This window comes from Momordica charantia, assembly GCF_013281855.1.
Source record: "Momordica charantia cultivar OHB3-1 chromosome 6 unlocalized genomic scaffold, Mcharantia_2.0 BLBB01000006.1, whole genome shotgun sequence".
NCBI lineage: Eukaryota > Viridiplantae > Streptophyta > Magnoliopsida > Cucurbitales > Cucurbitaceae > Momordica > Momordica charantia.
In genome coordinates this window covers 9,903,357-9,975,165 of record NW_028275164.1, presented here as the reverse complement: position 1 = coordinate 9,975,165, position 71,809 = coordinate 9,903,357, and the positions used below count along the sequence as shown (strand labels likewise).

General features: G+C 35.4%; 6 protein-coding genes across 6 annotated transcripts in view; 5 read left to right on the top strand and 1 right to left on the bottom strand.

Annotated features, from left to right (window-relative positions):
- LOC111020763 (Rho GTPase activation protein (RhoGAP) with PH domain-containing protein) overlaps positions 1–14,369 on the top strand; it is a 36,618-nt gene extending 22,249 nt beyond the window's left edge. The window contains exons 11-22 of the mRNA XM_022297521.2: positions 3,363–3,450; positions 3,612–3,855; positions 5,268–5,489; positions 6,076–6,405; positions 9,623–9,672; positions 10,296–10,356; positions 10,444–10,527; positions 11,024–11,137; positions 11,234–11,403; positions 12,606–12,675; positions 13,500–13,703; positions 13,824–14,369. Of these exons, the coding sequence (XP_022153213.1) occupies positions 3,363–3,450; positions 3,612–3,855; positions 5,268–5,489; positions 6,076–6,405; positions 9,623–9,672; positions 10,296–10,356; positions 10,444–10,527; positions 11,024–11,137; positions 11,234–11,403; positions 12,606–12,675; positions 13,500–13,703; positions 13,824–14,012 (1,826 nt within the window). The 3' untranslated portion in view covers positions 14,013–14,369. The remainder of the gene's footprint in view (positions 1–3,362; positions 3,451–3,611; positions 3,856–5,267; positions 5,490–6,075; positions 6,406–9,622; positions 9,673–10,295; positions 10,357–10,443; positions 10,528–11,023; positions 11,138–11,233; positions 11,404–12,605; positions 12,676–13,499; positions 13,704–13,823) is intronic.
- A 6,585-nt stretch (positions 14,370–20,954) lies between these two features.
- On the top strand, positions 20,955–28,893 carry SMG7 (Telomerase activating protein Est1). The gene is made up of 8 exons (XM_022297530.2): positions 20,955–21,154; positions 22,889–23,003; positions 23,257–23,883; positions 24,021–24,143; positions 25,107–25,330; positions 25,432–27,385; positions 27,487–27,617; positions 28,229–28,893. Exons 2-6 carry the CDS (start codon positions 22,941–22,943, stop codon positions 27,362–27,364), a joined length of 2,970 nt encoding a protein of 989 aa, XP_022153222.1. The 5' UTR covers positions 20,955–21,154; positions 22,889–22,940; the 3' UTR covers positions 27,365–27,385; positions 27,487–27,617; positions 28,229–28,893.
- Positions 28,894–48,873: 19,980 nt separating this feature from the next.
- On the top strand, positions 48,874–49,980 carry LOC148210663 (uncharacterized). Its single transcript, XM_088124788.1, has 3 exons — positions 48,874–49,578; positions 49,659–49,805; positions 49,891–49,980. The coding sequence occupies exons 1-3, from the start codon at positions 48,874–48,876 to the stop codon at positions 49,978–49,980; spliced, it is 942 nt and encodes a 313-aa protein (XP_087980914.1).
- A 1,378-nt stretch (positions 49,981–51,358) lies between these two features.
- LOC111020782 (uncharacterized) lies at positions 51,359–51,937 on the top strand. The gene has a single exon (XM_022297555.2). The coding sequence runs from the start codon at positions 51,359–51,361 to the stop codon at positions 51,935–51,937; it is 579 nt and encodes a 192-aa protein (XP_022153247.2).
- Positions 51,938–53,704: 1,767 nt separating this feature from the next.
- On the bottom strand, positions 53,705–55,623 carry LOC111022107 (uncharacterized). Its single transcript, XM_022299271.2, has 2 exons — positions 55,143–55,623; positions 53,705–54,723 (listed from the first exon to the last, which is right to left on the bottom strand). Exons 1-2 carry the CDS (start codon positions 55,621–55,623, stop codon positions 53,705–53,707), a joined length of 1,500 nt encoding a protein of 499 aa, XP_022154963.2.
- A 3,641-nt stretch (positions 55,624–59,264) lies between these two features.
- NPC2 (non-specific phospholipase C2) lies at positions 59,265–64,014 on the top strand. The gene is made up of 4 exons (XM_022297563.2): positions 59,265–59,864; positions 60,017–60,624; positions 63,135–63,311; positions 63,387–64,014. Exons 1-4 carry the CDS (start codon positions 59,401–59,403, stop codon positions 63,698–63,700), a joined length of 1,563 nt encoding a protein of 520 aa, XP_022153255.1. The 5' UTR covers positions 59,265–59,400; the 3' UTR covers positions 63,701–64,014.
- The last annotated feature ends 7,795 nt before the right edge of the window (positions 64,015–71,809 follow it).

Genomic DNA, 71,809 nt, shown 5'->3' with positions numbered 1-71,809 from the left:
TTAAGAGATATGAAATTACAGAAAGGAGACCATATAGAAGTATAGGCCAAAGCACCAAAGCGAATCTAAATTACAAAAGCGGTTCCAATTGGTATACAACTTCCCTCCCTATCTAAAGCGGAGGCCTTGGGGTGGGAAACCTTAAAGATGAAAACCCAAAATCAAGCCATAGATTCAAGAGACCTTGGGTGCGGATCTCAAAATGCTGTATTAAAGCTGATAAGTGGTATAAGTGTGAGGTTGGAAGAGGAGACAAGGTTTCGTTGTGGGCCGATCAATGGCTTTCTAATAAACCCCTAAAATAGATTATCCAAGGCTGTGTAGGCTGGAAAATACTCAAAATTCCGTTGTTTCTCAATTCTGGAATGCATTTTCTAAGAGCTGAGACCATAATTTTAGAAAAAATCTCACAGATTTGGAAACCGATGAATGGGCGTATAAACTTGATCATGGGCTTTAATATTAGAGAGTGTGATGATAAAAAAAGGGTGGTCTCTTGATAAACTAAGCACCCATGTCAGAATTTGAAAAAGTTTTCCTGACTTGCTTTGTCTCCTAGCTTGTGTGTGATGTGTAAAGGGAATGGGGAAGATAGTCAGCCCCTTCTTTTTTCGTGCCCATTTGCTTTCATGTGCTGGAATGCTCTCCTCAATCTTTTCAAGCTTTCAGGGACTTTCCCCATTTTGGGCTTAGATGGTTGGATTCAGCTCTTACATGGGACCGTTTTTGTTAGAAGGTTATAATTTTGTGGTACAATGCTGTGGTGGCTCTTCTCTGAACCTGTGGGATGAGAGATGGGAGGATCTTCCAAGGGGAAAACATGCCTAGAGATGTCTGTTGGGATAATGTCAAATATCATGCTTCTTTTTGGTGCTCCCTTAGCAAAGAGTTATGTAATTATGGGTTTTCTCAAATTTATACCAATTGGGAATTTTTTTTGTAAATGGTTTTTTTCCGGAGATATCTCATCCCCTTTTGTGTTTTGTCTTTGATTGATACAAGTTATGTTTTTTACAAAAGAAATTATTAACAAGTAAAAATAAGGGATGCTCACTATTTGACATAGGTTGTTCTCCATGAACAAAGATTGGGTGACTTTTGGGCCTTTAACACTGAAGGTGGAATACTGGAATATATATATATATTTTTTTGACAATTGGGAGTCGGTACTTTGCTCCCATATACCCAGAGCCACTCGTGCCCACCCTTAGGCTCGGACCCCAGCAGACATCAAGAATTTTTGGTATTAAGCTCATCGGAAGGTTCGAATCTGAGACCTCTAAGCCAGCATGACCAAGAGACCCTAAACCCTTGCCAACTAGGCTGCCCTTTGGGGCAGAACGGAATACTGGAATGTATTGAAACACACAAAATGCGAGTGGTGCCCTAACTACCCTCCTATGGGAGTTGGATAAGACTCAAGAATATTCTCCTGCATTTATGATCAAAAGAAATATTCATTGTGATTGGGGAGGTTTTTGGGTGTTTCATCAATTATGAACATAATAACTCGGGCCTTATTGGTTGTGTAGGAGGCTCAAACCAGAAGGGCCCACAAAAGTCTGAGGGTTCTTTTGGAGGCATTCTCTTGATGTGGAAAGAGGCAAATATTTTTGTAGTAGAATCAATTGTGGGTTCGTTTTCCATATCTGTTTTATCTCTGTTTAATTGTTGTGTGAATATTTGGTTCACAGGGGTTTATGGTTTAGCTACACCCCATGGTCGTGAGGATTTCTAGTAGGAGATAGTAGACTTGGCTGACTTTTGTCAAGGGAATTGGTGCCTAGGGGGATTTCAAGGTGATAAGAAGGTGATAAGAAGAACATCTGAAAACCTTAACGGGGCAGAATAACATCTAGCATGAACAAGTTTAATGTCCTAATCTCAAACCTTGAGATTAATGACGTTCCGCTATGTAATAGGGTATTTACTTGGTCTATCTTTAGAGGTTGTATGGTAGCATTCAGATTGGATATAATCTTTTATTATTATGTCTAAATAAATGGCCGAGGTGCTCAGAGATTTTATGTGGGATAGAATGGCCAGAATGACATCCGACCACTACCCTCTTCTTTTAACCATGGGAGCGCAAAATTTGGGGCCCTATGCTGTTCCGTTTTGAAAATGTCTTGTTGGAGTCTCCTCAATTTTTGGAAAATTGTGAAGCTTGGTGGACTAGCTCGAAGGTTTATGGGTGGCCAGGCTGATAGGTTTTGGCCCTAGATGGAGAAGATGGAGGTTGTGTTCTTGACTGCTTATTTTTCTATTTTTGGTAATAGGAGTTCCAGGGGAAGATCTTTGCAAAAAGAGGTTTGAGATAGGGGATTCCCTATCCTCTTTCCTCTTCACCATTATTGGAGAATCTCATAATCGCCTTATTTACTACTGTAATGAGAGCCATACGTGGTTTCGAGGTTGTGGAGGTGAGTCATCTTTAGAATGCAAATGATACTATTATATTCAGCTAGGGCTCTGTTAATAGCCTTATAGACTTCACTGGTGTCATGTATTGAGTTTGGTATTGTAAGGCTCTAGTCTTTCTTTGAATCTTTCGAAGACCTTCATTATCGGGGTAAATATCTGCCCCCAAGAGGTCAATGAGGTGACGAAATGGCTGGGCCTGGGGTGTAGAAGCGAGTCTTTTTTAGTTAACTATCTTGGATTCCCTCTAGGCAAATATCATAGGAGATTTGACTTTTTTGGAAAACAGATTATGGAGAAATTTAGTAGGAAGTTGGAGAAATGGAAGGACTTGCAAATCTCAAAAGCGGGGAGATTACTGTGGCACAGTTGGTCTTAAATAGTCTCGCCCTCTATTATTTCTGTCTCTTACGGGCTACGGTAAAGGTTATCAACTCTTTTGAAAAGATATCTGGAGCTTCTTGTGGAGTGTTGGTGATTATAAACCAGGATATCATTTGGTTTGCTAGAATTGATTCTTTGCCCACAAGGTAGTGTAGGGCAACTCCTACAGACAGAGAAATGAGGCCCTTGGTGAAGAGCTTTTGTTTGGCAGCTTTGGAGGGAAAGAAATCGACGTATTTTTGAAGATAAAGTTTAATGCTTCAGACATTTTGTAGTTTTGTACAGCACAATAACTCTTGGTGGTGGTCAAACCATATGAAATTCTTTTGTAATTATAGCCCTTTGTTGGTTATTTCAGATTGGAAGGCTCTTCTTGTGTAAGTAGTTCAATCCCTGGCAGGGGTCTTCTCGTCCCCCATCCCCTAGGCTATTCATTTGACATCTGAATATACCCTCTTCTGTTTCTTATAAAAAAAATCACTATTTGGCTTATTTTCTTCAATAAAATGTAAAAAGATCAGTGTTAATCATTTTAACTATTGTCCTTCTTGTTTAAGAAATTGATCGAAAAGAAGCGCGGATTAATGCCATGCGATCATCTATATTGGAGACCTTTCCTGAACCAAACCGGCGTTTGTTACAGAGGTAGTTGTTCATCTATAACTGTATACTTGGTACTTTGGTGGGCTCGCTTTAATTATCTATCATCTTTAAACAGGATTGAAAATTCTGGATTTTTCTATTATTGTTCCATTTCCCAGTATGTAAATTTGATCTCGGATTGGATTTCCTCATTCTCTGTCCAGAGTTTTAAAGATGATGCATACTATCTCTTCTCATGCTCACGAGAATCGGATGACTCCATCTGCTGTTGCTGCGTGCATGGCACCTTTGCTTTTACGGCCTCTATTAGCTGGCGAATGTGAGTTGGAAGATGAGTTTGATGTAAATGGTGATAACTCTGCCCAGCTGCTGGCTGCTGCCAATGCAGCTAATAACGCTCAAGCGATTGTTACAACTCTTTTGGAGGAGTTTGAGAATATTTTTGATGTAAGATGCTCTCCTTCTAGCAGTTTTCTTATTGTTTGATAAAGGACTGCATTATTAGCTTGGTTTTTGGAAAAGTATGTGGTAACTTGGTCCCTTAACAAGCACGAAGTCCATCATCTGAAATTATTTCAACTAGTTTAGTTGCCAAAAATATTGGTTTCGCGTAGCTATTTGACTTCATGGGTCTTTTTTTTAAACATGATACTAACTTATCATTGAAATAATGAAAAGGAACAAAATTGTTCAAAGATACAAACTCTCGAAAGAGTGAAGATATAATTGAAACATAAAATTAAAATTCTAAAAAGATTTCATTAAGAAATATTAAAGAAGTTATGCTTATAAGATAAATTTTACACCGGGGGGTGGGGGGGGGGGGGTGTTCTGTTCATCCCAGATTCTAGAACCCTAAGTAATGAAGAAAAAAACCCTTCAGCCATAACTGTTATTTAGCTCCCTTAAATCTGTGTCCACAATACTTCAAATAATGAACTCAACGATCTAAGGAGAGGGAGGTTGAAATTAAAGATCTCTAACAATCTGAGCCAGAGCAAGGAAAAAAAAACATAAGAAAGGATGTTGACATCTTCCAATATTGGTTGAAGATTACAATTTGGAATCTCTTTTGAATTATGTCCTTTGTATTAAGACCACCCTAAGAGAAATCACGAAGGAAAACCTTGCATTTCTTAAGAACAATGGATTGTCACACTCTCTTGCAAGAGGCTTTGGGTAGAAACACCTCCACTTTTTAGAGGAAAATAGAGAGAGACTTCACTGAAAAGAGGCTGTCTTGGCAGAGAGTCAGAGACCAATGCACTGGCCCACCATTTCTCTTTACAATTAGAGGAGTGGCTCCTTACCTATCTTGGTTTGTCTCCGGTGGAAATCCTAGGAGTAGAGGCTTCTGAGGGGGTAACACTTGAGGAGATTAGTAGTAAGGTTTAGAAATGGAAGAAAACATGTAGAACTCATAGAGGCAGATCGACCCTTGCCAAACATGTAGAACTCATGGAGTTGTCTTGAGGTAGGGGTTCGGTCTATGGTTTGGTCAATGCCTCCCTTTGGGGTCTATCACCATAGAATTTTGTATTTACGTTTCTTATCATCAAGATCTAAGCAGCATTCTTTTATAGTATTGAGCCTTTCTTTGGCTTTTGCCTTTGTTTTCTGCTTTAGGCTGATTTTTTTGTATTGCCCCGCATGTATATCCTTCCATTTGCTGTATGAAAGTATGGTTTCTCATAAGAAAAAAGAATCTTCTATACACAAAATCTTGTCGAGCTAGAGGAAGGGCAAACATGGTATGATAGTAACACTGAAAAAACAAAGTCTAATTTTCTTATTAATTGCATTTCAAAAAAAAGAAACTACGATTATGAATGTGTTTTGTTTTCATGATTCCTTTCCAGGATGAAAACCTACACAGATGCTCAATTTCAGCAGATTCTCAGATTGAAAATAGTGGAAGTGATGATTCCACTGATGATGAAAATCTTGATGTGAAAGGCAACGGCTATCACGATGCAGAAAATGAGGTTGGTCCAGACACAGATGAGGACCCTGAGCGTGTACTCAGTGGAAAGTTGAGTGAAAGTAGTGGCTATGCAGGGAGTGATCTTTATGACTATAAGGTTCTCATTTTTTTACTTATAAAACATTGTTCGTTTTTGTTGGTTAACTTTTGCCTGATCTTTATTTTGTTATTATTTTTTTAATCAGAAACAGAGACATATCATTGGTCTTATAAAGGGTTATAAAAATAGAAGCAAGGGGTATAAGATATTTCTTCAATCTGGAGGCAAGGGATTTATAAGAAGCAGTCTATTCCAATTTAATAAGAAAATTTACTTGAAATTTGAAACATTTACCATTATTGTAGCAATTAATTTTTGTAATTTCCGTTTTTTCTTGGCTGTATTTCTGCTCTTCAGTAGCTCTATGTGTCTTTGAGTCATGCAAGTGATAATGTTGCAGTTTCTCCAGCTAATTAGATGCTTCAGTTCTATCCAGAAATACCTAGGATCCTCGCTAGGGCAAGATCTGGATAAGTAACTGTATTTGTCATTTATTAATCTTAACTTAACACAGATATCTCAGGTTGATGGAACTTTGTGCCATTGTTTGCCAGTACTATTTGTTTCTATCTATTGCTTGAATAATTATCCTTGTTATCAAAAGAAGTGCCAATTAACAGCATTAATTTCTGTACACGAACAGCCATTTGGAGGTGATGACTCAGATGTTGGATCCCCAAGAGAAAATCATGATTTAGCTGAGATTTCAAACTCATGTCCCGATCATCATAAGAACTCTGATTCCAATGTTCAACCGCTTGGGGAACAAGGCAAACAAAAGAAAGGAAACACGAATGCCTTGACTGAGATGGAAACTTCAAATATCTCACCTGCTGGCGAATGTTACCGATCAATGGGAGAGATCTTAAATTCGATGGATCCAGGGAACGAGTCAAGTTCTGGGAAGCCAGTTGGTAAAGTTTCAAGTTCAAATATTAATGTTAAGCGAACAACTTTTTGGGGAAGGAGCAATGTAAGTTTTTAATTTCCTAGTTGAAAAATTTTAGATTGAAAGTGAAAATATTCTCTCTCTTCCTGCTTATAAACTGCATGAGAACTTACGTAAAAAGATTGCTTTCATGAATTCTTGAAAGCTAACCTAAAACTAGATAAGGAAATACAATACAAAGATATTCTATAATTAGTGTGGATGAGTGGGAGGTAATGGATAAGGAAAGAAAATTAAACTAATAATAGTCCATGGATAAGGAAAGTTTTATGTGGCAAGACTTGTTTATTTGCTATTTTATGGGAGCTTTGGATTGAGCGAAATAACAGTCTTTTGAGGGATGGAGATATACAGAGATTATGTTTGGGAGATTACTAGATTTAATACTTTCCAGTGGGGATCAGTTTCTAAGATTTTTTTTGTAATTATCAACTAGGTGTTATCTTGCTAGATTGGAGCCCCTTTCTTTAGATGAGCTTCCTTTCTTTGGGCTTTTCTCTTGTGTATTTTGTCTTTTTTTATTTTTCTCAATTAGATGTTCGATTTCCCATTAAAAAAATGGACCACTAGGAATATTACTTTTTGGCACTCCACCTCCCGCTTGTTCAAAGGTATCTACCCTTACTAATGTTCGTATCAAGCTCCAAAGGATTATCCAGGTTATCCTTGGTAAAGATATTTTCCATCCCCTTGATCCAGAAGGTCAGTTTTCCTATAAATCCATTCATCATTTTTTGACTGCCAAAAACCCCCCATTCACCAAAACTTCACCCAGCTGATTTGGAAAGGAAAATACCCCTGTAAAGTAAAATCTTCTTATGGGAGGTGATTATAAGCAAAATTAATACTATGGACTACTAGCAATGAAAGTTCTCTACATTTGCTCTTACCCCCAATATTTTCCCTCTTTGCAAGTCGAACAATGAATCTCAAGATCACATTTTTGTGGATTGTGCCTTGGCCAGTGTTTTTTGGGATGTGCCCTCATACAAGCTTTCAGCTGGATCACCCCCATGCACGACAGCATTGCCATCAATCTGCACTCTATATCGATAGCTTATTCTAACAAGAAGCAAGCAAAATAAGATTTCTTTCATTTCTAGAGCTGCCCCTTTTAACAACTTCTTCCCAAAAGAAAATATCTGATAGTTTTTCAGCGTCCATAGCATATATCTTCAGAATCTTCAAGACTGATAAATAGAGTAGTTTATTTATTTATTATTTATTATTAGTATATATATATTTTTAACAAGATACAAACTTCTCAAATGAAAAGGAACAAAATTGTTCAAAGGATACAAACTCCCAAAGGGAGAAGAAAAAGAAACAAAACAAAAGAACTAGAAAGAATAATGACAAAAATCATAAGTGTTACTTTCAGAACTAGCCTTCTTGTAAAGAACCAACTACGTAAAAATTTAGGAAACTTGGCATAAAATCCATCCAAGCCTTTAAGAATCAAGGAGACCACACTATAACTTTCAAAACCCTTAACAAAAGCAGCATCAACAACAAAACGCTCTTCTACGACATTGACTGCATATCAAGAAGAAACGACTCGAAAGATTCCTCCCCCTCCAAGCCAACAAAAATCTAACCATGGCTGCACCTTTTCAACTTGTCTAATTGACAATAACATCCAATTCCACACAAAACGTGAATGCCAAAACAACAAAACCTTTTGTGGAGGAAGTAGCTCTGGAGTAGTATTTGGGAATGTTGGAAATCAAACTTGAATGTAAGTTAGTCTTCTCCCTCTTGAAATAATATATCTTCCATTGTTAGAGCTTCAACATCAAGCTTTTGACGTTTGGCCCAAAATTCTATCTGGGATTTCCTCCCAAAGAGAGATTTCTTTTCTTCAATCTCTCTCTCTCTCGTTTTTTCTTTTGTGCGATACGAAACTATGTCTATTGAAGGATGAAACATACAAGAGGTAGGGAGGCTGCGTACTTCAATGGAGTGGAAAGAAACTCTCTTGTTGGAAGAAATAGTGAAGTAACTTTTTTTAACAAAATACGAACTTTTCATTGATGAAATGAATATATATATTAATATTAATATTAATTAAATTTTAAACCCGTTTCGCTGCACGTTCCCGGTGGACACATGTTAGCTGTAGGAAGTATGGTTCCGAAAGTGACTTCAGTTTGCCAGTTCAAGCTCAACTCCTCGCTTTACGCCTTTACCTTACATGAAATGCTCCAAAACCAAAGCAACCCAACCCTGAGAGAAATAAATGAATTAACAACGTCCAAGCTGTGACAACCCAACAGCAACAACCTGCTTCTCAGCAAAGAAAGTTCCACTCCCAAACCTACCTCATCTCGTTCAGTCTTGATGGCTGCTAGTTCCTTTATTCCGGAAATGGCAGAAATCGATTCCGGTGTCGTAAAAAACATTATGTCCTGGAGAGAGCAATGTGCATGGACTAGGTGAGTAGGGATGCAGCATGTGGACCGCTCGTCGGGCCAAATTGCTCAAAGATACACATTCTCAAAAGAGTGAAAAAACAAAAAGAAGAGAAGAAAAGATATAAAAGACAAAACAAACAAGGAAATCTAAAAAGTACAAGAACTACTCTGGACAAGAAATAGTGAAGTAATTAGAAATCTCTTTTAAGCAAGATTCCAAGAAGCTGCAAAAACGTAGAATCCAGTCTATCCATATTCTGAAAAAGCCTCCAATTCCTTCCCAACCACATCACCCATGAAACAATCCGGACATGATTGAGTCAACACTACTAGGAAACACAAGAAGTATAAAAATAGCGTAAGTTCTTCTCTATAGGCATGATATTAAGGGGCAGCTCGTGAAAAGGTGGTGCTAACATCTGAGCCTTTTGATGAAGCACAAACCACCTCGGGGCGAGTCCCGAACGAGTCCTTTGATAAGGATGAGAGTCCTTAAGCTATGACTAGCAATGAAACATGAGGATTGACTAGCAATGATAGCCCCTTCCTCACCTTATGGGCTGGTCGACAGTTTGAGGATTGGGCATACAAATGTTGAGATCTTAGGTTAGAATCTATTTTCAAGTTAATTGAGTATGATGTGGAGGCATGTACAGTATCCCTAGAGGATTAGTTGAGGTGCTGCCTGCAGTTATTTATTGTTCTTTTTATCACTAATATTGACAAGTGATATTAATACAGGTACTCTTTAGCTGTAATCTGGACATTGAAATATTTGCTTGGTTCATTAAATTAAAACTTGATCATCTTGATTTCATTTGGTGCAGGCTAGAAAGACACCCTCAATTGAGTCAGTAGATTCTTCTGGAGAAGAAGAGTAAGATGTTCATTGGCCTTTTTCTTAATAGATGCAATCTGTCCGCATGCTGTGTTATTTATTAGCTCATCATATGTTTTAAATTTTCTTACTAATTGAAGAGAGAAAAAAATTCTGCTATTGTTATAGAAGACGTGAGGATTGACATGGCAAGGGGTGCTTAGGACTTAGTTTTGCAGTTTCCACCTTTTGGACATTTGGTTAGAATGAAATTGGAAAAAATTATTTGTGGACCAGATTTTCACGCTCATAGAGTAATTGGGGTAGCATCATTTCTCTTTTTCTTTTTGGTTGTATGACCCTTCGACTGGAAAAGGGACTGTCTTGTCCCTTCATCCCTTAGGCAGTCTTGTTGGCGGGATTCTTTCTTGAAATGAGATATCTTGATCTGTTTCTTATGTATAAAAGAACTCTCTTTTTGGTTGTAAACTCTCTTCTTGGGCACTTAGAATGAAATGTGTGAATCTTTGAAGGAAAACAATGGAACAACTAAAGTTATTAAAATAGTAGTTTTCTCTTATCCTTTTTGGTTGGTTTCACGGGTATTTTTCTCCTCCCCTTCCAGATCCTACTTCACTATGAACTGAACTGTTACCTGAAGACAAATTTAAACTATTTTGTAGACTTGCTATTCAGAGGCTTGAGATGACCAAAAATGACTTGCAACAGAGAATTGCCAAGGAGGTGGTGTCACCTTCCCAACCTTGTTATCTGAAGAAATGGTATTTGGTTATAGTAATTGGTTATTTACTGAATTTCCATGTTTTGTAGGCTAGAGGAAATGCAATTTTACAAGCCAGCTTGGAAAGAAGGAAACAAGCTTTGCATGAGCGGCGGTTGGCACTTGAACAAGATGTATGTTTCTGGGATGGTGGAACGCTTTTACTTTATCTAATAAATCTTTGGCAGAGTGTAGCTGCAAAATTTAATACTACAAGATGATGCTCTGTGCTCTTTCAAATTGAATTTAAAAATACTTTTGACCATTAGTGTCTAAATAGTGACTATAAGTGCTATTTGCCTACATGGTTTAAATCACGTCAGATGGAGCCCATGGGCAAACCAATACAAAAGGAAATTAAAATGTCTAGTGCATCACATCGTCATTGCCACCCCCCCCCCCAAAAAAAAAAAATAAATAAATAATAAATCTATAATGAGATAGATATTTAGTTTCGGGATGAGACAGTGGCCATGGGAGTTATTTAGGTGGATACACTATAAGTATTGCTCTTTGTTTTTTTTCCTGTTTTTTTTTTTTTTTTTTTTTTTTGTGAGGAAGACTCTGTATGCACTTAGATGCGTATTTGCTTTTTTAAATACAATTCTTGGCATATGAATGACCATGTAGGTTTCTAGATTACAAGAGCAATTGCAAGCAGAAAGAGATCTTAGGGCTGCTTTGGAAGTTGGCCTAAGCATGTCTTCTGGACAATTTAATAGTTCGCGTGGCATGGATTCAAAGGTTTTTCTGCATGTTATATTGTTATCCCATTTACTTTTTCGTTAACGTCCACTAGTCATATACATTCTCATGAGGCATGATTGTGCTGATGTGAAGACAAGGGCTGAGCTTGAGGAGATTGCTCTTGCTGAAGCAGATGTGGCTCGGTTGAAGCAGAAAGTTGCTGAACTCCACCACCAGTTGAATCAGCAACGGCAGCATAACTATGGTTCTCTATCTGATGCATGTGACCGATATCAGCACGTTCAGAATCATAGTCCTCAACTGTGAGTGCCTGGTATTATTGTTACCATTTTGGTTCTTTAGATTAAGGCCCGGGAGGTTATAGACCATGGTTAAATAATTCCAGGCTAGTTTGTGGCATCTTGCAGTTATTGGGAGTACCTTATTTTCTAATTTTTTCTTGATTGAAAATTCTTGATGGCAAAAGTTCATTTTAGGAATCGTAGAACTGGCAATAAAGTTTTGATCATCTCAAAATCTTATCCTCTGATTGGTTCTGTACTAGCACAATTACTTTATTTTTTCTCTGTATTTTAGAGAAGCTTTACAGCTGTAATATAAGAAAATAGTTAAACCGTTGGATTTGTTATTCATTGTTTAAGAACAAGTGTCTATTGGCAACTCAAGGTATGAGTAAGATAAGCCATTGTCTTGCAATCCATTTTCGTAGGGATCTCTACTTTTATCTTCAATCAGGATGTGTAAGTCTTTTGAGTTCAACTTAAGAATATCAAAGGCCAATCTGAACTTTCTGTCCAATTTTAAATTATTTTGAGCAGTTCATAAGTGTCAAATCAAATATATTGGTGTTCTAAGCTATCCTTATATTTATGGTCACTTCCAGGGGGTTAAATGCGCTACAATCTTGCACAAGATTGCGAATGGGTCTCTGTTTCATGGGTCATAAAGATCGTGGAGTTTACTGGATTTTTAAGTTTTAAAGTTATTTCTAGACGATTGCATTCCTCTTCATTTCTTTTTTCAGTCAACTTTGCAGCTGTTACTTGGTTCACCTGCAGATAAATCTTAGGATATATTTTCTTTTTCTTTGAAACATTTCATTATACATAGCCTCCCCCCTTCCCCTCCCATTTGCTGAAAAAATGGACTGGCAGCCTATCCCGGTACAGTTCAGGCCTATTCACATGATTAAATCTGGTTATTGGAGGGTGAGGTAGAGAAAATGATTAGGCTTGTTATCCTCTCACACTTGGAATTATTTCACCTCTCATAATAATTAATATTATGCCGATCATTGTACTTTGTACTGATATATTTAGGTTATTTCATAGAATGTTATAGCATTTGAATTTCAATCCACCTTAGTAGTGTCTGGTTGGGCACGTTACTTTCATATGGCATCGAATGTTTTTATAAATTGGTGTTGAATATGTAAAGATGTCACTAAATTGTTTTTACTCCTGGAAAGTTCTACTTTTTTCCTCATTATTTTTAATTTCTGCAGGAGATTTCTTCAGCAAGATTTTGATTCAACCCTTGCTTTTGTTAATCATGAAAGGAAACAAAGGAGCGAGGTATCTTTTTGTTATCTTACTTCCATGTCCATTTCATTAATAGTTAAATAAACACCTTTTCTCTATGATTGGCCAGTGAATATCGTCATCTATGTTTTCCATTATGATTAGTTGTTATCTGTTGTGAAGTTCTTATATTGTTTCTTATGCAATGCGCTCAGACCCAGAGTTCATCTTCCTTTTCCTTTATATTTATCATCAAGGAACCTAGATGTATAACTAATTGTTCAACAATTTAGGACCGTCAACTAGCTCTGGGACAGCATTATCTATTTCATGTCTATGTGGCCTTAAAAGTCTAAATATTTTTTTAATTACTCCTTTTCCGACATACAGACCAGTGTAGAGCATTTATGTAGCTTCCTGGTCTTTTGTAATTCTAAATCTCTCAATAGAAAGTGCATGTTTCTTTAAAAAGGAAAAAAAATCTTCAACAAATTAGCTTACATGCATTGGGTAGCTGCCTAGCCAATCATGTTTCTGGTTCTCTAGTTCTAATTCATTATTTATAACCATGGATGTTAAGGACAAAATTCGGAATGAGGTACTTAATATAGATAGCCACTATAGCTTGAATCCATGACCTCATCGACATTTGAATCTACACTTTTCTCTTTTGATCGTTGGACTAGCTAATGTTGGTTGGTTGTCTTGCTTTATCACTAAGCAGATACTTAATAGTCAAGTTATTATCCCCATATTTCTGATTTCCCCCTGGAGTAGGATGCTCTAATTCATCTGCTATTTAACAATTCATTCCCCTATTATTTGACCTTACTTGTCTCATAAATTAGAACTGAATAATGTATCTATTTTGGGTACAGGAGGGTTTGATGGGAGGTGACTGGCGAAATATCAAAGGACAAGTGTTAGGATCTGCAAATAGCAGCAAGCAGACGCCACGGAAGCTATTTATGGATTCATTAAGCCCGAGCGACTCCAAAAGTACCGAGGTTTCGACTAGCATGTCCATGGATGACCTTGCGGTTGATTCTGGTTCTTTGCCTTCTACTTCAAAAGCAGGAGAGGTGATTACATCCATTCTCTTTTCCCCGCTCCAAGAATAAGTCTATTGCTTAAATCTAAGCGTCTAAGGTCTAGATTCTAGAATACCTTTTTTCATGTTGAAATTAAAATTATGGTTCCAGGTTTTGGATTACACGAGACACACGGCAGTGCCTTCCTCGACATTGGTAGAGTTAACAACACGACTCGATTTCTTCAAGGAGAGACGTTCTCAGTTGATGGAGCAGCTCCATAATCTTGATTTAAATTATGGTGCATCATCCTCACAAGACTTTATCTATAAACAACCGCCGTCTCCGCCATGGAAATAACAACCCGAGCAGGCAAGTCTACATCCATAATTAGTTCCAATCATCTATTTGTTGTATATCCTCTTCCTACACCTATAATGTTAGCCAGTTCATTGTGTGCCTTTCTAATATTTAAGTTTGGTCTTTCATGGGGATGTCATCTTCAATTTCCTTTCTTCTTTTTCCCTCTCCATTGAGGGACTTTGGTGGGTTTTGTATCTTCTAGTTCACTTATTTTGCTTTGCTCTCGTATTTTTATCGAGGATTAGACTAAGCGAAAGTCGCTCGTGTTGTAACAATATTAGTTTGCTGAGGCCTTGTCATTGAACATATATATGATATATATTTAGTTTCAGAGATTGGAAATTTTATCCCAAATTCTTGTTTCATTTCCATAGCTAGTTGCTTGATGCTTGTTCAACTCTTACTGATGAGACTGTTCCAATTATTCGTCCTGAAAGAAGCTTTAAGATATGGCTTCCAGTTTACCTTTGTTTAAGCGTTAAATTTTCATTATTTACTTATTCGATGAACGTCATCAAGTCTCTGACCAGAGCGTAAAGCACATGTGAGAAATATTAAAAGGTGGCACCAATTCGGCATATACCGAATTGGACGCCCAGTCATTAGACTGGTTTAAATTAAATTTGTTGGGACGCGCCCTCATGACTCAACCAATTTTCCCCACTACACGGTTACCTAAATCTCAAAGGGGAAAAACTGTTCATTTGAATTTTGAATCTCCTCAACGTTTACCTGTGTGTCTCCATTTATTAGCACTGTCATAATCTTTGGAGTGCTAATTCTTTTTTTGATGGACTTATCTTTAAGTGTTCTCGAAGATTTATTGTGATTATCGAAACTTTTCGGTAAGAACAACCTTTATGTATGACTTGAAATGTCTACGGAGCTAACTTCATCCATACAGAAGTCAACATTCTTCTTTGATTTACTTTTTTATTTTTTATTTTTAGTATTACAATTCAAACATAGTTGGGACTCAACTATGCGTTTTTTGTGAGGTTCTCGATTTCCATCGGTCGAGCTATGTTTTGGTCAGAATCAGTTCTCCATTTTAAATTTAGGACCAAGTTATTAGATTTCCATTGCTATTTTCATGTCTACATAATTGAAATTTACATATTAACAAAATTTTAGAAAATATAGACAAAATATCATTAACATACGCATAATACTAATAACATGAGGCTAAAAGTTATTTTAAAATGGTAAAAATACTTATTTGTTAATTAAAATAATCTTTATGAATTTTGATTTTATAATTTTTCCATAATTATCCATCCAATGAAGTCCATATTTTCATGAAATTGAAACATTGACATTTGTACTTATGCTATCTTTTTATTTCCGGAAAATACTTAAGTCTATCTTGTGCTGATTGTCATTAAATATTGGATATGACAATCTTTGGATAACTAAGAGAGAGAAATGCAAATGTAAAAATAGATAATTTTGTTTAAAAAAATGAGGTGTGATTTTTTTGTCTTAATCATTGTCGGTGTAATAGAGGATAATTTTTTTTAATTTAGTATGGACAGGGTTATAAATGTCACTCGATATGTCGAGGGCCTCGACATCGACACGTAGGGAGAAAATCGTTTTTCTCTCCTTGTAGTCTACGTGTGGAGGAAATGTCAACCTTCTTCCTTTTTTTCATACTTATAATCTAGAAATTGTTTTTTTTTTTCTTAATAATCTGAAAAGATACACCCATTGACGTATATTTTGGATATTTAGGTTAAATAATTTGAAAAGATATATCGACCACCGATCAAAAAATATAGAATTAGTTTGTTTGGGTGAGATAATCTAGTTTTTTTTTTCTTCTAAATAATTTGAAACCCACTTTTTTTTTATAACCAAAGTTTGTTTCCATGATTATGTTGACTTTTACCTTTATTTTTCATTTTATTTTTCTTGTTACTTGGTTTTTCTACTACTTTTGTTTATTACTTTTGTTTATTCATTTTTTTATTGAATGCAAAAATATAATATATATATATATATATATATTATACAAAATACTATGAATGAGCAAACCTCCTAAGAAAATAATTGAACCAGACCAATCAAATCTTATCTAAGTGGTTTGACCATTTAAAATTGGGATGTTCTTCCTAAAATTATATATGTTTATTTGAATTAAAGGAAAATATCATTGGTATCAATTAAGTTATATCAACATTTGTATATAATAAATTTTATTTTTCAAATTTTCTACCATTATTTCATCTTTTATGTCTATTAATATTTCACTTCAATTATGTAACTAAAGACTATGTTAGATTAGAAATTATCAATAAAACATAAATCAAAGCAACAATAACTTTAATTTACTAATTCAAATAATTTTTATGTATGTATACATGATTTTGTTTTTACGTTTTCATCTTAACGACATTTTCATAAATATATTATTTATATATTTAGATATGATGGTCAAAATTGATTAATTATGGGCTAATTAAGCTAGTCTTATTTACTAATTTAAAAATCTTGCATCAATATCTATAATTTCCATAATTTTTTCTGAAATATCGTTGGACCTCACATGTCCATAAAATCATGACCTCCACATTTACATCGAAATTTTGAACCGAGGAGGATTCAGTATTACAATAATATCTTACTTATCCCTTTTCTTTTTTATAAAAAATGAGTAGACTTTCTTTAATCCAACACAAGAGAAAGTCTCAAAAATCCTCTGCATGTTGGACATTTCACATGATGGTAGGTAAGATAAAGATTTACCTACCAGTCATTAAGATGCTTGAGATTAAGATGCTTGAGATTAAGATGACTGAGATTAAGATATCTGAGGAACTGTGTTTGGTTGTATATATGTCTGGGATTAAGATGTCGGAAAATGAATTATATATATGTTTATTTTGTGTGATTACTCTATAAATATGAATTTTATGTCATTGTAAACCTTGATTAATAACAAATCAAATTTAAATAAAAAAAACAAATAATATAAATTAAATTATTTTATATTAGCATACTAAATTTTAAATTAACAATTTAACTATACTGACAATTTAGCACAATAATCAATTGAATAATTAATATTAGATGTTATGTAACTAAAATTCAATATATACATATTTAGCAAAATGATATTTTTGTATAAAGCATTAAAATAAATCAAAATTAACTCCCAATAATTAATTTACATTAATTAATTTATTTTTGTTAAATAAAAATAATAATTATTTTAAGCAATTATGTTTTAATTTAATTTTGATTCTTTAATAAATATATTATAAATAATATATCTAAACTAATGTTGTTGATTTTATTTAGCGATCAATCTTAATAATTATCATTTTATGTGTTTAACAAGATTAATCATTTTCATCTTATTAATTGCATCAATTCATTACATTTTTATAAAAAAAAATGAAGTATGCACTTTAATAAATTAATTTATTATAATAGAATAATTAATTTAGTACATTATTGGTAAAATTTTAATGTTGTTTTATTAATTATAAGTTTAATATTCTATCAAAAAGAAATTATAAGTTTAATATAAATATTTTAACTCATTTTAATTAATTAATTTGAATAAAATAAAGTAAATAATTACAATAAAAAATATTTAAAATAAGAGAGAGAGTCTGGCACAAAACCATGAATGTGAGGAAAGAAGGCCTTGTCTATGGGAATAAGGGATGCATGAGAATAGCTTATTCCTAGGAAAAGATTTGAAATCTGTGTAACAAACAAGGACTTTACTTGCCCGTGCCCATTCCCACCCAGAAAACCCCCCTCATTGGTGATTAAAAAATTTAAGGGGCCGTTTGTTTTGTGGTAATGTAAGATACCCGGGTATCTGGAGATGTTTGAGTATCTAAGGATGCTCATCTGGAAGGCATCCGAGTCGATTGGATGACCTTTTGAAACATGGGTTTCCATGATTCTCATGTCAAGCGTATCCAATAGACATTTTTACCATTTGTTATTTTTTCATATATTTTCTTTTATCAAAGTTCTTTGGTTTTATTTGTAATTTTATAATTTAAATAAATTAATATACTCATTAACTAATAAGCAATTGAGTATATTCATGTATTATATGTACATATAAAATAAATTTTTTAACGATCAGCTTACCTTTGATATTTTTCTTCTTAAAAGAATATAATTTGATAATATAATAAATGAATTTTACCTCATATAACATTAACTATATAATTGTATTTTTAAAAAATAATAAAGTTGAAAATGAAATTTATATTCAATAATAATTATTTAAAAAAAAGTCTTACATTAATATGAATACTACCTAATAACATAAAAAATTAATACATATACGCAATTAATATAAAAAACCTAAAATATTAAATTAATTTTAGGAAAATTATTATATAAATGCAAGTTATATTAGATTAATGTATAAATTATATGAATATCAGGCGTTTTTGGAATATTATATAAATTTATAACATTCACATGAATAAATCCTACCAAACAAACGTGGTTATCCAGATATTCCCAGACATTCTTATATATTTTCCTACGAAACAAACAAGACCATTTGAAGATGCCGACATCTAAAATTCTGAACATCTGAAATTACAGGCATCTAACGACCCGTAAATAAACATTTGATCCCAAAAAAAAAAGGAAAAAATCTAAATAGACATGCTCTTCACAAGCCCAAAAATTTAGCTCGTGAAGAATCAAATTTACAAATAAATTAAGTTATATATAAATAAATTTAAAGTGTATACCCTCGTGTCTTCTCATAAATTTCCTAGTTTTCAATAATTTGAATTTTCAATCTTTGGAATCTATGAAAAAATAAAATCCCTTTTCTTGACTCCCTGAATTAGCAAAAATTACATAAGCAATTAGATCGATAAAAGAGGAAAAACATGTGTGTGTACAAAAAAAAATGAAGACTTTTTATTTTATGGGTTGTAAATATGATTAATTATATATAAAGCAAACTTTAACTCCTAAAAACACCTACATCAAATAAAGGATTTCTAAGTTTGTGAAATAAAGTTAATTACAAATAGTGTATGATGCTTATTAAAAGTAAAACACATAAATATATCTGAAAAGTTTCTAAAACTTTAATCTAACCATTTATAACATATTGATTTATATAGAAATCAAATATGAAAATTTGATAACCAAGAGCTTGAAGCCTTTTTTTTTAATCCTAAAGTAGCATAAAAAAATCCCCAAAATCCGACGATAAGGAGTCTTATCTGATATAGAACTAGAACAAGGACGTAAGGAGTTATTTTAATTCATTTTGATATTTGTATTTTTAAAACATCCATTTTGATCCATATCATTTTAGTTTTTATATTTTTAAAGGTTTGTTTTGGTTGTTCACTTTAAAAATGGATCATTTTGGTCCATTAATTTGCATTGCTATCTCATTTTTTCCTATTAAAATTTTAACTTTTCAATTCACTCGCTAAATTTATTGAAATGTAGCCATCAATTTGTATTATAGGGTTTCCATTGTGTATACATTTTTGAACTAAAATGAAACACTTTTTAAAAATAACAGAGACCAAAAGAGACGTTTTGAATGGATAAAAGATTAAAATCAATGAAATTCAAAATTGTATTTAAACCTTGGGGATATGATTTTTTAAAAAGAGAGATTTACGACATCCGAGAAAATTCAAAATTGGAAGAATTTATATTTGTGAATAAAATAGTTTACAATAAATTAATTTTTGAAATAAACCGAGAGGAAAAGAATATTGAAAAATCTGAACAAACTAATAAAAGTCAAAAGCTTCGCCCACTAAGTATTTAAAAAGGAAAAGAAACCATGGGCTCAGGTGGCCAAATTTGAATTTATTTTGTTTCTTCTTTCTAAGGTTCATTTCTAAAATTATCCATAATAAATTAAGAATAATAATAATAATGAATATTTATGACTTAAATTTAATATATTTTTTAAAAATTATCTAAAAGAAATTTCTTAAAACGATTAATGTTTTTCTTAAAATAATATACTTTACTAAAATACACCACTTAAAAAAAAGAAGAAGATAAATTTTATTAGTGCAATAATTATAAGAGAATTAAGTTCCAAGGCAATTTATTCAAAAGCATTTTTTTTTTAGAATATTTATTCAAAAGCATTTAACTTCATCATTTCAAAATTGAAGTCTTTTGATTGAGTTAAAACCTAATTATAAATTAACTTCTGAAAACTATTTTCTCATGCTTTTTAATTAACAAAATGTCGTGGATTTTTTTTTTGTTTTTTATATTTCATTTATTTCCTTATTCCGATTAATTTAAAAACATGAAATTACACTTAGAAGCATAAGAAATGTTCATACATAAATAAGTTTAATAAAACATTAAAAAAACCAAAAAAAAAAACATCATATTATTTGCATTTTGTGAAAAATATTTTTAAAACATCTATTTTAGTCCTTATATTTTCTTAAAAATAACCTCTTGGCCTTTCCATTTTTATTTTTCTCATTTTTGAACCATATTTTTAGCATGATAGTCCACTCACAAAAATTCTTGAAACATGGCATAAATTTGTATTAAAAGTTTTCATTGCCTATAAATTTTATTTATTTATCTATTTTTTGTAAATAGAGAAAAAATTGGTCACTTTTAAAAAAAATAGAAGACTAAAATATACAAAATTGAAAGTAGAAAAATCAAATTGAATATTTTAAAAGCAGAGTCTAAAATAATATCTAAACCTAAGAAAATTATTCACATAGTTTAAAACAAAAAGAAATATATATTTTTTACTCCTACCTTAGATATCTTAAAAAAAAAGAAAAAAAGAAAAAAAAGAGAAAAATTCCAACCTTAGCGCGTGCACATCACGTGCAGAAGAGAAATGTTGGTTGAAAACGGCGTCGTTGCGGCCACGTAGGCTTTGGTTGAAGGAAGAAAATAGGCAAAGAAAGAAAACGACGGAAACACATTGAAAAAGAAAGAAAACACACAGAAAAGAAAAGAGGAATTCCAAAATCCCCAAATCGAAACCAGAACCAAAAACCAAACCCCAATCTCATCCTCTTCAACCCAACCCTTTTCCGTTCCTTCTCCAACCCTAATTCCATCTTCTTCTTCTTCTTCTTCCTCTTCTCCCAATTCCCTTTCACCGTGGATCCGATCGCGCTCCTCAGGTATTCTTCCAATTCCTCGCAATGGTGATTTTGTTTCCTTTTTCTCGATTTCGGGGTTTTTTTTTTTTCTGTCCTGTTTGTGATTTTTGGAGCTCGTTAATTCTCGTCGCTGAATTGTTAGATCTGGGTTTGTTTTCCCATTTGTTTCTCTACTGTATTTGTTTTGTTTGACCGTTTTTTTGATTTTCTTTTCCGTGGGTTTTTTTCGGGGGTGGCCACCGGCGGATATTTTCTGGGTTTTTTGTTTTCTTTGCGACTCTTGGAATTGGAATCCGAATGAAGTCAAGCTGGAATTTTGAGGTCAACTCGGCGGGATTCTACGTATCGTATCTTGATTTTTGATGGGGAGAGTAATATCGTTGGAGAGCCCCAGTTGGGTTTCTTGCGTATTTATTTATTTATTTTTGTAGATAACTACCGGTGGGTAAAAGTCTTCTTGTTTCCGGGGAATAGGAATTGGATAGTTAGGTCTGTCAGGGTTTATAACAATTGTATCTGGCATTGGTAGGGATGGGTTTTGAATATCAATTTCGATTCAACTGTCTGTTTTGTGAATTTTCTTGGATTGCTCAAAACATTTATATTTTGTTGAAGGCACGGCTTTCTTACCTTTACCTCACTTTGGAAGCAAGCCCTTTGGGTTTCCTTTTTCAGTGTATTAATGTAAACTCCATGTAAAGGTGTAATTCATTATTTAATTCTGAAAAGGTGTGGAAGAAAGATTTGTATGATCATGTTTAATAGATGAACGCTTGTGCTTGCTGCTTTTCTTCGGTTTGTGATCTGAAAGATAGGAATTTAACAGGTTGATAATTTTAAGATTTTTAGTAAGTTAGTAATAATGGACGAATCTTCCAGTATGATAATTACTTCATGTTAATGTTTGTGTTCTTCTTTGAGGAACAATTTGATGGATTTTAGAAAATTATATAGGAGTTGTAGGTTCATGTTGAGATGCCATCTTAATCTTTCGGTTAATTGAGTTGATAAGGTTACGTGGTTTGTGGGTTTTTCCTCATCATGGAACTTTAATCTTTGAGGCTGAAGGGTAGAGAACTTATTATCTTCCCCATAGTGGAACATATATGATACATCTGAGTTAGAGATTGTATTTTGATCATTGGGTAATTCCAACAGTGTTACTAAATATGATTGGAGGTGATGAGAATTCTAATCAAAGTATTTACAACTATATTAAATGCTAGCTATGTATCTCCACATTATTATTAGTACAGACACTATTAACTTTGCCAGTCGTCTGTTTTATTCTATCTGTCATGCAATTGTATTTAAGATATCTCTTAACAAGTTTTGACTTCATCTTGTTGTGATTTGTGTTTTGGATATTTCAGTTTTTTTACTTGGTCCTTTAGTCATTCATTGTTGGGGAGTTGTCTATGAAAAGGGTGTACTTTTAATTATTTGTGAAAGGCAGTGATAGCTTATGTTGGATATAACATTAGTTTGAAGTCTATATATTGTTTGCTTTTTAGTTTGGCTCCTTTTGGGTTTGTGCTGTTTTTTGTATGCCCTTTTATTCCTTCATTTTTTCACAATGAAAGCATGGTTTCTCATAAAAAAGTTCATATTGTGATTACCTTGACTAATTTTTGTTTGACTTATCTACCGTGCTTAGTAACCCTTTTGTGGATGCCTGGGCCTTTCCTTCACTATTTTATTTTCTACGTATTTCTGCTATTTAATATGCTTTGATGGTTTATGAATTTCATGCAGATATATGCGGTATGAATAATCTGAACACAATGGATGGAAGATAAACATAGAGATGGCTAAAATGTCTTCTTCCGCTTCTTCATCATGGGAGCGTGCGCAACGCCTTTATGAAAAGGTAGTTTTTTCTTTTTGTTCTTTCTCAGAACCATTTTTTGCTTTTAGTCTGTAACTTTGTAATCAGAAAACATTGCTCATGATTAAACCCGATTAGAGGTAAACGTAACTTTTTGTATGCTATGGGTAGCGATTAGAGTGAGATGAGTTTTTGCATGTAAGAGAACTTGGATATGCTATGGGTCTCTAGTAGAATATGTGATGCATGTGTTTTTAACTTATGTCAATCATTTTTATGTCTATCTCTTCTACAGAATATTGAGTTGGAGAATCGGCGAAGAAGATCAGCTCAGGCTCGAATTCCTTCAGATCCCAATGCATGGCAACAAATGCGTGAAAATTATGAAGCAATAATCCTTGAGGACTATGCTTTTTCTGAACAGCACAATACTGAATATGCTCTGTGGCAATTGCATTACAAGAGAATTGAGGAGCTGAGAGCACATTTCAGCGCTGCTTTAGCTTCTGCTGGCTCTAACAGTTCTAATAGTTCTAACAACTCTAACAATTCTCCGGGAGTGCCTACAAGGCCTGATCGAGTTTCAAAAATAAGACTGCAGTTCAAAACATTTCTTTCAGAAGCCACTGGATTTTACCATGATTTAATATTGAAAATCAGAGCAAAATATGGCCTTCCTTTGGGTTTTTTCTCGGAGGATGCGGACAACTGTATTGCTACAGATAAAGATGGAAAGAAGTCTGCTGACATGAAGAAAGGGCTCATATCTTGTCATCGGTGTTTGATATACTTGGGTGATCTTGCACGTTACAAAGGATTATATGGGGAAGGCGACTCAAAAAATCGGGAGTACAATGCAGCTTCAGGTTACTACCTTCAAGCAGCATCACTTTGGCCATCGAGTGGCAATCCTCATCATCAGGTCCTTACTGAATTTCTTGAATATCAATCCTTTATTTTGATTCCTTTATTACTTTTTTTATTTGCCTTCGATTTATATGCTTCTCAACCTCATCTTTCTGAGCTCTTCACTTATGTTCAAGTGTTCCCATCTTTCAGCTTGCTATATTAGCTTCATACTCAGGAGATGAGTTGGTAGCTGTTTATCGATATTTCCGGAGTCTGGCTGTTGATGCTCCATTTTCTACTGCCAGAGATAATTTGATTGTTGCATTTGAGAAGGTATTTGCCATTAGTATGCCATCTACTGCAGTCTTTCTTATGTATTTTCTTTGTTTGTCTCTCTACTGCTTATAACTTGTGGATTTAATTTTCAAAATGCTACAAGATGTTGTGCTACTATTTAAATTTCAAGGTTGCTGTTCTACAAGACTTACTAATTTGTTTCAGTTATGTATTTTGTTTAATTCCATAAAGATTCTTTTTGATTCTGAAACTTTATCCACTTTAAATCTTGGCCATGGTTCCAAGTTTTAGCATTCACCTAGCAAATTAATAACTATCAATATAATATATTAACTTCAATGAAGTCCTAAGGTGCTCTTTCATTTCAAATCTTGATTGGATTTTAATGGATTAGAAACTTCATTGGAGCAATCAATTATCTGTATTTTAACTATTTACATTATTTGGATGCCGACGACCTTAGCTGTTTGTCAGCCTAGTTTTCTTATTGCTGGTTCTATAGTTGGACATTTAATTCAATATTGGCAACCTCTTGAATGATCTTACTGTGAATCTTTTTGCACTCAGGAGATTTTAAATAACTTATCAGGTGGGATGGGAAAATAATGTAATAACTACCAGTCCATACCTTGCATTCATAATGATATGCAGTCATAATCATGATATTACCATTGTCAATATTTATTTATGGAGTGGGATATTTGTTCTCTAACCAGAAAAAAGGCTGGTTATATGGGATTCCTGTCGACCGTATGTAGTAAATAAAGTTTAAATGGTGAAGCAATGAAATTGAGTCGAAACGCCTTGCTGATAATATGTGATCTGATGCAACAGAGGTCTTCCATGATGTGGAGAATCTTCTTCTTTTTCCCTTTATTTTTTCCATTCTTGATTATACATATATATATATACATATATAATGCCCTCCTTTGGAGAATCTTCTTTTTCCCTCTATCTATTAGCATGGTGATGCCATTCTATGTATCCTATTTTTTGCAGAACCGTCAGAGCTACGCTCAATTGTCTGGGACTGCTAAAAATTCTGTGGTGAAGGAATCACCTGTTCGGTTTAGTGGAAAAGGACGGAAGGGAGAAGTAAAGCTTGCAACTAAAGATTCTAGTACTGAACCCCCAAAGGAGAGCGCGTTATCTCCTCATGAGACATTTAGATCCTTTTGCATCAGATTTGTTCGGCTAAATGGAATTCTTTTCACTCGCACGAGGTAATTACTTGGACAATATACATGTTTTCCTTTTCATTTTTTTTTTTAATAATTGGGTTGGGAAATGTATATCACTTAATCTGATTCTTTTTCTCCTTCAGCCTAGAGACGTTTGCTGAAGTCCTCTCATTGGTCAATAGTAGTCTCTGCGAACTTTTGTCTTCTGGACCTGAAGAGGAACTGAGTTTTGGAACGGATGCTGCTGAGAACAGTCTCATCATAGTTAGAATTGTTGCAATTCTTATATTCACAGTTCACAATGTGAATAAAGAGACTGAAGGTCAGACATACTCAGAAATTGTACAGCGGGCTGTTTTGCTCCAGAATGCACATATTGCAGTGTTTGAGTTGATGGGTTCTATTTTGGATAGATGTTCCCAGTTGGTTGATCCTTTGTCAAGTCTTTTTCTGCCTGGCCTTCTAGTTCTTGTTGAATGGTTGGCTTGTTGCCCAGAAATTGCAGCAAGCAGTGAAGTGGATGAAAAGCAGGCAACTGCTAGATCAAAGTTTTGGAACCTTTGCATCTCATTCTTCAATAAACTGTTGTCAAGTGGTTCTGTGTCTTTAGAAGATGACGAGGATGAAACTTGCTTTTTTAATCTCAGCAAGTATGAAGAGGGTGAAACTGAAAATCGGCTTGCATTATGGGAGGATCTTGAATTGAGGGGATTCTTGCCGCTTATTCCTGCACAAACTATATTGGATTTTTCAAGGAAACATTCCGGAAGTGATGGCAATAAAGAGAAGGTTGCTCGTGCTAAAAGGATTCTGTCTGCGGGGAAGGCTTTAGCAAATGTAGTCAAGATTGATCAAGAACCAATATACTACAATTCGAAGGTGAAAAAGTTTTGTACTGGTATTGAACCTGAAGTGCAAAATGATTTTGTCATCCCATCATCTTCTAGCATCATGCCCAGTACAGGCAACGTGATGCAAGAAACTCAAGTAGAGAAAGCAAACAATTTTGCAGTTGGGAAGTCAAGTTCACAGCTAGTTTTGGAAGGGGAAGAGGAGGATGAAGTAATTGTCTTCAAGCCACTAGTTTCTGAGAAGCGAATTGATGTGACTGATACACTGCGGTCAGGTTATGAAGGTTTGCAACCGGGAAGAAATGCTTCTGGAGGTGATCTGAGATCTTATCATGGCATGCCGTCCACCTCTCCTGATGATGTTCACCAGCCAAATAATTTTGAGTCAAGTTCTCAAGTACCTGTAACTGCTTGTAATATTAACACACTCCATTGGCAAACAGTTCAGATGAATGCTTCTAGATGGCCAGTCGAACAGGATGCTTCTCTTGCTAACTGCTTGCAAAGTTTGAGGTTATTGGAGAACGGGCATGGGAAGAATTCCGATCTTCAGAATGATATAAGCATGTTTAATCCGGCAGCTCACTCAATGCCTATCAAACAAGCTGTTAGCATAAATAATGATGCATTTTACAGTGACAAGAAACCCCTAGGAGCTCTTGTACAGTCTAGGAATGATGCTCCTGCATCGTTTGGTTGCATTATAGACCCAATGACTACAAGCGCATTTTCTAGCCTTCAAACAGGGTTGAGAAAAAACCCAGTTGGTCGACCAGTTAGGCATCTTGGACCTCCTCCCGGATTCAACAATGTTCCTACTAAGCATGCTAATGAATTCCTTCCTGGTTCAGAGTTTAAAAGTGAGAATCAGATCATGGATGATTATAGCTGGTTGGATGGATATCAGCTGCCCTCTTCTACAAAAGACCCTGGTAATGCCATACATCACACATCTCATATGAATGCCCAGCAACTTGGTGGTAGTAATGTCATGAGTGCCACAATCAACTTCCCTTTTCCGGGCAAACAGGTTCCCAGTGTGCAGTCTCCAATCGGGAAACAGAAAGGCTGGCCTGATTTTCAGGTGCTTGAGCAGCTAAAACAGCACAATGAACAACATCTACAGCCACATCAACAGCTTGTGAATGGTGGTAGTCAACTCTTTACTCCGCTGCCTGAGCAATATCCAGGACAGTCTATATGGACAGGTCGTTATTTCATGTGATGTCAGTTCGAGAGATAGATGGTATGTTACTCTCATCTACCCTGAATTGTAATTGCGATGGTAATAAATGATTAAGTTTGTTAATAAAGTTTTAGTCTTGACTTATTTCCTTGATTCTTGAGGTTCTTGGGAATGATAATGGTGATCGGACCACATCCTGGTGCCAAATTGAACTCCACCTTTGCTGCCTGTTGAAAAATTTGTTGGAGCATTTCTGGCCTTGGATTTAAGCAGGCACTTGCTACCATAACAGGTACTTTACCTCCCATATATTCCCACTTTTCTAGTTGACATGCATCCATCTCTTATATACGATCACCTTTTGTTCAGCATGTTTGTTTTAGTTCCATTTAGGCAAGCAGGCGTACGTTCCCTTTTCTCTCTTTTAACCATGATTATTAAGAAAGTGTTGCTCTTTTTTCACTTTGGTGTTTACTAGTTTGAAGGAAAGAACTAAAAAAAAAAGATGAAACTAGTTATCCACTACAACTCCGGGAAAAGTGCTATCTTCCGATGATTAAATGGGATCTTTTAGCATATGTACTCTTGCATCTTTGGAGCTATGAAAGATCAATTGGATCTTTTAAAGGCTTTGATGAAAGTTGAATTGCATGGTGTGGGGGGTGAGAATTGAAAGAACGTTTGCAAGTCTTACTTTTTCTTGTGCACTAGAATTTGGGTAATTGGAGTAGCTTTATCATATCATGGTGGTTGCATGGGACAGATACATTTGGTGAAAAGATACCTAGTTTGACCTATGTTAGATTCTTGTTATCTGTTGGCTTTTCTTGTGTATGCATAAACTTGGGTGGTTAGGTGCAAGATGATTTTACACGATCTGTATTGCATTTTTTTTTGTTGTAGCGAATTGGCCGAGCTCTCCAGCAAGAGGGGGAAGAGAAAGGTTGGAAACATTTTTCGATGAGCTGTTCGTATGGAAGTAAATGCCTTGTCAGGTTTCTTGGGGTGTGGTTAGAAGGTCTTCTTAAGTTCATCGGTTTTGGGGCTTATCTCAAGGGATTTGGTGGGGGGGATAAGATGGTGTACTCAGTAAATCTACTTAACTGTCGAGTCTAGCTGTCGAAATTGCTTTTACCATCATCCGATGGCAGGTGAGTTGATAATATTGTGCTGCTTGGCAAGTTGTCTCCGAAGACTTTTGGGCGTATTCTCTTTGCGGGTAAGAATCTACGTTACCTGAACTGGATGATGGTGGGTTTCAAATCATATGTTTGGTTTGGAGGACTACAATCTTTGATATGAATCACCCTTACTCTCAGTCAAGTAAGGGAGCTGGTTGTTATTGCACTATTTTGTTACGAGTGAACCGGAATCTTTAGGTACTTTCTAGTTTTAAATGTGGTTGAGGTCTACTCAGGTCCAGAAATAATTTGTGAAACGTGTCAGACGTGTTTGCTGGTTACTATGCACTGTTGTACTACTCTGGTTTGTTCGTTACATTTCATGTTTACAGATTGTTTTTCCTTTAATAGCTTGGTTTTATTGTGTATGAGATTTCTGTTTTTACATGTGCCTCTGGCTTGAAGGTGGCTTTTGTAGGTAGATTCAGTTGCTGTATTGTTGTGGTTGTATATGCTCTGCCTTTACTAACTGAACTAAGTACTTTGTTTTTTAAACTTAAAACCAAATCTCTTCCCTCTCTCAACTCTCTCGTATAAAGGACAGATAGCTAAAACTACTTCTTTTCCAGCAGTGAAATCTTTGAAAACACTTGCAATATTCGTTAAACACTTACATAAAATGCTATTGTTAATGGTGAGGAGCTAGGAAAGCTTTTGTATCATTCCTTATTTTGTGGCTATTTTAAAATGCTATTGTTAAAAGAAGTATTTACTGTGTTAAGAGTCGTTGAGCAGTGAAATCGAAAGTTTACAAGTAACCATCAACAAGGACATACACGATAAAATCTTTTGAATAAAAGGAAAAGTTTGTTCGTAAAAACTAGTGAACATTGGCCCATCAGAATTCTTGTTCTTCCAGAATGTCATCTCTTGGTAAATATAGGTAGAAAAAAGAAGAGATGGTTATGAGCTTAGGAGAGTGTTGACAATTTAGGGTCCGTTTGATAACTATTTGGGTTTTTGGTTTTTGGTTTTTCTTGTTTTTAGTTTTTGGTTTTTGGTTTTCAGTTTTTAAGAAATAAAAATCATACATGTTTGATAACTATTTTTTGTTTCTTGTGTTTAAAAAACAAAAAACTAAAACATGTTTATTTTTAATTTTTTGTTTTTAAAAAGTTAGAAAATTTAAAATACATATTAGAGAGAGAAAATTTTATATAAAGTAGAGATGATGTGGGTGCGATTGAGGATACTCTTCTTCATTATTGGGCTCGTGTAAACTTTTAGTCTCCGTCTCCACCTCGTTCTTGGGTCCGAGAGATGTTCTCGAAAAAAATTATCGATTTTATAATTGTTTTTAATTATTTTTAGAATTTAAATATAAAAAAGTGTAATAAAAATATATTAATTATTTTAAAAATGGAATCAGGGACAGGGATGGGGTCGGAACATGCATTTTCTATTTTTGGGACCCAATCCTGTGGAAATCTTTGTTACGAACGTGAAATAGAGATGTAAATAAACTTTTGGAATATAAATTTTAGAGAGATAAATAAAAATATTTAGAAAAAAAATAGGTTGAGAAAAATTAAAGAATAAAGTCGAGAGGAAAAGTTATGGTAAAAAAAAAAAATTATAAAGAAAGAGAAAAATTATAGTGGAAACAAACTTAGAGATAAAAACAATATTCAAAATACAATTTTTATATAAAATAAATAAAAACAAAGATAAATGAAAGTTAGAGTGAAAGTCGAGAGGAAAAGTTATGTTAAAGAAAAAAAAGAAATTATAAAGAAAGAGAAAAATTATAGTGGAAACAAATTTAGAGAAAAAATAATATTCAAAATATAATTTTTAGAAAAAAAAACATATTACTAAGAGACAGAAAAGTTATAAAATATGGAATTTTCAAAAGAAAAAAGTTAAGAAAAATATTAATTTTTTAGCAAGAAAAATGAAACTGTTAGAAAAAAAAAACAAAAATACAGAAAATGTTGGAGAGAGACAAATAACAATAAATATTCAAAATATGAAAATTTTAAAGAGAAAAAATACATTTGTAGAGAGAAATTTAGAAATAAAAAAAATTGGAGTAAAAAATAAAATTTTTAGGGATAAATATAAGAAAGAAAGAAAAAAGTTGAGTATTAGAAAAAGAAATGAGATTTTGAAAAACAAAAACCTGTTTTTGAAAACTATTTTTTTTTGTTTTTGAAATTTACCTAGAATTTCAAAATGATTTTTGAAAAATAAAAAACAGAAAATTGAATTGGTATCAAACAATCATGTTTTTGAAAAATTAAAAATCAAAAACCAAAAACAAAAAACGAAATGGTTATCAACGGGCCCTTAATTTTTAGTTTTTGGTTTTTGGTTTTCTGTTTTTAAAAAAACAAAAACTATATATATTTGATAACCACTTTTCGTTTTTTGTTTTTAAAAAACAACAAACCAAATCATGTTTGGTAACCGTTTTTAGTTTTGTGTTTTTAAAGTATACATATTAGAGAGAGAAAATTTTATGTAGGGTAGAGATGATGTGGGTACGAGTGATATTAATTATTTAAAAAATGGAATTGGGGATGGGGATGGGGACGGGGACAGGGACGGGGTCGGGACGTGCATTTTCTATTTTTGGGATCCGACCCTACGGAAATTTTTGTCTTCCCTAATGTAGAGACATGAAAATGGGGATGTAAATAAACTTTTGGAAGATAAATTTTAGAGGGATAAATAAAAATATTTAGAAAAAAATAGTGAAATAAAAATTAAAGACAGAGAAAAATTTTAGAGGAAAAAATAAAGTCGAGAGGAAAATATATGTTAAAGAAAAAAAGGAAATTATAAAGAAAGAGAAAAATTAGAGTGGAAACAAATTTAGAGATAAAAAGAAGATTCAAAATATATTTTTTATATAAAATAAATAAATACACATATAAATAAAAGTTATAGTGAAAGAAAATTGAATGAGAAAATAAAATATAATTTTGAGAAGAAAAAATAGATTACGAAGAGATATAAAAGTTATAAAATATGAAATTTTCAAGAGAAAAAAATTAGGAAAAATATTAAAATTTTAGAGAGAGAAATGAAACTAGTCTTTTAGAAAAAAAATACAGAAAATTTTGGAGAGAGACAAATAACCATAAATATTCAAAATATGAAAATTTTAGAGACAGAAAAATAAAGTTTGGGGAGAGAAATTTAGAAATAAAAAAAATTTTAGAATGAAAAATAAATTTTTTAGATATAAATATGGGAAAGAAAAAAAAAAGTTGAATATTAGAAGAAGAAATGAGATTTTGAAAAACAAAAGCCTGTTTTGGAAAATTACTTTTTTTTTTTTTGTTTTTGAAATTTACATAAAATTTCAAAATGATTTTTGAAAAACAAAAAACAGAAAATTGAATTGGTTATCAAACAATCCTGTTTTTTAAAAACTAAAAACCAACCGGCTGTTTTCGAAATGGTTATCAAACGAGCCCTTAGTGTTCTAAGATGAGGCGTTGATTGCATATTAGATTTTTACGGTTGATTGGTCATAATAGAATTATACTTATCTATGAATAAGCTAAACGAAAGTGAGAACATCGATAATCACACGCTATACCCTACCTAGGAGGAAGGCTTAAAGGCATTTTGTGCCTAGAATGAGCTTAATCAACAAGTTTAGAATTGATTTTTGACCTACCAAAGATGGTAAATTTTGAAAAGCAATATCAAAGCTTGTCAAAATCTTTGACTTTTGACCTACCAAAGATGGTAAATCAAAGATTTTTTACCTATCATCAAGTTTAGTAGAAGTGAGGAGACACCATCACTTTAAATGGGACCAAGCTTGTCAAAATCTTTGATTTCCTTGAACTTGAACTCAATTGCTGACATTTTAAAGTTAGGTGAAGATTGCAACGCTAAGTGCACAGTACAAATTGATACAAATTGTCTAAGTTATATGTATTTGTGTCCCGTGACACAAAATTATGGATTTGTCACTGCCTTGAAGATGATGGAAAAAGGTATACAATGTCGAGTATTAGTTGAATCGAACTTGATATATACTATGGGAGGGAGACAAGTTTTCCAAACTTCTAATTTTCAAAAGTAATATCAAAGATCATTAAAGAAATATTGCAATTGTATTTGAAGGTGTTTAAACCTCTAAGCAATCTACTTTGAAAGCAAAAGGAGTTTCCCAAACTTCTAATTTGGAAATCTTAAAGAGATTTTATTGGCTAAAATTATTTGACCAAGTACAAATCGCCCAATAGCTTGAGTTATAAGGATGGCAGCTAAATCGCTAGGCTAAGAATAAGAAAACCATTTGATTCAACAGATTTCCCATACAAGTTGTTGATGAACTATTAGATAAAGTATATACACTACCAAAACCTATTTTATAACAATTTCGGAGATTGAAGTAGAATCAAAACGCCTATTTTACTCGAAAAATCTTGCCATCACTATTATTAAATGTTTGACAATTAAACAATAGACACTTTTTTAAAAAATAATGAGCTGTTAATTTTTCAAAGGATGGTAAGTACAAAATTGAGACCTCACCGATAAGGAGCCAAATATTTTCTTCATTTGAAGTAACAAAAGTTGTAGTATTGACTTTTCTATACGGAGCAATAATTAACTTTATAACAATGTATACTAAAATTAATGTTTTTTTTTTTTTAAAAAGGTATAACATAAAATAGATATATAATGAGGATTAAAAAAAAAAACAAAGTCTCCTAAGTGTAAAGCTTGTAGCAAAAAAAGCAAAAGCTCGTTTTCTTTTACTTTTTGAAAATTAAAAAATATAAAAAAAATTTTAAAGAAAGAAACAATTAGGAAAGAATCTCAATTTTACAGACTTTCCATAATTTGTTTTCGAAAGGTGATATACTTTCCATATATTGACTACTAACTATTGACAAATCATAATGGGCATTAAATATTATAGGAGGCAAAATAGGAAACATAGTACAAATTTGATTAGCTGCAAAACATTGCCATACATGTAAATGATAATTATGCAAATATTTTGAACTTTTTTTTCCTGGATTATTTCTAAATTTCTTATTGGATGGTAATATCATCACCAAATGATTGGTTAAAAATTTATACCACTGTCAATATGATGATAGTTCAGCTGATTAAGTTATAAATTTTTTGGATTAAAAAAAAAGAATAAGTTATATATTCTTGACAAAAAGTCTGATTTTCGAATTCTCACTCTCACGCATGGTTGAATGGAGAAAATCCTACACCACTATATTATCTTCCTACCATAGACTCCTAAGCAATTTTCACCTTTATCATTTTTTTCTAATAGTTTTGTATTGAATTACAAAGAAGTAGACATAAACCTATTAAGACATTATTTACCTTCCTAAATGTTTGAAGGTTACATCTCTCCCTCCATTTTGAACTATTTGACACATGTATAATAATGAAATAATCATACCAATACCATTTAATTTAGTGGTAAAAATTAATAGGAAAAAATAGTTTTTTAAAATATGGGGAAGAATCAGAGGAAGATTCAAAGACTAATCTTTTACCAGTTGAATTATGCTAAAATATACTTTTTAGATTTTTTTACAAACAATAAGAGATATTAAAAATCAATTTAAAAATATGGTTAATTTGAGGAAAGTTCAATAATTAAGACATATAGTATCAAAAAAAATAGAAAGTTTCAATTATCACCGATTCTACTGAAAAAATAAAATATAATAATAATAAATAAAAATAAATAAATAAACGCAAATAGAATTAAAAGACAAACTACAATCATGTTAGTTGTTCAAATGGTTGGATAAATCCAAATGGATAAGACTTGATTTGAAGTTTATTTCAAATGGTATAGTTTAATAATTGTGTCATGTGGAAATAATTGCTGGCTTTTTATTTATTTATTTATTATTTTTTTTGTACAAATAATTGCTGTCTCAAGTGTATGAATATTCTTTGTGCTGAATAAAATGATCATTCGATTGAAAGGAAAAAGAAAGAGTTAAATTATGTTAGATTTTCACTGTGAAAAAATGAATTTGGAGTATGTTTTAAATGAAAAGCAACTGAATAATATTTGTGTTTGTCGAATTCGTCGGATTCAAGCGAGTTGGATAGAAGACCTACAACAAAATAACATACATTCCATTGCTCAAGTCAATTCAAAGTTCGAATCTCTAGACCGATTTCAGACAAAGTTGCATTCCGAATTGGGTGGAGTGATGATGTGTTTATAGAAGTTAGGTGAGAATCATTATGTTACTTATTCTATTGTTAAGGTCGTTGAATTTTTCTAAATTGTCAGTGGAAGCCGTCGAATCCTCACCTTTGCTTGAAGTTCTAAATCATCAGTGGTGAACACTTCAGGTCGGTTCCTGTAGTATTAGTTCATGTGACATGCTGTGATTTTTCCTTTCAATAATATTATTTTGAAGTACAATGAATAGTGAGGATTAAATTGGATTAGATTTATGTAACTTATTTTCAGTGCAACCATAAATAGTGTGTAAATTAGATTTTTACTAGTTAAAGGGTAATTAGGATTGTTAATTACGAGTAATATTTTTATAGTAAAAATAATTCACGTGAAGCTTAGGTACTAGTAATTAAGCTACAAGTAAACATCATATCAGATGTGTTAACTCCAGTGAAGATAACTTTATTATAAAAAGATAAAAGACAACTTAGTAAATTAAAAAAAAAAGAAAAAGAAAAAGAAAAAGAAAAAAGAAAAAAGAGACAGTGTTAGATAAATGCTCAAACAAGTATTCGGTCTAAAAATTAGAGAGATAGAATGCAAAATTCGACAAGGTACAAGTCCAATTGGTTCAAATCGACTCACACCGAGAGTGAGCTGAGTGGCCCAGGCGAAAGCCTGAATGGACTACATTAGGTTGAGGTACTATTTAGACCCAATCCAATTGTTCGAGTTGTAAATTTATTCAACCCAAACAATTTTTATTAAAAAATGATCCCAAGTCAATTCAACCATGAAATATCAAGGTCAGTTTAATCGGGGTTATTCACATCACTAATTCAAAATATTATATAACAGACAAAAAAATAAATGTTACTATCTTCAACATTAATTTACCTATTTTCTAACATTGAAATCAAGATTCGTACGTCAATGTTTATCTATTTCGTGAAAAGTCACGCTCTAAAAGTTTCAAAAGTTATTTTTAAAAGTTGTCGTAGAATAAATAAACTAGGATGAACTATTAAATGAAATAAAATTAAAATAAGTGTATTCATAGTAAGTAAAAGAAGTAGTTTTAAAACTCATAACGATTTAACCAAAATTGATTTAGGTGAACTTTTGAACCAACTAAATTTATAAATTTAGAAGGCTAATTTTATACCCTAATTCATATGGCATGGATTAATACATATACATATTAATGTTCCTTTTGCCAAAATTGCCTTAAAATTATGCCCTCGGACGGTGTTAGAGCTGAGGTGGCAGCTTTGACGCAATAAAATTCCTTAAACAGCACACAAAAAAGTATAAAATAGAAGAAAAATAATTTCTATTTTATTTCTATGCTTAATTTAGCACCTCGATTTTTTACTTTAAACTAATTTTATCAAGCTAGACCATGAACTTAAACAAGTGACTGAATTGTACAAAACAAAAAAGATTAGTACATAATTAGTCGGTTTAGATGATCCTAATTTCATAAATGTCATTTTTACTAAACTCTTTATAATTGTCTATAGGTAACTCGTTTATAATAAAAGCCCATATAAAATTACGGATCTATCCATATTTAGATATATTATGTTAGAAGGAAAAAAAATAGTAAGAAAAGGAAAGAGATCTGTTTGGTGTGATTTTTTTCTTTTTGGTATTTTCCATCATCATCCCATGAAGGTTCATTCCGATATCCACCAAAAACTGGTACTTTCTATCTTCCTTGCAAATCGACGTCGGAACGAGCTAAGGTCGAGTCGGGTCAAGCTGGGATCGCGTTGGAACGAAGCGGAGATGAAAATCGAGCAAGGGACATTGCAGGGCCATTCTGGCCGAGAGCTCAGCGCCGCGACGCTACCACATAGAAATGCAGAAAACAAATTAAGTCGCACGTCTATTTCTTTTCACGCTACAGATTCCAGTAGCGTCTTAACGCTACGACGAAAACACCTTATAAACATCATTTTTAGGTTATTTTGTGGATAGCCGTGAATCAAAAAGGGTGTAGCCATGTATTTTGAAGGGTATTGCACAACATCCATTTTTTAGGGAAACTCTGTAGCACATCAGAGGCGACGACTTGGGGTTGGCAGCGGGGTAGATTGAGATTGACGTATTAAGGGTATTTGTTCTCGATATTATTGTGAGTTTTTCATTCCTGTACCTAAGTATTAGGTTTATAATACTTAGAAGCTAGGGGACGTTTGTTGTGACCTCTAGAGAGCGAATATTTGTGAGGAGATATATTTGAGAGTGCTTTGTAGTCCAATCTCATATTATAGTGGAACTCGTATATGAGTGGAACACTGGACGTAGCCCATAAATCGTTAGGGTGAACCAGTGTAAATCTGTTGTACCATTTATTGCTTTCCCTATATTTTTCTCATGTATTGTGTGATTGGCTTAGGTAACTGGATATAACTGTGGAAAGGGAAATTGTTTTGAAGCACCTAATTTCCCAACAAGTGGTATCAGAACTGTAGGTTGCAGTATCATGAGATCCAGCCAGAAGTCACATCACTACTTTGAGCGCGTGTTAAGATTTGATGGGGACAACTTCGGGTGTTTGAAGATGCAAGTGACGAATCTTCTTACATACAAGAAGATACATAAAACCCTAAAGGAACGATAGGCTGTTGAGATGACAGACAAAGAATGGGTTTAAATGGATGAGCAAGCGGTAGCAATCATTAGGCTATGTTTATCGATGAGCGTGGTGAGTCAAAAAACAGCAATAGGGCTGATGAAGACTTTGACTCTTCAACATCCATATGGAGGAGGAGACCTCAGTGAGCTCTCATTTAAATGAAGTCATGAACATGATGAACAAGTTGAAGTCTATGGAGATATCACTTTTTCAGAGGAGGTGAAGACCATAAAATTGTTGTCTTCTTTGTCTGAACAGTTGGGAGACGATGAAGATGGCGGTATCGAATTCGTTGGGGGACAAGAGTCTGAAATTTTCAGATATTTGTGACGCTGTAGTTGGTGAGGGGGTTCGTAGAAAAGGGAGTGAGAAGAATTCCGCATCCACTTTTGGTGGAGATAACAATTTAGAATCAGCATTGGTAGCTTAGAGAAAGGGCAAAGGGAAAATGAAATATGAGAAAAGACAACAAAGACGCAATAGATACATTAAGAGATTTTGCAGGGAGCTCAAGGAGGATCAAGAAAAGGAAGATTTGCAAATTATTTGACAGCTGAGGTGTTGTTAGTTAGCGTTGGGATTAGCACAACATTTGTAGAGCAGGCATCGAAGTGGGCAGTGGACAATGCAACCTTAGTACACATCGCTTCAGACAAACAGTTGTTTACATCTTTCACTATAGGGAGCTTTGGCGTGGTGAAAGTAGGAAACAACAGACTCTCTAATATTAGGGGCATTGGAGATATAAATCTGAAGACTGACAGTGGAATTGAGTTAGTTTTGAGTAATGGCGCGTATGTGCCCGATTTCAAGAGGAATCTAATATCTGTTGGGAAATTGGATGAAGAGGGTTATAGTAGTGAATTTGCAGATGGTAGCTGGAAGCTAGTGAGGGGATCTGTGGTAGTGGTAATGGGCCACAAAGAAGTTTTAGTGTATGTGTCTAGATTTGAGATTGTCTTGGATCACGGAGATAGAGGATGCACAAGGCTTCAGATGGTTCAGGACGAGACTTGGAGGAATTAACAGCATTGACAACCAGGACAGAAGATAAAAATATACCATCAGTTCAAGTACAACAGCTGGGAAGTAGAGAGAGGGGAAAAGGGAATAACTTAGTGAGGTGTTCAACAGGTTGCAGACGATTTAGTGAGCTGATGAAGTTGCATAAGCGAGGGAGTGAATCAAGGAAAAAGACTACAGTTTTTGTTGAGGTCGAGAGAGAAGTCTCTAGAGTGGGCAACAGACTTGGGTGGGAGTGCTAAGTCATCAGAGGGAAAATCTTTCTTCAGGAGTCGTTGGGTGCGAGTGAAGAAGGAAGCATTAGGTACCATTTAGATCGAGTGGGAGCACGTGACTGTGTTTCTAGAATTTGGGAGACAAGACCACGCTAGATTGCTCAGTCTCGGGGCAATCACGAACGAAGCTTGGGTAGGGTCAAGCAGATGAGAGTCAGTTACTATTGGTGCAGTTAGAACTGAGCCTTGGCGGGGTTGCCAAGATGAAGGGCACTGTTGGTGTAGTGGGAGGCGAGTCATGACTTTGTCTCCAAGTGGGAGATTGTTAGGATTAGTAGAGCCAAATCGACGTTTGAATGAGTTAGGGTCGAGTCGGGTCAAGTCGGGATCCCGTCAGGACGAAGCGGGGATGAAAATTGAGCAAGGCAAGCTACAGGGCCATTCTGGCAGAGAGCTCAGTGTTGTGATGTTGCCACAGAAATGCAGAAAAAAAAAATTAAGTCGCGCTTCTGTTTCTTTTCACGCTATAGATTTCATAACATTGAGACGCTGGGGGTAGTGTCTCAATGCTACGGCGAAAACACCTTATAAACATCATTTTTAGGTTATTTTGTGGGTAGGCGTGAATAAAAAAGGGTGTAGTCGTGTATTTTGAAGGGTATTGCACAACAACCATTTTTTAGGGAAACTTTGTGGCAATTCAGAGGTGACGACTCGGGGTTTGTAGCATATAGAGGGGTAGATCGAGATCAACGTATTTGTGGTATTTGTTCTCGATATTATTGTAAGTTTTCCATTCCTGTACCTAAGTATTTTGTTTAGAATACTTAGAAGCTAGAGAACGTTTGTTGAGACCTCTAGAGAGAGGATATTTGTAGGGAGATATATTTGAGAGCGTTTTGTAGTCCAATCTCATATTATAGTGGAACCCGCATCTGAGCGAAAGACTGGACGTAGCTCATAAATCGTTGGGGTGTACCAGTATAAATCTGTTGTGTCGTTTATTGCTTTCCCTATCTTTTTCTCTTGTATTGTGTGATTGGCTTAGGTAACTGGATATAACTGTGGAAGGAGAAATTGTTTTGAAGCATCTAATTTCCCAACATTACATAAACGTCTGCTGGGTCCTAAAGAAGCAGCATGACATCATCCCCGCCTAGTGCTACATGCTACCGGGAGTTAACACCTCCGTGGACGCCATCCTCCATCACTTCTACATGGTGGATGTGGGGTCGTACTAAAAAGCACCGTGCAGGCTGGTGGACAAGGAGTACGAGACGGTGGAGTTTTTGTAACGAAAACTAAAAGAACAACTAAGTGGAAGCAAAAGAGTAACTCTACGGAGGAATAACTTCTATTCACTGAATTGAGAATTGTTACAAGTATTTATAGAGAAATAGGAAAACCGACCACTAATCCACTAAACATACCACTGCCATTAAATTTCTCTCTAACCAACACCACAACTGCATTAAGCTACTAAGCCTACAATCTCTCCCAACTTACATACACTCTCCCACTAATAAAATAACTTCCAACCATGAAAATACTACCAAGCATAATTCTAATGTACAAACACTAACATAAACTAACACACGTTTGCACTAATTCTTAACACTTCCCCTTAGTGCAAACATATAGTCAATAACACCAACTGCACTTTTGATTACTTCAATCTTGCCTGATATGAATAGTAATCGATTTTTGTCTCCTCCATACGAAAACAATTCACAGTTGCATTGAGTTGGTTCTCCCTTTTTAGTTTCTTGACATGGTCAATGAGTAAAACATCATTTTCTTCCTCAAAGCACAAGAAGCCAGTTGCATGATATGTAATATGGTCAAAATACCTAATGTAATAACGAAAAATATTTATCCTTTTTTATGATTCTCCAGTAGGTAAATACTTCAGTGCTATATGGCTCCACTATCGTCCAAACTTGAGTGACATTAGCTTTGTTAGGCAAAAATCACCAACAACAACTCCAAAATCTTCATCAAACAATACATTAGCAACCACAACCCCTTGATTAGTAATCTTTAATTTGTATTGTAACTTTCAAAACAATACTCTAAACCTTGAGTTGTGTCTACGACATACACCTTCGAGTAGGTCAATCCAAAGCAAGCTCCCCAAGCTTAAGTTCTCGAGGATAGTAGACAAACTCAAGTCCTCATATTGGAAAACATCTTCTCCAACACTTTTTCTCCATACAAATCCTTTCAATAGATCGAATGAAAATCTTCGATCAACTTTACCTGAGATAAATTTCTAGTATTATGATGAAAACAACCCAAACCAACCGACCAATCCTTACGATAATCAAATGAAGCATTAGTACAATAATTAATGGGTTGATCAATAGCTTCCATTGATAAACAATGTTCCCAATTGAGTCTTTCAGGCTTGTTAATTTCCTATACAACATTTGTTTCTGCTTCTTTAAGTTCTACTCGAGATTTTTTTTTAATATGGTATGGTTTCCCACATTGGTTACATACCACCTTCACCTAACAATCACGTTTGATATGTCCCGACTTTCCACACCTAAAATTGCTTTCAAATTACCTTTGATTGCCTTTCATTTATATAATGCTTGCTATCATTTGAACGACATTTGGAAACATAACTTCTTTCTACTTTGTCTCTTGTATAAAGAATACCTTACCTTGAGGAAAGATTGCCTTTTGTCATCAAGTATTTGTTTCACCAAGGCTTCCTAATTTTATAGCAAATTCTCCAACTCAATGATAGCAAGTTGATTTACCCAACCTCATATCAAAGAAATAAACGAGACCTTTCGCAGTCCACGAATAAGATATGAACGCAAAAAAACATGATTAATGGTCTCATCCTTGTCCGATTATGAAATTTCATAACACAAACTTTTAACTTTCAGAAAATATTCTGAAACCAATAAATTACCTCGAATTCTTCTAGCAAGTTCATTCTCTAAATACTGCAACTTCGTCGTGTTCTTCTGAGTGAAAAACCTTTTAAGTGTATCCCACACTTGCTTTGGAGGATCTACATCATGAACATGGTCGATATACTCCTTTCCAATAGAAGTTCGCTACAAAGCAAATAAAGCTTTGCCACATTTGATCTTCCACTTCCTTCGTACTTCAAGATTTTGGGGAGTATTATCTCGAATTACATTATCTTCAATAGAAATAAGATCCCAAAAATCTTGCCCTGGTAGAAAAGCTTCCATATATAGCTTCCAATAGCTATAACTATCACTAGTAAACTTGTCTACACAAACATTGCTTACATCGTTCATTTTAGCAGAGCACTAAACTCAAACAACAAGTACTAAACTCAAATGAAGGATAAAGAACATGGATGCTCTGATACCATGTAACGAAAATGAAGAGAACAACAAAGTGGAAGCAAGAGAAAAACTATACGAAGGAAGAACTTCTGTTCTCTGAGTTGAGAATTGTTACAAGTATTTGTAGGGAAATAAGAAAACGAATCACTAACCCGTTAAACATACCACAATTCTATCTAACCAACACCACAACTTAACTAGGCTACTAAGCCTACAAACTCTCCCCAACTTACATCCACTCTTTCACTAATAAAATAACTTCCAACTATGAAAAGAACTGCCAAACATAATTCTTAAAATGTGAAAACACTAACTGAAACAAACACATGTTTGTACCAATTCTTAACAGAGTTGCTGTTCAAGGCGGTGGACGTGGCCAACATACTAGACGATGAGGAATCGAGGGGTGGAGACTTTGACCGAAGAACTGGTGATGTGATCTAGAATAGAAATCTCATTTCTGCCAATACAAACCCCACCGGGCATTGCCGCTATCCACTTAATCGACTGGCTGGGGATCAGATGGCTGAAGAATCAAGTTGAAGGAAGGTGATAACAGATAAGAGATTAAAGTTGAGTTGTTGGATGAGAAATCTAATAATCCATCACTTTTTTTCTTAATTTTTTTTATAGTTATTAGTATGTTTTGAGTATATGTTGCATGTACTAGATTTACTAGATTTCTAGTCAGTATGTATTAGGTCTATGTTGCATATACTTTGTAATGTTAAATGATACTTCAATAGTACTGATTTATATGATGTTACCTATACGGAGTATATATTGGGTATATGATGCATAAACTTTGTAACTTTAAATCATACTTCAATAATATTATTTGTGTACATCTCATAGTGTTATGAATGATATGAAATTACTGATGTGATGTATATTTTGGATATATGCTGCATATACTTTGTAATAGATGGGTACATTAATTATATAACCTAATTATTTAGTATATTATATACCAATAAAATGTTTATATTATATAACCTATTTGGAAATTTATTCATATAATGGTTCTCAGAAAATGGAATTAAGTTGCCAGAAAAATTAATGTTGTTGGAAAAGAGAATTAAGATGACAGAATAATTAATGGACTCCTAAAAATAGAAATAAACGGCCATAAAAGGGATGGGTCGACAGAAAACTAGAAAGGCCCCCCTTAAATAGTGAAATAATATCGTCGAAATAATTGAAAATTGGAAGGAAATGTCCATAAAAAGATCAACATTGAACGAAAATGCCGGCGGAGCTTGAAAAAATCGGTTGTGGATGAAAATGGAGATTATGTGAAATATTGAGAAATTTTGAAACAATATTTAATCTAGGTTTTTTTTTTAAATTAAAGAAACATTGCATTAAAAAGAAACAGGACCACTAAGGATTGAATTAGATGAGTAGTGACCACGCACCACAATCTGAATCCACAAAGGAAAACAACTATCCCAAAAGACAGAGAAACGATCAGAAATGACACATTTGACCAATAAAACAACTTACCTATTCAAAGAACTAGTAATATGAACAGCTTTTAGTCCACTAAACACCTTCTCAAAAGTCACAACACCTTCAATCTCATTCAATGATATCGGGAGAGACTCCTCAATTAGTGGAGAAATCTTGTCAATTATGACACCCCTCTTTATGATTGGAAGGAAAATAATTGTCTTCAAAGTTATGCCTTATTCTCCACAGATTCCAAAATGGTGGTTTAAGCAAATTCCCAAAATCATGTTGGTCAAAGATTTTAATACAATTAAGATTGATAGCCTCCACAGATTCCAAAATGGTGTTCAAGCTTATCACCACCGCACCTCCGCCATCGCCCACCTTCTGCTCCGTCATCTTTGTCTCTGGACCATAAAAGTTCTCTGAATAATTAGGATGCAACGGAGATGAAGAGCCATTCCAAGAGATCACAGGCGGGTGCCCTCTCCAATTTTGTGCTTGGTAGATGACGAAGCCACATACCATACATAATAATGTTACCTTTGATTTTGTGAGCCGCAACAACACTATCGGCATCCAATGGGGAGATCCCAACACCCAGCCATCGTTTAGCATCACAGAAACCAGTGGAAAGGAATGACCCTCTTTAAAAATCGCCTCCACAATAACAAAAGAGGTCTTTGTTATAGATTGCTTCCTGTAAAAAAATCACAGAAGAACTGGAACAAAGCAGAGAAGAACACCACAGTCGAAGAATTGAGAGGAAACACACCTCCTCACGGAGAGGAGTGGAGGGAAGTAGGCAACTGACCATCCCCTCCCCACATTTTTTCTCACATTCTTTTGAAACAACTCAGTCTTCACGTAGAGAGGAGGAGAGTTTGTGATTCAATATATGTTATTAGACTACAAAATAAAGACCATTAAATTTCAATATGTAGAATTTAATATAAGCATTTAATAATAATTATAGAATATAGAATTAAATGAAAATCATTTCATGTTAAGAAAGAAATATATTAAAAATTATATGCCAAATCGAGTATAACTCCAATGATTAAGACGCCTATCTCTAATCAAAAGTTCATGAGTTCGAACCCCACCCTCACATGTTAGTACTAAAAATATATATATAAGACAACTTTTAATTTCATCAGATTACACTTTAAACATAAATAAGTTTTTGCACCTTGAATTAGAAAAATTGCTGCCATTTTTATATTCTAATAAGTTTTACTTGAAGAATTGTTAAAAATATATATTCTCTAACATATGTTTGGAGTTTTTTTTTCTTTGTTATTGAAATTTATGAATTTTGGATGAGTTATTCAAATTTAATTTTGAGAAGGCTTTATCACATTTTAATTAGTGGTGCTTTTAAAAAAGATTTTTACATTTGTTATCGTTAAGATTGGTAGGTGAATTAGTAAAAAATATTGAATGAATGGTAAAATTTACCACATTTATATGATACAATTAAAAGTTGCAAGGTTTAGATGATAGAAATTTTGATTTTTTTTCTCTCTAAAATTAATTATCACATCAAAAGTAAAAGTAGAAATTTGTTTATAAACTAATTGATAAAATCTCACATGAATCGAACAACTAAAACACTTATTAAAAATCCTATCAAGATAGTGATTGAATTGCTGGACAAAAGCCATACAAAGATATTAAATAAGTAGACTGTAACTTATTATGCGATAGATGGAAACTCCCGAATGGAAGGTAATTAATATATAAGGTTGATTTTTAGTTATTATTTTTATAATAACATTTTGTTAACTATACATTTATTATTTTTATTGTAGGAAAATTCCGCCAAAAATAAAGTGGCGCGAAGTAAATTGCGATATAATCATCGGACTGGAAAGAAATCCTTTCAGTTTCATCAAGAAGAGAAGGTACGAACATATAATCTATTTGAATTATATTATGGTTTTATAATTAGTTTCTTATTCTCACTTCTTACTATAATTAAATAATATGTTAGAATAGAAAAAGAAGATGTGACATATTTAAGTCACATTCAAATGTTCTATAAGACACATTTTACTGAAGCAAAGGGTTGGAGTAACCTACAGCCCCAAATCGCACAGGTAAGTATTCATTTAATATTTTAATACGTTAAGATTGATGGAGGCTATATCCCAAAGTTTCTAACCACATGTTTTTTTAGGAAGAAATGATCAAGTTAAAAGCCTATTTAGATTCTCAAAACACACCTCAGTCTGACAAAGAAATTATGATGACGGTCTTTGGAAAAAGATACAATTATATGATAGGAATGGGCCATGGACTGAAACCACCCAAAAGTAAGGGATTATCACAATACTCTAAAGAATATGTTGAATCTTTAGAGTCACTTCTTGCAAGGACCAAGGAAGTATTGTCGACTCAACAGAGACTCGACAACTACAGAGAGAGTTGGCGGCTCAACAAGAGGAGACTTAACGACAACTTGAGAGCCAACGACAAGAGTTTGATAGAAAAATTCTTGAAATGCATCAATCTATCGAGATGTTTACGAGGGGAGGAAGTTCATCATGTAGTGAGGTATATTTTGCGGTTAGTATCTGGATATTCTGGTTTGGAGTATGTTTTATGATTTTAACTTTCTCTTAAGTATGTCTGAATTATGATAAAGGGCAAGAGTGGAGGGGGTGTATTTAGTTTATTTGTCTGGAATTACAGAATTATGCTTCTTCTTGAATATGTTTTATAGTTTGAACTTTCTTTAGTTTACCTAGAATCATGCTTGGTTTTGAGTCTTGGAGGGCAAGAGCTATGGCACGAGGGGAGGGGTGTATTTATTATTATTATTTTTTTGTCAAGAATTATGAAATTATGCTTCTTCTTAAGTATGTTTTATCGTTTAAATTATCTTAAGTCTGTCTGAATTATGAGGGGAGGGAGGGGGTGTATTTAGTTTGCTTGTCTGGAATTATGGAATCATGCTTTTTCTTAAATATGTTCTATAGTTTGAACTTTCACCTGTGCATGCTTAAGGTATGATCAAGGCGAGAGATATTGGTGAAGGTATATTTTAAGTTAGTTCATGGTGTTATAATCTTTAAGTAAGTTCATGTATTGAGATTGTTTTGGTGTTACGACTTTTAAGTAAGTTCATGTATTGCGATTGTTTTAGTTTAGTTATTTATATAGGTTTCACCTAAGTTTGAGGATCATGTATTCTTGGAGTACGTTTTGTGTTTTGAGTTTTTAGACGAGATTGATCCTTATAATTACAATTAGAGTTGGATTCTTTATTCAAATTTTTAACGACCATGCAATTCTTTGTACTGTAGGATTGAAGGGAGGTGCTGACAACATATTTAAAATTACGGTTGGAATGAAGAAGTTCATTTGTAAATTTCGGTGAAAACTAATTTAGTTGTTTTTATATTTTACAGATTTGTTTTGTAAATTTAGGTGCTTTAAATCTAGTTGTTTTTATCTTTAGAAACTTCTAAAAGTTGTAGACGATGCACATTGATTAATTAATGAAGTTTACATTATTATATCAAATATTGAATCTTGGAACGTATCTCCATTTTGTGACAAAAATTGAACAACTTCATGTTTGGAAAAAAGACAAATTAAAAAAATAATATTATGAAACAAATGCAACAGATTTAAAAAAAAAAACAAATGCGGCGAAAATGTTTTCGTCCCATTTAAGGAGCGGTGAAGGTATGTGATGAAATGGTTATTGCATGTGAAGCTTTTTCGTCGCACACTTTGCGACGAAACAATACGCGTCGCGTTGTTTGCAACGAATGTAGCATTTTGTCGGTGAAGCGCTTCAGCAACATTGATTCAACGACGTTAATTGCAACAAAACATTTTCTTCGCTAATAATTATTAGCAACACTCTTTTACTTTCAACACGAAAATATTTCGTCACTAAAAGCTATATTTTTTTGTAGTGAAGTTGTAACAACATAGTCGTTGTGGCTGAGATCATATACCCTTAACATTAGTTGAATATTTTGGGGTCCTAGGTCACAACATTTAAGTAAAAGAATGTTGAAACTGATCAATGGCGACCTAAGGGGCGGACACCTATTTTTGTTATCTAAAGGTGAAGACTTTGAAGTGGGAGAACACTCGGCCCAGCGGGCGAACATGGCGGGCTCCGACTCCGCGCACCTGCTGACACCTTTCGAAGCACTTTCGAGTGTGCGCTTTAGTTTTCGAATGTGTTGTTCAGCCTCACGAGTCTACGAGCCTCACACCTAATTTCCTCTTCCCGACCCCCCGAAAAAAGGCGGATGCTCCTGTAGGTAGGAGCAACTTCACTTTCGGTGTTCGGCGCTCCCTGGAGACCGCTTCTATGACATGAATCCACGACCTTCCAAGTAGCAGGTTGAAGAAAGTCGGGATGTCTAGTACCTGGTTGTTGGAACGACGCGAGCCAGACCTCAATTCAAAAAGATGAAGGGCCATAGGTTCAAAAGATTATTTCCATGAATAATCTTGTCAACTCAGGAGAAATATTTTGGGGACAATTTTGGGTTTTTGGGATTTTTGACCCCTTCCAATAATCATTTTGGATTTTTGACCCCTTTTGATATTTACTTATTCATGACCCCTCTACTTCAGTTTTCTGACCTTTCCCCTTATTTTGCTTGGTAAAATTACCAAGTTACCCTCAATTTAAAAAAAGAAATCAAACCCAGCTCTCCCCTCCCTGTCTCGATCCTTCCCCTCCCTCACTTCGCGCTTCATCTCCGTCGTTTCTCTTCTCGTCTCCCTCGCTTCGTCTCTATCAGAGCTTTCCCCCTTCCCTAATCGAGGTCATTTTTCTTTCAAGTGTGAATGATTTTCTACTTTTTTTTTCCTTCGTTCTTTGCATGGGTGTGAAAGACTTCAACCTTCGGCTCTATCTGAAGTAGCCAAGGTTCTTTGCGTGTTGCTTCCATTAATTTTTTTTTGTTGAAGGGTTCCATCTCGGCTTTAAGCCCGGTGGGTTTAGGACCGAGATGAAACCATAACCCTTTTTTTTTGCTGAAGGGTTCTATCTCGTCTCGGTCCGTTTCGAACCGGGATGATGGCCGAGATGGAATCCAGAAAGGTCATCCATCTGGAATGGACTTTCTGGGTTCCATCTCGGGACTCATATCGGTTCGAAATGGACCGGGACAAGACCGAGATGGTATCCAGAAAGTCTTTCTGGATTCCATCTTCCATCTCGGGCCTCGTCTCGGTCCATTTCGAACCGGGATGTGTCCCGAGATGGAACCCAGAAAGTCTTTCTGGATTCCATCTCGGGACACATCTCGGTTCATTTCGAACCGGGATGAGTCCCAAGATGGAATCCAGGAAATCCATCCTTGTGGATGGACTTTCTGGATTCCATCTTGGGACTCATCCCGGTCCATTTCGAACCGGGATGAGACCCGAGATGGATTCCAGAAAGTCCATCCTTCTGGGATTTCCTTTCTGGATTCCATCCCAGGCTTCAACCCGGTCCGTTTCTAAGTTGGAAGAAGCCCGATATGGAATCGACAACATATTTAACCAATTTTGTTTTGTTTTGTTACAGGAGACATGAGTATGACACTTAAGATCAACCGAGACGATTGGTTTCCGGCCTCGCTGTCAAACCTCGCTCACGTAGGGAAAACCTCTTCTCGTCTTAAGGCTAGGTTAACTCCCTCTCAGTTAGACATGTTTAGTCGAACATGTTTTGGTCCGATTTTAGGGATGAACGTCGTATTTAACGGTCCGTTGCTCCATCACCTGTTGCTTAGAGAAGTGGAGGAACCTAGAGAGGACCTCATTAGTTTTAACCTACTCGGGAATAGGGTCTCTTTTGGGAAGCCGGAGTTCGACCTAATAACCGGTCTTAGACACACCATGAATAGGGTAGATGAGGATGTTCGTAACCGAAGACTTAGGATTCTGTATTTTGAAAACAAGGCGAGTGTGAAGTGTTCGGAGTTGGAGAAAATTTTTTTAGAACACACATTCGAAAATGACGGGGACGCTGTGAAGGTTGCTATAGTGTACTTCATAGAGCTTGCCATGATGGGCAAGGAAAGGAAGCAGAAAATGGACACGAGCCTCCTTGGGATTGTGGATCGGTGGGAAGTTTTCTGTAATTATGACTGGAGTTCAATGATCTTTGAAAGAACTCTTTGGAGCTTGAAGAACGCTTTGAAGGACAAGGTCGAGGCGAACAAACAGAAGGTCGCTATGGACTCCAGCCATGTTGAGACGTATAGCTTGTATGGGTTTCCATACGCTTTTCAGGTAAGTGAAATTTAAATGTAATTTATTATGTAGTTATGTACCTGTGAAATACTGTAGGGTCTAACTTGACGTGACTGCAGGTTTGGGCATACGAGACAATATCAACCTTGTCGACTCGAGTAGCATTAAGGCTAAATGACGATGCTATTCCTCGTCTACTTAGATGGTCCTGCACCTATTCGCGTGCTTTTAATGTTTTGGAGCGAGAGGTCTTCGAGAATCCCAAGGTGAGTCCCAAAATGTTCTTATTGTTTTTAGTATTTAATATTAAAATTGACCTAACTATTTGTGTTATACAGTCGAAGGTTGTAGTTCGTTTGGAGGCGACTGATGTCGAACGACAGCACATGGCTCGCGTTATGCATCCATCGGTGGCCCATGTCGGACCTCCTGCACCCATAGAACTTGCTACAGAACCACTGGCTTCTACTTCCACCGCTCAGAAGTCTCCCGTTACTGGTGAGGTTGGGGATCTAGTTGAGCTCGATGATGTAGCAGAAGATATTATTGGTGAGGATGCTTCCCCAGTGGTTGATCATGCAACAGAAGATATTATAGGGAACGATGGAGGACAAGATCAATTGTTGCCACAGAAAGGGACGAAGAAGAAGAAGAAAAAGTCGATGCATAAGTGGAGTTGGGAGCTGCGGAGGCTCGGCGACAGAGTGACGGCCATTGAGACAACTCTGACGAGCATGACGACTGACCTAAAGGACATAAAGAAGTATATGAAGAGGCTAACAAAGGTAAGAGTTATTGTATTATCTGAATTTCTTGTTCACATCCGTATATTATAATTTTTATTACGTAGGTTATGTCGAAGGGCCAGAATAAATCTGAAAGAAGGGGCGGTGGGCCGGATCAGGATGGTTCTTCGGGCGGACGTGATCCGAGTGGGCGTAACGACGAGGATACGGACATGGATGAAGATCCGAAGTTGCGGGCCAGAATAATTGAGGTATTTCTGTAACGATACTAACTGGCTTACGTTAACCTACCTTTATTTACTTAAAGCAAATGTTCGTCCACTTTTAGGATATTACTCTAGGTGGGTGCGCCAATGACAGGGAGGCAAGTAAGGGGCGGATGGTTAACGTACCGACACCGCAACCAGCAGGGACACCGAGAAAGCAAACGGATAGAACAGAAAGTCTACCCCTACCCTTATCACATGGAGGAACTCCACAGCTGGCCGTCGTTAAGGTAACTCCAACGTCGAACCCAAACTCTAACGTCATTAAGTGTTGTATTGAACTTTCTTTATACTTGTTCCAGGTTGAACCTGAATTTATTGAAGGCCCACTTGGCCAGGGTCTTCGGAAGAGGAAATATCCGTGGAAGTTGCGGGCCATATACATGCCCACCGGCCAATGTGGTATCAAAGTTCAATCGTACGACCCTACATGCCCCATCCCACCGCTTCTGGACGAGGGGTTCCAGAAATGGATGGACGACCCATCAACCGACGGCAATTCCCGTTCAACGTCCGTCGGGATAAAATATAAGAGTTGGTTTGGACTGCTCCTGGATCCTCAGTTTCAACTCGACGACGAGGTTAGTGAAGTTTAGAAGCAGCAAAGTTGTTTTTAATTCTAGACTTATACTTTTTATAATGTCACATGCAGTATATCGACTCGCTCATGCTGCTAACGGCGAGGAAGGTTGAGAAGTGTAAACATCTATTGCGTGTGCGATTTGCAATAGGCGACGTACTTCTCTCCGTATGTTCAGCTTACCTTTCCCCCATGTATGTAACGAACGATATGACTTCGATACATGAATGACGTTTGTGGGGGTTTTCTCTTTGCAGAACTTGCTACGACGAACAGACGGACCATATGCAGCCATGAAGCCAGGTGTCCTGCCGTCGAAATGTATGTATGATTGGAGGCAAGAGCGTACCATCTTTCGGTACGTGCTTGGACGACAATCGGACTACGACACCCCATGGAGCGAGGCCGATATCGTGTACACGCCGATGAATATTGGCGGCAACCACTGGGTTATGATCGGGATTGATCTTGTGGAGGGTGATTTAACCGTATGGGACTCACTGCAAGCGATCACCCCATTGGAGGATCTCGAGAAGGCGCTCAAGCCAATGTGCACGATAATCCCGGTGATTCTTCATTGGAGCGGGATGCTCGCACTTCGGCCTATCCTGCACACGGTGCCATGGAGGGTCCGAAGATGTACTGTACCTCAGCAAGCCGGGTTCACAGATTGCGGCATATTTTGTGTTAGATTTTTCGAGTACGATGTAACTGGGTCAAAGATGGACACTTTGATTCAAAGTAACATTTCTTTATTTCGTCGTCAATATGCTGTACAAATGTGGGCTCGCAGACCCTTTTTTTAGTTGTAATTATTCTTTGTATCGATTTTTTTTCCACCGACCTAAATATGACTTATCCTAATTTGTTTTAGCATACTTTTTTTTAGCTGTAGTCACTGATGAACAGTAACATTACATAAAACAAGTTGTAATCATATATGAAAGAACAACAACCTATTGTTAGTGCATATTGTTGGGATTTTCTCTACCTTTAAAAAGATTAGAGACTCGTGCAAGCGCACACGGTCACAAGTAATACTCGGAAGTAATCCAAGGTCGAATCCTCAGGGACTTGTTGCTTTTCAAAATCAAGTAATGCAGTGAAATAGTTCAAATATGCAATTGTGAAATAATGGTGAAATGTTGTTGTTTGGGGTTTTAACTATAAGGCAATTTAATGAAACTCAACCTCCTTGTCTCCTACCTTAGTTTTTATGCAAAACATGGAAAACACACTATGTTGGGAAAATGCACCAGACGCAATTCCTGACTTTTCTTGGGATTTGAGTTCTACTCTTTCACTACCACTTTTGGTTGCTGCAGAGACTAGGGTAACCTACAATCATATTCCTATGTGTGATTACAATCCTAGAGAATATCTACCAACTCATTTGCATTATGGGTCAGAGGGCCTATTCCTAGGACCATATTTTATGCGCTTATTCCTAAGTCACATCCCATATTGGTTTCCTATTATTTTACCTAACTCACCTTTCCCAAGGTCGGGCTTTGGTGTATAAATCAAGTTTCCACTGGCCAAATGAAAAAAAGATGTAAAGAGAAGTTTTTAGAAACCAACCCAAAAAAGTGTCAGGCGCAATCTTGCCAAAATCCCGAGCGTGTTGAAAATCAAATCTTTTGACTAAGGCATTCCACAAGGAGGTTGATAACTAATTTAGAACATAATTAAATGAAAGTAAATGCACGAAAACATAAAGAAAGTATTTTTCATTGAATTTAAATGAATAACGAGCCGTACAAGGAGTTCTAGCTTAACCATCTTCTCTCTCGAGCGTGAGGGGAGTTGAAACTCGCTAAAGAACTTTAAAATAACAGAATGAACAAAGAACGGAAGTAAGAAACTGAATTAAAAGCACTACGAAAGGTAAAAGCGTGAAAAACAAAGAAATGAACAACTAGAACATGAACATAAACCCTAAAAACGTGTTCTACAACTAGAGAGTATCTAGAAGAATATGAAATGAAGCTTGAAAGGGATGATTTGCTGAGGGATGGATGGCCTCCTTTTATAGCACCATAGGTTGGTTGAAACTCCCCTCCATTTTAGGTGGAAAAGGGTTGAGATTCACCTAATCACCTCTCTTGGACTTGGACTCACGGTTTTGAACATGTGAGAAATGTCCTCCTTGCCCTTCATTAATCAAAATGTGCGTTTTGACAAATTGCCCTCCAAAAATGCGCTAGGCGCAATTCTGCAAAAGACAGAATTCTGTTATTTTCTTCCAACTTTGACCGCATTTATCTCATATTTTTCCTAAAGAACCATAGTTTGACTTTTATGCATAAATAATCTATGTATGTTCTACTTTAAGAATATATGGTTCTTTTTGGCAAATAATAATGAGAAATGGGTCAAAAACGTGGTCAAACAGGGCTACCGACACATGTTTCTGCAGTAAAAAGTCAACCCTAACACATATGCATGGATTCTTACTTGCGGTAGAAGCTACCTATTCATATCTACCAAAATACAATGTATTAGTCCTTGTAATAATTTTTTTTTAGGTACATAAATGTCTACATATTACAACGTAATTATCCATAATATTGCTACACAGTATTTAGTGGTTCGCGACAAGTTTTACGATTGTGTCCCGATGTACCACATCGACTGCACTTGCGCGGTGGACGGACCTCGCCTGTGGAAGGAATCCTCACCGTCTGTCGCCGTCCAACCCTAACGACCTTCTTCGGTGGTTGAACATCGATATTCATAAACCCCGGAGAACTCTTCCATGTTGAGGATGAACCCACTGGAAATATTGGTTCTGCATATGCCAACATCCAACTGTTGACTGTGTACGCCTCATCGCATAGTGTGTACGGATTTATGCTACGAGAATTGGCTGCAGCAATAGCATGGGAGCACGGGACTTTAAAATAATCGAACTCCCGACAAGTACACGTCTGCGATTGCAAGTCAACATCCCCATTCAGGTTCCCGTCGCGTACCTCAAAATTAAACTGGTCGATGTTCATCACAATGTGTCTCCGTGCATTATCCGAAGCTTCGGCAATCATTTCCTCTGTGCAGTCAGACAACGTACTCTGACGTGAAGAAGCAAGCGTCCGACGTTCGTAGATCCACCTCTGCAACACACCTCTGATATGATCAAGTAATGCGGTGACTGACAACTTACGTGCATGCCTGAAAAGTGCATTAATGGACTCTGCAATATTAGTGGTCATTTGTGAGTATCTTAGTTTCGTCTGAAAGCAGCGAGCCCATCGTTCCTTTCCTATAGCTTCCAGATATTCCCTAACTCCTGGGTGTGTGCACAGTTGGACCCAGTTCTCATTGAAATATGACTCGCGAAATGCCTTCGCAGCCTTAAAAAATAATGCCTCCAGCGCGGGCGTTGTAAATTTGGCCAGCAAGTTCATCTTTAGATGATGTATACAAAAGCAATGAAATGCAGTAGGAAATATCTCATCAATCGCTTTACAAATGCTGGCATGTCGATCAGAAATGAAGACCAAGTTTTGAACGGTGTCGACAACACTCTTCAATTGAGTCATAAACCATACCCATGATACGATGCTCTCACTCCTCACTATTGCAAATGCAACTGGGTATATTTGGTTATTCACATCAACAGCAGAAGCAGATAGTAATACACCTCTTTACTTCCCTTTAAGGTGTGCCCCGTCAATAACCAAAACTGATAGAATGCAACACATAAAACCTCTAATTGATTGACCCATGGCCATGAAGACATATTTGAAGTACTTGCTATTATCCAACTCCAATTCAAATATAGTACCTGGGTTCATGATTTTCACGGCTTCCCCATAAGCGGGTAGTAGCCTGTACGATGAAGCTGGATCCCCTCTGATAAGTCGGAGTGCTTCTTCGCTCGAACGTCAGGCCTTGTCGTAACTCATATTTACACCGTACTCCTCACGAATATCTTGGATGATGTCTTTCGGCCTGTACGTGCGAGAAACATCAGTAAACTTTGATTGTACTAGATGACCGACCACCAACTCTTCGCCTGACGATGATCCTGTTTCATAAGGGCACCATTGCACTTAGAATGGACTGCGATATATTTCTTTATCTTAAACAGGTTGCAATCTCTAATCTTAGTGGCTCTAAGTCGCCACGTGCAAGTAGGATCGGCGCATCGCAGCAAGTATAGTTCCGGCGTAGAGTTCTTCACTCGAAACTGAAAGTTCTTCCGCAATGCAAGTAAATGCATTTTCATAACTAGTTCCTTCTTCGAGTCGAATACGTCACCCTCCTTAACATCATTTGTCCCAGCCGATTGGACCATGGCTTGCAATCTATCAGCTTCTGACTGACCGGTGAGTCTATTGCTTGCCGTTTCATGGACGACATCTACAGGATATTCAGCCATTGTATTATGAATTGTTACCTCTTCATGCTCATGTTGCACATCAAGTCGATCACTGGCGTGCTCATTTCCATATTCCCTTTCGTCGTCTCCTTCTTCCGTGTCGGTCATTAGACAATATGATTCATCACTATCTTCATCCACATTTTCACTTCCATTCCACAATCCAGACACATCTCAATCATATGCCCTATCATCTCCCAAATTACAAGGAACAACATCTGACCCTAATGGTGTGAGAGATGCTATATCAGGACCAATATGACCAAAGTAGGGAGGTCGGTCAAAAGAAGAGGGGTTCGACGATGAGGACGGAACTGACGGACTTGAAAATGACGGTCTTGGAAATAAGGGTCTTGCAAATGGGGGGGCATAAGCTGAGGGAATAGGAACATTGGACATGTGTTGGCCTAAATAATATGGGAAAGAAGGCATGTACGGTTCATTCTGATGTACCTTCTTTGGCACGGTAGATATGTATAGCGGCAATTCAGAGACATCTTCACCAGTCAAGAAGAAAGTCATTGCAAATAGGGGGGCATAAGCTGAGGGAATAGGAACATTGGACATGTGTTGGCCTAAATAATATGGGAAAGAAGGCATGTACGGTTCATTCTGATGTACCTTCTTTGGCACGGTAGATATGTATAGCGGCAATTCAGAGACATCTTCACCAGTCAAGAAGAAAGTCAGGTCATCGTTGTCAGTTATTTCCATTACACAAACCTTCGCCTTAAAATTATATACACGTCTAATTATGATATCTTCCTGTAATGGATTTATACTACTTAGCCTACATACATGTCCTAGAAATTCAGCATAGGTGATTTTACTATCCACAGTCAATCCTCTTGTACGACCACCCACGTAATCCTTTTCAATATCTTTCCATTCTCTACCGAATGATATAAAAACACGAGGCATCCTGCAAATAGACCAAAACACTATAATTAAATACAAATCAATAAACTTACAAACAAACAAGAAAAATTCAAGATTTATATTGCATGGTCTCGGTCCCTATCCCAATCCCGGTCCCAGTCCCTATCCCGGTCACAATCCCTATCCCTATCCCGGTCCCAATCCCTATCCCAGTCTACCCAATTTTATCCCCATCTCGGTCCCGGTCCGGCCGTATCTGGACATGAAGGACCGGGCTTGAGTTTACCTTCTATCTTCGTCTCAAACCCGGTTCTAAATTCCATCCCGGTACCAATCCCGGTCCAACATAAATTCTAGACTTCATTTATGTTTTCCGTAAAATAACGTTTTTTCTAGAAAAATGATAAAATTTTGTATCATTACAAGTTTGAAGAAGTACAATATTCTAAAATGATGAAATGGACATACCTATATTGTGAAAACAATGGATTCGAGATAACGGATTATGTGTGGACCGATCGATTGGATAATGTGAGCCAACAATCACGTGGAGAAAATCTTGAGTATTGGAAAAAAAAAACGTGACTTGCGTGTGTGTGGTGATTTGGAGTTGAAAAAACAAAGTGAGAATTGTTAAGTTGGTGGTTGGTGAAAAATTTATTATATCATAAATGCATTTATTATGAAATGAGGGCAATTTAGTCAATTTACATGATAAAATAAGGGGAGGGGTCAGAAAACTGAGGTGAAGGGGTCCTGAATAAGTAAAAATTAAAAGGGGGTCAAAAATCCAGAGTGGTTATTGAAAGGGGTCAAAAATCCCAATTACCCGACAATTTTCAACCTGGGACGTTACATTTGAAGTGTAAATTGGTTCTTCATTTATCCCTCAATTTTTACTCATTGAATTCTTATTGGAGGTAGATTTGTTTTTATCGAATAAATATTCTTTCGGATAAAGATATTTTCAGAACTTCCAACATTTTTTTTTAATCGAGAATATATATCGTTCACTATTTTTTATTACACGATTTAAAATTTTTTATTGATAAATTACATTAATGTCTAATCATTTGAATTGCATCATAAATTTATTTGACAAATAAGTATATTTCTACTCAGCAATGATTCTTATGGACAAAACATTAACATATTTCCTTCTCAGCTTTAACAGCTCAATTATAAATAAAAAGATTACAAAAATAAAAAAATAACAGTAATACTACCACTATTCTCTCTGTCAACAACCAAGAAATTATTCAATATGTCTAATACAAGGAAGACATTAACTTTTGAACCATTACGTATTATAAGAAAGAAACTTAAAATACTTTTTAACAATATTAATTTCTGAAATTTGGGTGCTCCTAAATATTGCAATTCTCTTGTCTTTTTAAAAACTCATTTGGGTCCTTATATATTTTCAATTTCTTTTTCACTTTAACTATGTACTTTCAAAAACGTTTATTTTAGTATTTGTATGTTTAAAAAGTGACTATTTTTATTTTTATTTACAAAATTTTGATACAAATTTATAGTTATATTTCAAAAAATTTAGTGAACGAACTATCGTGCTAAAATTTTGATCAAAATAAATGAAATAAAAATGAAAATGAAAAGATCAAAATAATCACTTTTTTAAAGTACAGGGACCAAAACGAATGTTTGAAAAATTTAAAGAGTAAAATGAAATAAAGTCAGAAAGTTTATGGAGCAAAAGAGATTATTTATTTTTGATTTTAGATCAAATCATTGTCCTTTTATTAGTAACAAATGTCTTGTCTACTTTGGATTGGGCCTAATCTCTTTAGTTATACTTAGATTGATATGTAAATAATGATTTTTGTTTTTTTTTCTGGATAACTTTTATATTTCAAAGATATTTTCACAATACATTGAAAATATTAATTATCTTCCATTATCAAGGCCAAACACCCTTCCACTTACAAAAATAAAAATACTTAGGTGTCTATGAGTCATCTCCTATCTCTTATTGACCAATAATGATGCTGATTTATAAGCAGGTGCGGTATAGGTGCCAGACGAATGTCATATATATGCATGCCTTCCCCATTCAACTCGAGGTTTGCATGTGTATAGAAATCTAGCACCTAAACTACTTGAGGTGAGAGCAAATGAATATTGAGAATGTAAAGTAATTGTAAGAGTCTTAGTGAGAATTTGCATGGAGTGTGTCACGATTCCTCATCATTTTTATGAGAGGGAGATGGTTATGTAACATCAAGGACGATGCTCGAAGGTACGATATTTTCTTTGTCAAGTAGTTGTTAAGGACAAAACTTTATGGAAGAATTCATCTGGCTCTCTAAGTATTGAAAGTATGTCTAGAGCTCTGATCCCACCCTTTCGAATTGATAAGGAGAGAGAGAAAGAGAGAGAGAAAGAAGGGTGAGTGAGATGGGATGGAGGGATCACCAACACTTTAATATCCTCCCCTGTCCAATAGAAAGACACTGCAGCGTCCAGGACGATATCTTGGCTCGTGTCATGATCCGCTCGTTCCGAACTCTTCAAACTGTGTTAGGCGTCCTTGGCTTCTTTGACTCGAGATTAGTTTGCGTGGTGATTGGGAACCCAAGCCCATGTCTATGTCTCATTGGATTTACTCAATAACAATTGTCATTTTTTACCGTTATATATATTTCTTATTTTTCAAGGAACTTAAAAAACCTTCAAATTTTTATTAGTGACGAAAGCAAATAAAGATGAGTGATTATCGATGAACGCCAGTATATTGTTCTTAGAAAAGTACAGATATTTCATAGAATTGCGAACCCCACACTACACAGGCGAAATTAAAGAAAGAGTAGCCATGGTTTCAGCATCTGCCCATTTCCGCAGCGGAGAACAGAATCACACTGACACACAACAAATTGGGCCCCACCAACCATCTGTCCCTTCCCTTGTATAAATACCGCATATGCCCCTTCTCCTCCATTTCTTCTTCTAATCCTCTTCCACTCTCTGCAAATCGGAACTCCATCAATGGCTGCCATTGCCAAATCCCCTGCCTTCATCTTCCTCTTCCTCCTATTGGCCTTCCATCTCCACGCCTCCCCTATCAACACCATCGTCGTCCTCGTCATGGAGAATCGCTCCTTCGACCACATGCTCGGCTGGATGAAGCGAATCAATCCCGAGATCAATGGCGTCGATGGCTCCGAATTCAACCTCCAGTCGGCTGCGGATCCCAACTCCAACCGCTTCTTCTTCCAGGACCAGTCTCACTATGTTGATCCCGATCCTGGCCACTCCTTTCAAGCCATTCGGGAGCAGATTTTCGGCTCCGATAATACCTCCGCCAATCCCCCGCCCATGAACGGCTTCGCTCAGCAGGCCTTCTCCATGGACAACACCTCCGCCATGTCCCGGGATGTTATGAACGGATTCCACCCCGATAAGGTCGCTGTGTACAAGACTCTCGTCTCCGAATTTGCGGTTTTCGATAGGTGATTTTGATTTTTTGATCTGTTGAAATTTTCTAGATCCCGATTATTGTGTTCTGAGTTTCGAGGATTTTCGGAATTGTTAAAACGATCAGTCGATTAGGTACTTTTGATTGTAAAGGAAAATCGGAATGCGCGAATTGAATGATTTGCAGGTGGTTCGCGGCGGTGCCGTCATCGACGCAGCCGAATCGGCTCTTCGTTCACTCGGCGACCTCCGGCGGTGCTACCAGCAACATTCCGGCGCTCCTCGCCAAAGGCTATCCGCAGCGAACAATCTTCGAGAATCTGGACGATGCCGGAATGTCGTTCGGAATATACTACCAGAACATTCCGGCGACGCTGTTCTACCGGAATCTACGGAAGCTGAAGTACGTGAACAAGTTCCACCAGTACGATTTGAACTTCAAGCGGGACGCGAGGAAGGGGAAGCTGCCGAGGTACGTGGTGGTGGAGCAGCGGTACCTGGATTTGGCGCTGGAGCCGGCGAACGACGATCATCCGTCGCACGATGTGTATCAGGGACAGATGTTCGTGAAGGAGGTGTACGAGACGCTGAGATCGTCTCCGCAGTGGAACGAGACTCTGTTCGTCATCACCTACGACGAGCACGGCGGATTCTTCGATCACGTGCCGACGCCGGTCACCGGAGTTCCTAGCCCCGACGGCATCGTCGGGCCGGAGCCGTTCCTGTTCCGATTTGATCGGCTTGGGGTCCGAGTCCCGACAATAATGGTCTCGCCTTGGATAGAGAAGGGCACTGGTACGTATCTTTTCTCTCCTTAATCCTTGTACTTTTTTGTTACTTATATCATATATATTTTTTAAATTGATATTATAGCTTTTAATTGTTTTTTATACCATAGATATAAGATTGAAGGATTATGATCTTTAAAAATAGGAGCTTTGTGTTAGATTTATAAATGGACTAAAATAAAAAGATTTGAACTTCCATCTCGAAGGAAGATGGAACTATATGTCTTTATCCTCGAACTAAATAAAATTTAATTCACGAATAAATAAATGATGCATAATCATATATTTTGCTGATTTGTTAATTTTTAGGAAATGTTTATATAGGACTTGCGTTTTAAGTCACCTCTTAGTAGATTAGGGGTGAGTTTCAAAATAGTTTGGAGTATTGTTTAAAAAACAGTCAATAAAAATTTAAGCACAAACAAAATAAATATGAAAGTTATTAGAGTAGAATTCGGCCTCAGTTGAAATATAATTGTGAAAATATGACAAAATAAATATGTATTTTTAAATATAGTAGAAAGTTTACCATTTTAAAAAATAGGATAATTCAAGTTAAAATTAAACTCAAATATTAGTAGAACACACCAAAAAGAATTTATCTTAATATTATTGTTGTAAAAGTTCTAATTCACACAATTATAAGAGAGAATAACCCCATTTCTTCTAAAAATAAAGCCATCCACAATATATAGTAAAGAAAACGAAATAATATTTAATCGATAATTAATAAACCAAAACACTAAAAATGTAAGTTTAAGCAGAATTTAATGTGCAAGTATCCTAAAAATTAATGAAAAAAAAAGTACATGTGTTTTAATTTTATCCAAAAAAAAGTAGGAAGGAAAATGCAGCACAGCTCAGTTTTGGCTTTTTGTGGTCATTTGGGCACCGAGCAGAGATAATTAAAAAGGGGTTGAGATGTTGACATTCTTTTTTTATCGTCACATTTTCAGGTTTTCCCACCGCTTTTCTGAAACCAATACCAAACTTCATTAATAAAGCAAAGAAAAGCAAAGCAGATCAGAGATTTTATTTTATTTTTATTAAAAACCCCACTTGTTTTCTTTTCCCACACCATTTTTGTTGCCTTTCCGTGTCCAAAACAGTAGTTAAGCAGCAATGGAGTCTCTCCTTGTCCAACCAAATGCTTTTGGGACTGAATTCATTTACGTTTGGTGAGCTGTTTTCTTTTATGTTGGAGGACTATAGAGTAAGAACAAAGATGGAAATCCCATTAAAATTTCCAAATATAAAAGAAATCTAATCTTATTCGGATCTGTTTTGTAACTTTTGTTTGGTCAGTAAACTTTGTATGCATAGTTTACCCATTTCTTTTTCTTGGGATAAATTACTAATTTGATTAGTTTGATTTTGGTTTAGCTTCAATTTTGTACTTGTCTTTTGAAAGTTTTAATTGGATCTTTATGAAGTTTTAATTGGATCTTTATGGTTTGGTCAAACTTCATGAATCATCTCTACTGATCTCTACTCGGATGAGTCGTTATCATGTCATGGATTGATATTTTCTATTTAGTTGACTAGGTTAGCTAATCGTGTATTTAAATTTTAAGTGTAGGACTAGACAAAAAGGAAAAAGAAGAAGAAAGGGAAAAGGAGTGGATTTTTTTAGAGGTGAAAAATAGTTTAGAGATGATTTGTGAAGTTTACCTAAGCCTCATAGGCCAAATTGAAACATTTAGAATCATGTAAACCAAAATTGAGACTAACTCAAGACTATTGAAACCATAAATTTAAAATTTTCAAATATCATAGGGATTAAGTTGAAATTCTCATAGACAAAATTGAAACTTTAAAATTTATAAGGACTAAATTGAGACTAAGTCCAAACCGATGGGATGAAATCGATAATTTAACAGTTTTGTATTTTCATTGTTTTCTTGACTAATCATTAAAAAGAATTTACATCTATTTCAGAAATTCAAATGTTTAGGCTAGATCAATAAATGAACAAAAAATGTGTTTTATGTCATGTGTGTTTTCGTTAAATTTTTACAAATAATAATAACCACTAAGTGGTTTTTTATACTAAGGTCATGCATTAAAATACTTAAATAGGATGTTATGATAATGTTATAGAGACAAAAGCGGAATAAAATTAGAAGTATGAGATCCCAAAATAGACTTTATACCAATAAATTATGAATTATATACTTATAAAGCTTTAAATCTACAAATTCTAGGTCTATATTTCAAAAAAAAAAAAAAAAAAATTAACCTTTCCGGCAGGTGTTTGATAAACTACATTTTTTGCTCTCTCTGTTAGAACTCATTTAGTTTTAGTTCTAAGGGAAATTTTATGGTAGTATAGTAGTATGGAAAATGCTTAAAAATTTGTACTTATTCAACTAATTACAAATTAGGAGAACTAATTAATAATCTCTCTCTCTCTTCCATAAAATTTGGAATGAGTGTATAAATTCCAGCATCGAATACCTTAATTTCAATTAATCAGAGAGGTTATTTAATGACTTGTGTTGTGTGATGGTGATGCAGTTGTTCATGGCCCTAAAGGACCATTTCCAACATCAGAGTATGAACACTCCTCCATTCCAGCCACTGTCAAGAAGCTCTTCAACCTCCCATCTCCCTTCCTCACCAAGAGGGACGAGTGGGCCGGATCCTTCGAATCCATCGTCCAAACCCGCACCGAACCGAGAACCGACTGTCCCGGTGAGCATTCCATTACTACAAACCATACATACTTTATCCTTTCAACTTATGAAGCTACTTAATTATGTTTGCTAGAACTGCTCCCAACGCCGGTGAAGATCAGGAACAGCCCGGCGAACGAGAACGCAAAGCTGACCGAGTTTCAGCAGGAGCTGATGCAGCTGGCTGCAGTGATGAATGGAGATAGTACCCTGACTAGCTACCCTGAAGCCATTGGAAAGGAAATGAGTGTGAAGGAAGGTAGGGAGTATATGAAGGAGGCCGTGAGGAGATTCTTTGAGGCAGGGCGGTTGGCTAAGAGAATGGGAGTGAGTGAAGACCAAATTGTCCAAATGAGACCATCTCTTTCTTCAAGATCATCAAAACCTCCCATCAAACACCACCCATAAAAGATATTATGACACACACACAGAATTTAGATTGCATCTTCAGTTGCATATGAAAATAAAAAGGAGAAGAAGAAAACGATCGAAGACGTGCAAAGTCGATCATGTGACGTTTTACGGGGTGTTTGGCTCATGGTATAGATTTGTGTAGACTAGAATAATTTAGAAGTCGAGTTTATGTTTGGTCTGTTGTTTAATACAAAGAAAAAGAAAATACGGAGTTGGATAATTTCAAGTGTTAGATATATAAGTGAGGTTGTCTAACTACATATTACCTTTTACAAATTAGGTTAATAAATTACACATTTTTATGCTAATTGATATATGGAGAATTTTAACCAATCTCTAGACCCAGTAGTTACCGGAATCATATATTTTGCATATATATAATTATTCTACTCGCTCCATGAAAATGATCACCCCACTTAATCTAAATTTAAATGTGATTGAAATCAAAATTTAAAATATGGGTGGAAATATAGAGGTCTAAATTATATGAAAATCTCCATGAAAATATGAATAGAGTAATCAGTATTTCTGAAAAAAAATCATAAAAATATTTAAATTAACGAATAGGTATTTCATCATTTTTAAATAAAGAAAAAAAATCTTATTACTAATATTATATCCATATTAATGATATTTTGTTGATATTTTTTATATTTATCAACTTTTCTGTGATACTATATGGAAATGTGATTAACCTTTATGTCAATATCGAACCCATGGATGTTTCCAGGGGATAGCTTGGATGGCTTGAAGCTTATGAAACATCCAAGCAATGTGTATAAAATTTACACACCCAATTTACTAGTATACCCTTTTGTATCTATACTTCTAAAATTATTTTAGAAGAGGTTACAATTTAAATCCGTTAAATTTTCCATAATTGAAAAAATTTGAAAACCCCTCCTTCTCCGATTTTTCCTTCCTTTCTTGTTCGAAGACTGCTCCGTTCAGATATATTGAGTTTGAATTCATCGCTTTGTCATCAGTATATATGGGGATATATCTTATAGTGTATACATTTAGTTCCATAATATTTATAGAAATACAAATCATTGACATTGATATCTAATTATTCTCTATAAAGTTTGAATAATATATAGTTTGTAAGTTATAAAACAATATTAAAAGGTATATAAATTATATTAACCGTATCCATAATAATATTTGAATTCAAAAGTCTTCACGGTATATACGTTATATCATAAAAATATACAAATGAATACTTAATTGTTAATATTCTATAATAATATGTGATATGTAAATTAGATCTTACTTAAAAGACGTATATACATAATGTTAATTACATCGTGTGAATAATAGTAGATTTCAAAAGTACAAGTAGAATATATGTTATAACCGTATATTGTATATATGGGAATATATGAGAATATATCGTATATGAGAATATATTGACTGAAGCAGCATATATTGTAAATATTAGAATATATTGTATATGTGGTATATATCTTATACATAATTCTAGCTATTTTATTTACCTATCAGACCATCATGGATTTGTGAAAGGAAACCCCTAAAGTTGATAGTGTGGTTGGCTCCAATGTAATTTAATCAAACAATTTCAAACTGGAGTGGTCAATTGTGTGGGAACTTCACACAGAAAAAATCATATGAAAAAATATTGTTGGATCAAAATTGGATATTTTTTTAATTAATAATAATGGTAAATTATAGGAAAAAAATCTTTTTTGAAGGAGTGAATTAAGGGATTAGTGTTGAAAATTTATATGGGGTCCACAATAATTAAAGGAATATGATTACAATTATAGAATTAAATATTTTAAATTTCAAAATAATAAAAAACTATAATAAAAGTGTATATAATAAATAAGGGTAAAATCAGTATTTAAATAAATCCTACGTGGAGAAATCTAAAACTGTAAAATTGGAAAACTTTAGACATTTATGTAAATAAGTTTCTAAAACAGACCTTTTGAAGATATTATGTCAAAACAAAATGTGTCAAAACAAAATGTTGTTTTGTTGATTAAAACCATATCCCATGTAGGCTTTTTATTAAATTTTGAATTGGGCCTTTTAGTTGCATAAGCCCATGTGTAGTTGGTTTATTTTAGGTGTGCTCCAGCCCATAGGGTTTTGAGCTTTTCCCTCTCCCTCATTTTTAGGTATTGAAGCAGCAAACTCTTTTTCGTTGGGGAGCAGTAGCCGAACGTGAGGAAAAAATACAGAAGAGTTCGTTTCTTTGACGGGTTACCTCTTCCGGTTGTATTCTTTTTGGAAATTGAAGTTAATGAAAGTTTTCTCTCACCTTGCAGAGTGGTGATAGTCCACATTCATCGCTATAAATTTTGATGTTGTCTTCTCTGCTTCTCTTTACTTGATTTAGACATTCATATTATTTAGTGAATTTATTTAGATGTTTATTAATATTGTGTTTTCTCCACTCCTCTTTACTTGATTTAATCATTCATATTACTAGATGAATTTGTTTGGATGTTTATTGGATAAATAAGTGTAGATACCGCATCTCGTCGGGATGATTTTTAATTTTATTTGATATTTGTTATTAAAATACTAAAAAATATAAAAATAACAAAATTTAAAATAGTAATAAATTTGAAATTTAAATTACGAAAGCATGAATTTTGGAATGAGAATTTTTAAGAGGAAATTTAATTTTAAAAAGATAAAAATATCTCCCTTTAATTTCTCTCCACATTCTCTCTTCCCTAATTTTCTCCCATTTCCCTTGTTTTTTTTTTCTCACTCCCTCTCTCTCTCTCCCAAGTACACACGTAACTCCCCCCTCCCCCTCAATAATATTTCCCGGTTTCCAACGATTTTTCTTACTCTCTCCGATCTCCTTTCTCTACATTTTCCCTCTATCCCATTTTCCCACTCTCCATTTTTTTTTTCTCCCATCAAAGCTCTCTCACATCCTAACTTTTTATTTATTTTTATTTTTTTATTGTTCAAATCAATAGGGCATAGGAGGGAGAAGAAAAAGACACAAGAACGAAATGGGGGAAGTTCTTAGTGCATCCTCTTTGAAATCTCTCTCCTTATCTCTCGCAAATATTTTTTTTTTTCTTGTTGCAATACATAGGAATTCTCTTCCCAAAATCTTGTTCTAAGAGGTTAGGGAGAGAAAGTTAGAAGGAACGCCACAAAACACAGAGAGAAGAAAATGCCTGAAAATTTACCATATCTTTCCATCTCTCCAAATTTCCCTTTAACCAAATTTTTTTTAAATCTCTCTAATTGGTGCCCTGTCATTCCTCACGAGCTCACACCCATTTTTGGTCGAACTCACTGTTCACATGAAATTTCCGGAGAAATTATATTTCGTGGAGGTGAATTTTTATATTGTTTGTATGTATTGTATAGTGAATTCAATCTCTAATCTTTATCCTCTGATTCTTTCTCTCGAACTTTGTTTGGGGATAAAAATACCTTGGACACGTGGAGGACGCTGACTGGTGTTATAAGGATTAAATATCTCAGGTCCACCTCGAACTTGCCGAAGAGGTCGGGTTCACCCATTAGGGAACATGCTAAGTATACATGCCGAAATTCGATCTGATTGGGGTTCAATCTACTCAGAACCCGACAGGTCCGACATGAGGAAAAAAACATGTAACCGCCGGTCGTGTGTACTGTCGGATCCCACACCTATAAATAGAGGGCCTCATTTCACGCTCAGGTATCGAATCTCACCTCGAACTAAATACGAAATCCAACCCATACTGACTTGAGCGTCGGAGTGTTTACCCTCTTGTGCAGGTCCACACTTGTGTACAGGTCGAGCCGGGGACCGAGTTCGAGCTAGGTTCGTGAAGTGTCGTTGTGTATATAATATATATTCAATTCTTTATTTTTTTATTTACTTTTAATCAAACTTTTTTTAAATTGAAATTTTTTTATCAAACTTCCTTTTCAATTGAAAGTCTCTCTCCGGAATTTTTATTTTTATTTTTTTATTTTTTTTGTAAAACCTGACCATGCCCATTATTATTTGATTGCAAATATGATGCCCCCATTTGATGAAGTTGCTCTACATAAAGACCAACACTTAGAATTTGTGATAGAGTCTATAGACCGATCCAAAATTTAGTAGTTGGGTCTTGCAATCATTCTTTACAGTGGCGTCACTCTTGCTTTGGCCAATCACTTATTTATTTGTGATCTTGGTATCCTAGCGGCGGTGGTCACCTTCATTTATCTTTCGGTGATGTCATTGTTGGGTAGGTTAATGCCTTTTCGATCGGTTAATGTGTTCCTATACCAGCAGTGGTCATGCCCCCATACTAGCAATGCTCACGTCCATCTGCCTTACGTGATATCTTTGCTGAGTAGATTAACACCTTTTCGATCGGTTAAGGGGTTCCTATACTAGTAGGAGTCACGCCCTTATACTAGCAATGCTGACGTCCATCTGCCTTAGCGTGACATCTTTGTTAAGTGGGTTAACACGTTTTCGATCGGTTAAGGCGTTCCTATACCAACAGTAGTCACGCCCTATACTAGCAATGCTCATGTCCATCCGCCTTAGCGTGACATCTTTGCTGAGTAGGTTAACACCTTTTCGATCGGTTAAGGTGTTCCTATACCAGCAGTAGTCACGCCCTATACTAGCAATCCTCACGTCCATCTGCCTTAGCGTGACATCTTTGTTGGATAAGTTAACACCTTTTCGATCGGTTAAGGTGTTCCTATACTAGCAGCAGTTACCTTTATCTGCCCGACAGTGACTACTTTGCTGAGTAGGTTAACACCTTTTCGATTGGTTAAGTTGTCCCTATACCAGCAGTGGTTACTTCTATTTACCTTGTAGTGACAGTTTTTCTGGGTAGGTTAACACCTTTTCGATCGGTTAAGGTGTTCTATACCAACAGTGATCACTTTTATCTGTCTTTCTTATGGCCACCTTCCAAAATCTTCACCAACCATCAAGTGGCTGCAACTTCTTCACCATCTATCAAACTTGCAATATATTTGCCAATGGTCAAGCAGCTGAAAATGCTTCGCAAACAATCAAGTGACTGTAACTTCCTCGTCAACGATCAAATGGCTACAATATCTTCGCCAACGATCGAGCGACTGCAAATTCTTTGCAAACGATCAAATGACTGCACCTTCTTCGTTAATGATCAATTGGCTGCAATTTTTCTTAACCAACAATCAAGCGGATGCAATATCTTCGCCAACTATCAAGTTTGCAATATACTCGCCAATGATTAGGCAGTTGCAAATTTTCGCGAACGATCAAGTGATTGCAACTTCTTTGCCAACGATCAAGCGGCTACAATATCTTCGCCAACGATCGAGCGGCTGCAAATTCTTTGCAAACGATCAAATGACTACACCTTCTTCGTTAATGATCAATTGACGGCAATTTTTCTTAATCAACGATCAAGTGGTTGCAATATCTTCGCTAATGATCAAGCAGCTGCAAATTCTTCGCGAACGATCAAGTGACTGCAACTTCTTTGCCAACGATCGAGCGGCTTGATCAATTGGCTACAATTTTTCTTAACCAAGAATCAAGCAGCTGCAATGTCCTCGCCAGCAATCAAGTTTGCAATATATTCGCCAATAATCAAACAGCTGTAAATTCTTCGCGAATAATCAAGTGACTGACTGTAACTTCCTCGCCGACGATTAAACGACTACAATATCTTCGCCAACGATCCAGTGGCTGCAAATTGTTTGCAAACGATCAAATGACTGCACCTTCCTCGTTAATGATCAATTGGCTGCAATTTTTCTTAACCAACGATCAAGCAGCTGCAATATCTTCACCAACTATAAAGTTTGCAATATATTTGCCAATGGTCAAGCACTTGCAAATTTTTTGTGAATGATCAAGTGACTGCAACTTCTTCGCCAACAATCATCATGTGCAGATCCAATTTGGAGGATGACACCTATCATAGGGAACAAAACTCAATTTGATGGTTTATGTCCCCAATGATCATCCTCCACTTTGCTGTAGAGCTAGCCTTTTAATAGGGTTGAGCGTCGTATCGTCACTCTTGGTAAGGTTGTACATATAGGTCTTGCAGCGTCATTGTGGCCTTGTTTATTTTTTTTTCAACTTGGACTGAACTTAAAGTTTTCTTTAAGCTGCCTACGTACCCTTCAATAAAAAGGGATCAAGTCATAACGTAGTTCAAGTACAATATATATATATTTTTTGGGCCGTTCACCTTTTAAACTCATGCGGGCCAGGAGTATCATGCAGTTTAGACTCTTACGACAAAGAGTGTTTATATTTCATATGCTCTCATTTTCATCACAACTTTCATAACATCCTCCATTTTTAGGATTGATTGAGATTATGAGCTTTTCTTTTACTTTTAAGGAACCTTCTGTATTTATGATAAGGGAGAATTTTCTATTCATACGGGAAGGAACAATGCTGTGAATTTTCTTGTCATCATTCACTTCACCAAATGATTTTGCCTTCACGGTTTTCATTGTTCTTTCATATTGATCACCTGTCACTTATGGACAATCAAAAGCAGATGTCGAAGATTGATTTTTCTTTGACGTGGAGATGCTTAGCATTTGAAAGACTGAAGGTCGAATGGAGATGGAAGTAAAACATTGATTTTCTTCTTTTGTTGTGGCCATACTCATCCTCTGAAAGACCGAAGGTTGAGTAGTTGAAGGCTTGATGCGATCGAAGACACAAGTCCTTTGCTCAGTTATTTTAGAGTTGTCAACTTCTTCCACATTTATGTAATGTGAACTTGCAAGATTTTCTTTCTTCTTTTTGACATAGAAGAATTTTTTTTGGAAAAGTTCTTTCGAGGTTGCCGATATCTGGGGTCGAAAGGAGTCTTTATTTTCTTTCCTCTCTGATTTAGGCTTCCTTGAATCCTTCTTTCCTTGGTGTCCATGTTCTTTGTTGAGCATATGTGACTTCTTCTGAGTAAAACTTTGTTATTGTTTCTTCCGACGAGTCATAATAGCCCAGTCTTCCTCTCCATAATTGATGGATTTGACAACATCTTTAATGGTATTTCTTGAAGTCTTCTATTGAGAGCGAACATATATAGGCTTCAACATTCCAAATTGGATCAAGTCTATCCCCTTATTGTAGAATAGACTTTGAGGTGTTTGGTTACTTATATTTATTGTTACTGTAGCGTGATTTGATTGAGCTATTTCATTGAAATCCAGCTTAATCTTTCATTCTTGAGCTAAATTTAGGATACTCTCTTTTAGGATAAAACACTTTTCCACTGGATGACTGATAACTCGGTGGTACTTGCAATATTTTGGATTATCAACTTTACCCATTTCTTCTGGTCGTATACACTCTGGAAGTACAATCAATCGTGTTTCCAGTAATTGTTCCAACATATAGGGGATGTCGGAATCAGGAAAAGGATGGATGTTTTCTTACCTTTCTTTCAAGCTTAGTCTTCTTTTCTCATTTCCGTGTTGCTTCCCAAATCTCTTTCCTTTTATTCTTGAAGACAATTTGGGAGAGGTCGTGTTTACACCAAAAGATTCATTTAGAGTTCTTTCAACACTTTTGATTTCTTTCTTTAAGTCCGGCACTAAGAAATCCTTACTTCCTCGACTAGCAATGCTAAGCTCCATATCGTGAGCACGAGTTGCTAACTCTTCAAAGGTGCGAGGTTTTATACCTTGAAGGATGTAAAGAAGTTCCCAATGCATACCTTGAGTGCATAATTCGACAGCGGATAGTTCAGTAAGCCTATCTTTACACTCAAGACTTAGAGCTCTCCATTGGTTGATATATTTGACAACCGGTTCACCTTTTCTTTCTTTGGAGTTAGTGAGCTCCATCATGCTAACAATTCTCCTCGTACTGTAGAAGCGACTTAGGAATTCTCTTTCAAGCTGTTCCCAACTCTAGATCGTTTCAGGCTCGAAATCAGTATACCAGTCACAGGCGTTTCCCTTTAACGTTCGGACTCGCCTCTTGTACCAGCATTCTCTCAAGTTTCGACGAAGTGAGCAATATATTATTTGGATTGCCCTTCCCATCGAAATGCTTGAATTTTGGAGGTTGGTATCCAGTAGGCATTCTCATATAATTAATCCTCTTAGTATATGGCTTAGAATACAAGAGGGAGCTTCGAGAAG

Bases quoted from the DNA above. Each gene is read 5' to 3' on its own strand.
- LOC111020782 (XM_022297555.2), top strand. From the start codon at position 51,359: ATGACGTTTGTGGGGGTTTTCTCTTTGCAGAACTTGCTACGACGAACA.
- LOC148210663 (XM_088124788.1), top strand. From the start codon at position 48,874: ATGAGTATGACACTTAAGATCAACCGAGACGATTGGTTTCCGGCCTCG. The intron at 49,579-49,658 runs GTAAGTGAAATT...ACGTGACTGCAG, and splicing joins GGTTTCCATACGCTTTTCAG to GTTTGGGCATACGAGACAAT. The intron at 49,806-49,890 runs GTGAGTCCCAAA...CGAAGGTTGTAG, and splicing joins AGGTCTTCGAGAATCCCAAG to TTCGTTTGGAGGCGACTGAT.
- SMG7 (XM_022297530.2), top strand. From the start codon at position 22,941: ATGGCTAAAATGTCTTCTTCCGCTTCTTCATCATGGGAGCGTGCGCAA. The intron at 23,884-24,020 runs GTCCTTACTGAA...CCCATCTTTCAG, and splicing joins GTGGCAATCCTCATCATCAG to CTTGCTATATTAGCTTCATA. The intron at 25,331-25,431 runs GTAATTACTTGG...TTTCTCCTTCAG, and splicing joins ATTCTTTTCACTCGCACGAG to CCTAGAGACGTTTGCTGAAG.
- LOC111022107 (XM_022299271.2), bottom strand. From the start codon at position 55,623: ATGACCGACACGGAAGAAGGAGACGACGAAAGGGAATATGGAAATGAG. The intron at 54,724-55,142 runs GTTGGTGGTCGG...AAATATACCCAG, and splicing joins GGATCATCGTCAGGCGAAGA to TTGCATTTGCAATAGTGAGG.
- NPC2 (XM_022297563.2), top strand. From the start codon at position 59,401: ATGGCTGCCATTGCCAAATCCCCTGCCTTCATCTTCCTCTTCCTCCTA. The intron at 60,625-63,134 runs GTACGTATCTTT...ATGGTGATGCAG, and splicing joins TTGGATAGAGAAGGGCACTG to TTGTTCATGGCCCTAAAGGA. The intron at 63,312-63,386 runs GTGAGCATTCCA...TATGTTTGCTAG, and splicing joins ACCGAGAACCGACTGTCCCG to AACTGCTCCCAACGCCGGTG.